Consider the following 72,089-nt stretch of genomic DNA (forward strand, 5'->3'; position numbering starts at 1 on the left):
AACCTGGGAAGGCATCAAAGTGCTACGCCTTCTCAGGTCCAGCGTAATGAGGAGGAATAGCTTTATTTATTCTTCTTGTTTTGTCTTTCTATGTGTGCTGCATTCTGTAGTAAACATAGAGAAAAATGCCTCAGGGGAGTGTTTTTGCAGGAAAGTCTTCCTGTCTGCACAAAAACAATCTTGCTTACAACGCAGGCAGCTTTACACATTGTGCACTAATGCAGGGAAAAGATAGAATGTGCTGCATACAGTTAAATATGGTGCACTCCTGCCCTTTCCCTATCACACAGTGCAGCAGAGTGGTTACTTGCACTGTGCGATTTGTTGATAAATATGCCCCTAATATCTATCCATCTATCCACACTTAACCAATCCACCAGTAATGTCAAGATATCATTCAATGAAGACGCATACCACTTGTAGACGTTTCATACATATATTCTCTGTTCAGTAAAAATTACTTTGTGCTCCAGTGATCATGCAGTGAGTGAACAACATAGTGCAATTTGGTGCAGCAGTGTGTAAAATACATGAAAACAATGGAACAGTAATGTTTATGTGTACGTTTTGGGTTCATGGATACCAGGTACCACCACAGATAAAAAAAAACAGCTACTACTGTTATAGTCATTAACAGAGTTTCGACCCATTGCAAATGATTGGCCATCATCAGGGCAAGAACACAGATTTAGAAGCAGAAAAAGACGAGTTCACCACTTCGAAAGAATAGAAAAAGGTAAGAAAAACCATGCTAGGCGAGACTAGCAAAATAATAGTCTAGAAAGGGAGACCCATTGTTACTTACAGGATCGCCTCTAAGGGCTGATGCAGGGTCAGTTTCATGAGGGAGTGACCGTGCTTTCGGCATACAGAACCAACTGAAAAAAATAGCCTGTAGCGCTCACACGGGGGATGTTACCCTGGGTTGGAGGTTTGTGAGCAATCCCATTATGCAGCATCAAATGCAGATGATATGCTATTGTTCCTCTGAGACGTCGGACTGGACTCACACAGAGCAACAGACTTATTGGAGTGCTTGGCTGCAGTTTGGGGCCTGCACATTAATTGGCAGGAATCCCATCCCCACCCCAGGACATGCATGGACTTGCCTGGAGCCCTGCCTGTCTGAAATACTTAGGACTTTAAATGTACCACAACCACCAAGATCTATTAGATGGTAATATTGGGACAGTCGTTGGAGCACTTTAAGCTAGTTTAAACTTTTGGACATCACTGCCATTATCTGAGGCTGGTAGGATAGCGGTGGCTAAGATGGTGACACTCACAAGACTGCCTTATTTGTTTTCCATGCTGCCACTTTTGGTCTTTCACCAGCTGTTCCAGGACTTGGATTCCCTATTATTGGAACTGATTTGGGAACAGGTAGACGTAGAGTGGCGCTATCTGAATTGCAGCATCCTGTAGCGGAGCATAGGCTGGCTTCATCAGACTTAGAGACTTACTACTTGGGGGCATAGCTGCAATGGTTTTTCAGCCAGTGGATTTACTGTAGGAGGAACCCTGAAGATGGGGCCAACAGTTCACCTCCTTACTTGCAGGACTTATCACTGACTGCTGCCACCCTGGGAGCTCCTGGTGATACAGCAGAGATGGTGACATTGCGTACGGCGAACCCACACTCCTGTGCCCTACTCGCCTGACCTGCGCTGAAGTGGTTGAAGATAGTGGCCCCTGAAGTAGCATTGATGGGGATACAAGGTGGACTGCCTACGGGATAAACTGTAGTGTAGTTCCTATATTCCCAATAGGCTCTGCGCATTGGAATAATATATCTTGCAGCTTAGACGTAGGACTTAAGTCGACTAGGTCTCTGCTGAATATATTAGACTTAATTGTGAGTGCCAGCTAGCTCAGAGGTCACTAGAAACTTTCTCGAAAGTACAAGAAGGTATTAGTCTCTGACAACCATATAACATGACAACTTTGTTTCACCAGAATGAAACGTATCTCTAGAGTTGCGGAAACAATAGACGGCTATTTCACTCAGTCAGATGTGCATGCTTCGTTTCACCAGAGTTGCGCAGAAATAGAGAGACAGGCATTTTCAATAAAAGTATTTATTGAACAGTCTTATTTCTTAAGCATAAGAAATTCAATGCTACAATTGAAATGCTGGTTAAGAAGTACAATGCATATAATACGAATAGTCTTATAAAATAGTACTGTAAAAGCATGATATGGTTTCTAAGCCATAAACATAGAATACATTAAATGCATAAAATACATACAGTGATAAAATAGTGGCTAAAAGTACTTAACTGGTGCTTCTAAAATACGCCTACCCCGGTGTACCTAACCTAAGTCTAGTACGTGGGAGGAGTAAGTGTGGTGTAGCTTAAGTCTAGTAATTTTCTGCCAAGAATCTGTTCCAAGAATTCTCTAAGGGTCTAATCAGCTCCGTACCTTGGTTTTAGAATGATAGAGGTCTTGTATCTCTCTCTCAGGACTCGATCTCCCAGCAACCCGCAAGGGCAGCCTGGAAACACCGGAGCTGGATTTCTCGGCAAGAGAAAAGACAGCGCCTTCTTAGTGCGTCAGTTGGAGGGTCGGCTTCCTTCGGCACTTGCAGCAGCAGGGCGTCGGGCAAGTAGTTAGTCAATCTGCTCCAAACCAACCTGTGTTTGACTGGGCAAATGTAGGCATATTTATACTTTGAATGTGCCGAGTTTGACGTAGGATTGGACATAATATTGTCACTAGTGCCTCAGTTCCTTGAAAACTCTAGGAGTTCTTGGATAAATTAATATTCAAGCAGGGGGTAGTCCCTGACTGCTGAAGGCGGGTTTTTCCAAGAAATCATCGTGAATTTTCGGAGTTTAGTGGAAGTAGCCATGCCGTATTTGGGCTGCATAGGTTAAGACTGAATTAGGTAATGATTCCTATGCCTATATAAGGATTGGGTGAATTATACCTATATATGGGCATGACTCGGAAAAATTACACTAGGGTCCTAGATTCCTACATAACACCCACTCCACGATTATTAAGTTCAATAATACCTAAGCACTGAACATATCTAAAGCAAAGTGTTCACAATCCCACCCCAAAATACAAAAATGCATTTGAATAGGATTGTTCAAATGAAATGAGTATATACTGTATGCAAAAGTTATAGGCGTCATCTGAAATCAAGCATAAATCATGAGTATATATTCTCTCATTAAATAAAACAAAAGTACATTCATTAATTGATACCTGAAATCTGTCCCATAGCATACCTTTTTAACTGTGTTTGTTTTCGAGGTTGAAGCCAAATATTGTCATTTAGGAAGTTCAAACACGAAATCTTGTTCTCTAAGAATACTTCTACCTTAAGCAGATTACTCTGTGCCAAAAGTTCTATTTTGGAAAAGTTCAAATTAGTAGATTGTTTCAAAAAATGAAGGCCGAATTCCAGAGTTCAGAGAACGCTGTGTGAAATAATCAAAAGTTATTCTCAGGAGTGTCAGGAGAAAACATCAGATCATCTAGGCTGGCAAAGAAACTATTCACCATTGTAGGTGAAAGTGGAACCACTTCATTTAGCAGGTCAAAATTGCAGAAGTGTGGATCATCGCTGTCAGAGTTTGATGCATTAGCAATGTCCATAGTAGATGGTACCTGTACGCCTGTAGTTTCTCGTATCTCACCCTCAGTTAGACTTGCCGGTGAGACCTCAATGAATGCCGTCATCAGAATAGGCAGCCGTTGGGGGCAACACGATGCATGAGCCGTTACTGGACCTAGCAAAGCGTCAACATCCGATGGCAGTACTGATGGAAGTGTAAGACAAATGTCCAACACGCATTCCTGTCCGCAAAACAGGCATCGAAGAACAGGTAAGATGCAATCTTGCCAGATTGGTCTGAACGATAGAAACCAGGTTGTGTTCAGATCTCTTAAATGAGCCAAGCCAAGAATCTGTGAAATCCTCTCACGATACCTTATGGCAAGGAGGCATTGTTCCATGGTAGTTTCGGTGTTGCTGGTGACCGGACTTGCCATATCGGAGCAGAAGGAATAAAAATAGAATTCCTGCTACTAGTCCCAAAATGAGAGGCAGGCCGCCGAACACAAAGTGCACGAAATTTGGAAAAATGCAGAGGACTGCTTCAAATGGTGTTAACAGTCCCAAAAAAATCATCTTAAATACATGTGCAATGCCGCCCGTATCAGATATGTTTAAGATTTGACTTAACATTTCTGCGAAATGTACAGGGCAATTTGTTGATAATAATGCATGTATCTCTGCAGAAGACCTTGCTACTTGCAGATCATACGTTTCTCTAGACGAGGTCAGTGGCACATTTTTTTGTAAAAGAATGGCTTTAATTCTGCTTAAAGTATCAATTCGTATAGAAGAGATATTCAGTGAAGGCCATAAAGCTGTCTCCCTTCCTGTCTCACTTTTTGGATACAATACTTGCATACAACAAGTGACCGTGGATGACACAGTTACGAGATAACTTTTTCCTGGCAACATGCCACAACAGCTGTGATCATTGAGCATAACGTAGCTGCCATTGGATAGCTGCCTGAAAATCGGTACTATCGCTGTGGAGGGGGAACCGTGCAGGAGGCACGAGAGGTTATTTGCAGAACCGTCGCAGGCTCCGTGCAAATTAATACCCTGGCACAAAAGTGTACCACTCAGTGAGTTTTTACAATTCTTACCACTAAGGAATACTTCATGTCCCCCATTCCAACATTTGTGTGTGTATGGTAAAACCCAGGTCGACTTAATGTATTCTTTACCCAACCTTTCATACAGGCCCGCTGGTATATGCTCCAGACAATACTGAAATAGGAAAGACGTCACTGGCATCGTAATGGTGCCATGAATTATCCATTCAATGACAGGTTTCTCAGAAACTGTTAATTGTAATCTTTCGAGTTTTTCAATGCTCAGCACCGTATAGTCTGCTCCTCTTTGTGCCAAAGAGATTTGTTTATCTGTAAGGTTAAATACAGCAAACAACGACGTGGTATTGATTAGATGCCATGGCACATAGCCTGAACGCAGACTTTGCAACGTCCAGCAGAGCAGCATGATAGAACGTAATTGAGACTGGCCATGTTGTAACATTAACAAGTCTTGTTCTATGATGTCAATGGCAGATGACACGATGCTGTCCAAAGAATAAATTCTGGAGGACAGAGTCGTTAACCCATTGTCCACTACAGAGAGGCTTTTTTCTAAATGAATACGATCAATTTCTCGTATTCTTTCTGCAGTTTCCATTTGCGTCACTTTCCATATTTCGTTGTATGCCGCGTATATTCCTGCGTATATGAAACATTTTTGCCGTGGTTTGCGAGGCCCCATTAAGAATTCTCACAAATCATTGCTTTCTTTAAGTAAAGATAAGTGTTGTTTAATTTCTGGAAGTGTAGATTTCTGAATCCATCCAAGGCACAGCTTCCCTACACTGTAAGTCAGTGGTTCCCAAACTTTATTGACCCATGGCTCCCATGACCTAATTGGCAGTTGACCGTGGCTCCTCACCATTTTTTTTACCAGCGCACCAGGTGCCGCGGCGCACCCTTTGGGAACCACTGGTCTACAAGAAGAATCAAGCCTAGACGTGAGGAAGGATTCAGAGAGTAGCCATCACTGTCATAAAACTTTATTTGCAATCACAAAGATCTTATAAAGTACATCTCAATGCATACAACACCATCATAGAGTAGTATAAAGCACTCCCACTAAAAGTAACCAGGCTAGAGAAAGGCTCAAGAGCGTTACAAGAAGTTTACGTGAGGTGGGCTCTGATCATGGGCATCCGCAGAAATGTTTTCGGGGGGGGGGGGGGATTTTTAACTTCATCACCAACCCCCTTGCACCCTTTCCCCCTCTGCCTTACACCCTTCTCCCCCTCCACCTTGCACCCTTCTCCCCCTTCCCATTGTACCCTACTTCACCTCAGCCTTGCACCCTTTTCTACCTTGTACCCTTCTCCCCTCTGCCTTGCACCCTTCTCCCCTCTGCCTTGCACCCTTCTCCCCTCTGCCTTGCACCCTTCTCCCCTCTGCCTTGCACCCTTCTCCCCTTTGCCTTGCACCCTTCTCCCCTCTGCCTTGCACCATTCTCCCCTCTGCCTTGCACCATTCTCCCCACTGCCTGTACCCTTCTCCTCTCTGCCTTGCACCCTTCTTTTCTCTGCCTTGCACCCTTCTCCTCTCTGGCTTGCACCCTTCTCCTCTCTGGCTTGCACCCTTCTCCCCTCTGCCTTGCGCCCTTCTCCCCTCTGCCTTGCACCCTTCTCCCCTCTGGCTTGCACCCTTCTCCTCTCTGCCTTGCACCCTTCTCCCCTCTGCCTTTCACCCTTCTGCCCTCTGCCTTACACCCTTCTGCCCTCTGCCTTGCACCCTTCTCCTCTCTGCCTTACACCCTTCTCTACCTTGCACCCTTCTCCCCTGTCTTGCACCCTTCTCCCCCTCCCCGTTGCATCCTTCTCCCCTCTGTCTTGCACCCTTCTCCCCTCTGCCTTGCACCCTTCTCCCCTCACCCTCTCCAACATGCAGCAGTCACGAGTGACGACCCCTCAACGAGAAGTGAGGCAAAGAAGGAAGCTGGCAGAGTGCGGCTGCATCAGGGCATAAGGCGCCCACCCAACGCTCTCCACCAGGCCTCTCACCCTGCACGCACCCAATGCTCTCCACCAGGCCCCCCACCCTGCACCCACCGACCCAATGCTCTCTACCAGGCCCCTGACCCTGCACCCACCCACCCAATGCTCTCCACAAGGACCTGACCCTGCACCCACCCAATGCTCTCCACCAGGCCTCTGACCCTGCACCCACCAACCCAATGTTCTCCACAAGGACACGACCCTTCACCCACCCAACGCTCTCCACCAGGACCCTGACCCTGCACCCACCCAACGCTCTCCACCAGGCCCCCCACCCACCCAACGTTCTCCACCAGGCCCCTGACCCCGCACCCACCCACCCAATGCTCTCCCACAGGCCCCTGACCCTGCACCCACCCTATGCTCTCCTCCAGGACACCCACCCTGCACCCAACCACCCAACGCTCTCCACCAGGTCCCTGACCCCGCACCCACCCACCCAACGCTTTCCACTAGGCCCCTGACCCTGCACGCACCCAACGCTCTCCACCAGACCCCTGACCCTGCACCCACCCTACGCTCTCCACCAGGCCCCTAACCCTGCACCCACCCACCCAACGCTCTCCACCAGGACCCTGACCCTGCACCCACCCACCCTACGCTCCCCACCAGACCTCTCACCCTGCACCCACCCACCCAACACTCTCCACCAGGCCCCTAACCCTGCACCCACCCACCCAATGCTCTCCACAAGGACCTGACCCTGCACCCACCCTACGCTCCCCACCAGGCCTCTCACCCTGCACCCACCCACCCACCCAACGCTCTCCACAAGGACCTGACCCTGCACCCACCCACCTAACGCTCTCCACCAGGCCCCTGACCCTGCACCCACCCACCCAGCCAATGCTCTCCACAAGGACCTGACCCTGCACCCACCCAACGCTCTCCACCAGGCCACTGACCCTGCACCCATCCACCCAATGCTCTCCACCAGGACCATGACCCTGCACCCACCCACCCAATGCTCTCAACAAGGACCTGACCCTGCACCCACCCTACGCTCTCCACCTGGCCCCCCACCCTGCACCCACCCACCCAAGGCTCTCCACCAGGCCTCTGACCCTGCACCCACCTACCCAATGCTCTCCACAAGGACCTGACCCTGCACCCACCCAATGCTCTTCACCAGGCCCCTGACCTTGCACCCACCCACCCAATGCTCTCCACAAGGACCTGACCCTGCACCCACCCAACGCTCTCCACCAGGCCCCTGACCCTGCACCCACCCACCCAATGGTCTCCACAAGGACCTGACCCTGCACCCACCCAACGCTCTCCACCAAGCCCCTGACCCCGCACACACCCACCCAATGCTCTCCACAAGACCCTGACCCTGCACCCACCCAACGCTCTCCACCAGGCCACTGACCCTGCACCCACCCACCCAATGCTCTCCACCAGGACCTTGACCCTGCACCCACCCATCCAACGCTCTCCACCAGACCCCTGACCCTGCACCCACCCTACGCCCTCCACCAGGCCCCCCACCCTGCACCCACCCACCCAACGCTCTCCACCAGGCCCCTGACCCTGCACCCACCCACCCAATACTCTCCACAAGGACCTGACCCTGCACCCACCCAACGCTCTCCACCAGGCCCCTGACCCTGCACCCACCCACCCAATGCTCTCCACAAAGACCTGACCCTGTACCCACCCAACGCTCTCCATCAAGCCCCTGACCCTGCACCCACCCACCCAATGCTCTCCACCAAGCCCCTGACCCTGCACCCACCCACCCAATGCTCTCCACCAACACCCTGACCCTGCACCCACCCACCCAATGGAGGTTAAAGACAGTCATTTTATGCGTATCTGTGCTCCCAGAGAGAACACTGGGATACCGCCACAGGTTTATTAAGCAGCGCAGGAACACCCTCTCTCTCTCACAATCATTAAATTATTCCACCATTTAAAGAATCCAAAATATATGTCATCAATAATGTGATTTTTCTGCCTGATAATGGACTTGGTACAACGTTGCACATGAATTTGAAAAAGCCGTCATAATAGGAATGTTTGTGAATGTCATTTTACAGTTGAAAAGTTTTACCCTTTTTCTGTGTTTTGGTCGGCTGGATTTTTTTAATTATTTTTTTGCTGCAGATTTGTATAGCGCAAACTCGACCCGAAGAGCACCAGTCACGTTACACAAGGATACATTCATGTATTCTGTTTTGGTAGGCGCTGGGAGTTTAAGTGATTTGCCCAGAATGACACCGGACTCTGAGCTGACGTCCAGGGTCAAACCCGGTTCCCCAGCTCCAAAATTGGCAGATCGCAGTTTCACTGCATTTTGAGGACAATTATATATTTTTTTCAGACCCACATCCTGCGCAGCGGTGCGGCGCCCCTGGCTTCCCTTCACGGCGCACCAGGGTGCCGCGGCGCACACTTTGGGAACCACAGCTGTATGTGGTTACTATCCCTGGATGTTGTCTCTGGGAATATCTTGGATCTGGCCTATTCACTGTGAACCCTTGTGTCTTTGTTCAGGAATCTATCTTGACAGTTATTAGTGTCTGTTTGCCAGATTAACCATTTTTTCAAATCAGGATCAGTTCTGTTCTGTTTAATGATATAGGGTACGTCTACCTCCTCTACTGAAGTGCTATTAATGTCACTTGTGGTTTAGGTATAGACGGTTAGTTAAAACCGAATGCTGACAATTGAGCATAAAAGTTTGCAGAATAAATTTGTTTAGTATTGGTCAACATTGTTTTATTCCTGTCTTATTTAGATTTTTAAAATAAAACGTTTCTGGATTGGTAACATTAAACCCTAAGAAGTACGAAAACTTTTCTTGAAATGTTTTATAGCTGCCTTTCGGCGGAGTAGGACAATGTTCCCATTGTCTGTAATGAAACACACTTCTAGGGTTTGCAGATTTATGCAAATAATGGTGACCATAATGATTAAAACAATACATTTGTTCATAATCTGATGACCCTTCTAAGTAGTCATGTTCTGTAAATTTAGCTGACATTACTAAATCTTTCATCATGTTGTGAACTTTTACTGGGTGCGACAAAGTCACTCAAAGAAACCTTAAACTGATGTGAAATCTTCAATAATTCTGCCGGACCATCGATGTCATAATCAGTTCTGTCCCATGCTATACCCCCAGGTATAGGAACGGCTGTGATGTTCACTGCTGGCATGCCTCTTCTTTCACGATGAAATGATTTGTAAGGTTTCAGGACCAAGTTGATTTTCTTACTTGCTGTGTCCATAGTACTATATTTTCCATCAATCATCCTTCCCAAGCTTAACACTAGTACGAGCCAGAGCAGGAGGAAAAATATACCTAATCCAATCCAAAATTCAACCCATGGTGAAACCAGATATGTTTTTTCCAGTAGATGAAGTAGTTCTGTTACTTTTTCCTTGAAGTTTTTCTTTTCTGGCTTATCCTCAGGTTCACTGGGATCCTCAGAAAAGTTATCGAAGTTGATGAAGTAGCCAGAAGCAGTTCTGTCAATTGGTGGGATTGCATCAGGATTACTTGAAATCACTGGAGCTGTTTCTTGTTTCGCCATGTTTGTATAGTCAGATGTCACATCATTGTAGACAGGCGTGTCTTGACGAACTGTTATTTGGGTTTCCAGAGGTACATGTTCCATGGCTTTGTTGCATAGTCCTTCTTTTCTTACTGCAAGTTTGTCAAAAGTGATAAGTCTTTCAGTTTGAACCTCTTGGATTGTAGCAAGATTTGGTCGTCCACTACTTCTCGGGAGTCCACTGGGCCTACTACTTATTATCGGCCACATGTTGTGGTTTGACCAGGTCGATGGATACAACTCTGTTCTCCCTTTTACCAGCAAGGGGCGGTAGTAAAACTGATCTTGTTCCGTGGATGGCCAAGACAGGTACTGCTTTTCTGTAAGAAGGCCCAAATTCCTTCTTTACCGCGATTTTTTCCCTGACCAGATCCCCAATCTTTGGAATCCAGACAGGCCTTGCTGGGACAGGTGGTTTTTCTTCAGTGGGCGTTTGCTTCTATATTGTATTACTCAGACTTCTTCTTGTTTCATTTAAGTCCTGTAAAACAGTCAAACGATCTTTGACATCAAAGGGTTTTTGTTCTGCCACTGAAGTCTGACAATCGAGGTCTTCGATTATCATTCTAGTACCAAACATTAGTTCAAACGGAGTGACTCCACCCAGAGAATTTCTTGGCAGATTGTTAAGACTATGTTGGACACTTATTAGATGTTTGACCCACCCATCGCCCGAACCTAATACCTTAGCTGTTATGGATTGCTTTATGTCACGGTTTTTTCTTTCCACTACCGCATTACCCTCAGGATGGAAGGGACTAGAATACAGCAATGCAACGCCCAAGCTAGCCATGGCCTCCTTGTAAGCTCGAGAGCTAAACATGGGACCCTGGTCAGAATGTAGCGTGCCAATTGCGTATGTGCTGATAAAGACTTACAAATCCTTTATAACAGTTCTGGCGTCAGCCGAGCGCTGGGGCCACATCCAAATAAATCTTGTGCAGGAATCCACTGCATGATATATTTATAGTTACCATCCCTTTGTAAGGGACCACAGTGGTCCAGGTAAACACACGCTAGCACTTTATCTGAAATCAGGAGGGGCGTCTGTGCAGGACGTTTCACTGTTGACACTTTTATTTTCTGGCAGATTTCACTTTCTAGAACATAGTTTCTAGTGTGTTTCCTCATGCGCGGCCACCAATATCTCTGTTTTAATAATGATACTGTGGTGGAAATGCCTGCATGTGCAGATGCCAGTCCTTCATGGGCTGCTAAGATCAGTCCTAACCTATGTTCCATGTTTGGAATTGCCCTATCCCCCACTCCAGGGATTCGAGCAAAAGGAACATTATTCGCATCAGTTAAATATGAGTACTTTATTGGAAAGCCTTTCGGGAGTATCTTACCACTGTTTTTAACTGAAGCAGTGACAGCTTGTATTATGTCACTGTCTATTTTCGTTTTGACCGAGTAATCGCAGCTACATAAGCCATTTGTACAGCTGCCTTCGCGGCTTCATCAGCCAATTAATTCCCTGCAACGTGAACGCCATCACGTTGATGACTCAGCGTATGTATCATGTGAGTTTTTTGTAGTTCTTTCTGTAATAGAACTATTTGTTCCCAAAGCATTTTATGCTTTATTGTACCACCTTTTGCGTCTTTGAAACCGTTTTGAACCCAGTTCTGCAGATATTCATTGTAAGACTGGACGCAGTAATACGAATCGCACACTATTAGTGTGGAGAATTCGCGATCGGTATTTTCAAGCGCCATCTTGAAAGCTTGTAGTTCAGCTCGCTGAGTTGTACAGTCTCCGAGTGATTGAGTTTTAGTGACCATAGGTCTGAATTTACCTTCGCGCCAACGACCTTTAACGATTGCGCACGTAGCACTATAGGCTTCTTTACCCCCAACTGCGGGCTGCGCTGATCCGTCTGTATAGATTATACATCGTAATGTTCTAGAGGCAGAATCTCAGTCGGCAGAGGACATTCGTATTCGTATTGTAGGAATTCTTGTGTCTTCAAGTAGGGGTCAAAAACGTATTCAACGTCTGTTGCAGCAAGAGAATTAACCCATTGTATCCATCTTGGATGTAAAGCTTTAGCATTTGGAATGCTCGCTTTCGTCACTGCCTCTAAGGCAGGTACAGGTGTAACGATCATTATGCGTTTACCCTGCGCAAGAGCTCTCTCTTTTGCTACTGCAGTTTGAACCGCTGTCAGAATTTTTTCTGTTGAAGTGAATTTCATTTCAGCTTGTGTGTACAAGTGTGATTTGTATGCAATTGGTACCTTTTCACCTTCATTAAAGGTCAGGTATGTGAATCCGCATTTCCCTGGAATGACACGGATCACGAGATTGAGCGCAGTGTCGTATGTATCTAATTGTGTTTTTGCTAACATGTCTGTTTGTATTGAACTCAAAATTTCTGTATGTTTCTGAGGTCCAATTTGTTGGTTTGAAATCAGGTTTGATTAGTTCGTAGAGAGGTTTAACCCTTTCTGCGTAATTTAGAACATAAGTTCTTCCAAAATTTAGGAAACCTAGAATTGACTAAGTTTTTCAGCGTCTTTGGAGGTTGGAGCAGCGCACATTTCTCAAGAAAGTTTGCTGCCAGGCTTTTGCCTTCACTTGACAACTCGTATCCTAAGAATAGGACTTTGAGGTGGGCAATTCGTGATTTCTTAAAATTTAATTTGTACCCTTCAGAAGCGAACCCAAACATTATGGTATTCACTCTTTTCAAGTGCACGTCCAAATCATCGTCTGTAAGATATATGTCATCAACATAAGATAATTCCTCACCATCGTACATTTGTAGTATTTCTGTTACTCTGGCTGAAAATAACTCTGGACTATTCTTGTATCCCTGGGGGAGACGACAAAATTGTCCCTGTGTCCCCAAGATTGAGAAAGCAGTCAAATGCCTACTTTCCGGTGCATTGTTTTGACAGAAAAACCCATTTGAAATGTCTAATGTGGTTTTATATTTTTTGCACACGATGTTATTCATCAGTGCTGCACTATGTGAATTTTGTACTGCAAAAGTTTTGCAACAAGAGTTTAGGTGTCTGTAATCCAAAACTAGACGATATGAATTGTCTGGCTTGGAGACAGGAAACAAAGGATTGTTCATAGATGAGGTGCATGTTTCAATCACCCCTTGATATTCAAGTTGATCTAATATCTCCCTGCCTTGTTTTTTAGCTTCTTTCTTGACTGCATACTGCCTCTGAGCAGTAGGTTGATTTTTTAACTAGATTTTGTGGTGAGGAGAATCCTCATCCCATCCTGCGTGATTTTTATATAATGCTGGAGCCTGAGCTACTGCCCATTTCCTGGCATATGTATATTTTTTATGAATTGGAATGTGATTTGAGAAGGCTGGCATAATTATCTCTTCGCCGTGTGGGCACTCCCTAACAACTGCAGCTGGCCAGTCTCTTTCAGCTAGAAGTATGTCATAACCCTTGGAAAGCTTGTCCCAAAAAAGAGCTTTTATTTTTCTAGTTATGTCCCCCTCCATCCGGAGTGTTACTTCATATAACTTGTGGGGTACACTAACCCTGGTGTCGTCAGTTTCAACTTGAATGCATTCATTCAAGTCCACTGTCTCCAGATGATCCTTCAGGATCTTGCGAACTATGGTTACTTCTGCTGCGCTGTCTAGCATTGTCTGAGCCCATTCCCCGTTCTTGAGTTGTGTCCTCAGAATCCTCGGCATGTCTGATCTTTACACTTGCTACCTTCTTCTTGGTGAATTGAGTTTTCTTATTTTTTGGAACGTGCTGTTCGTCTTTGGACTTCACGCGTTCTTCTTTCTGTTCTGACCGTCCTCTTCTTTCTGATTTCTGAAGTGAAGTCTGAAAGGTACGAGAGGAACGTGTATCATTATCTTGATATCTATCAGGTTTTCATAAAGTATCCCTATTTCTGAGGTTGTACCTCTTTGCAGAGGGCTCCCGTTGGGGAGATCTTCCTCTGGACTGGGAATGCTTCTCTCTAGGAAGCGTTTGTTTAGTGTTCTCCCACTTCTTTTTAGGAGTAGTGAGATCATTTTTTATAAAAGTTTTTTCAGATTTCTCTGTTAGTTGTGGTTTTAGTGGTTTCCCACCCTAACTATCTCTACCTAGTTCTTCATAGGATTTTTCTATAATTCTGGCAAGCTCATATGGTTGCTCAGTAGTATCTGTTTCTTTTAGTTTCTGGCGGATTGCCACTGATGCTGCTTCACCTTTAATGTTGGCTAATAGTATAGCCGAGACCTGTTTGAAATCTTTCAGTAATTTCATACCTAGATTTAAAGCCGGTTCTGGACCGTATTCGTTTTGAATCTGTCTTAGAACGTCTGGTATTACCGCCATGGACGGAACACCATGTGTTTTAGTGTAGATTGAAGCAAAGACTGTGCCCCAAGTGTCACAATCCTCTACGTGTGGTGGAATCCCCATAGGTAAACAGATTGTCAGAATCTTGTGTTTCTCATGAGGCATACTATCAGGAAATACTGCCTTATTTGAGTAATTTTTTGTGCTAACCAGAACGGAATTGGTTCTCGTTTTGCTGGTAGTTTACCAATGACTGACTGTATAGTCTGTGGTGTGATTTTGTTTGTGTTCCCCTGGTGGGGGATGTGCTGTGGAATTCTTACAGCTGGTTGGACTGTTAATGTCCGCATGACATATTGAACCAATTGTCTATGTATTTTACTTCACTGTTTTAGCTGAGCTAACAATTCTGCATCTGACATCCTTTCAATGTCTGGATGTGGTGTATAGCTGGCTAGTACCGGCCATGTTGCTCCTGGTCTACCTAGTGGACCGAGCCTGGTAATCTGATTTTCATGTTTTAGGGCGCCTTTGAACCAGAGCTGATGCTCTTGGTAAGTTAATGGAATTTCAACGTCCTCGTAAGGATCGTATTCCTCGGGAGGTTCCTCTACTTTGTAGTAGTGGAACTCGTATATTCCACCATCTGCTGGAGGAAAACGAATCCATGAATAGAATACCTCTGTCTGCCGATATTCATGAGCCTCTATAACAAAGATAATTTTACCACCTCTAGGTGATACTCCATTATTTATGAGTCTGTAAGTTATAGTTTTTCTTACGTTGACCGGGATGATTATAGCATCCGGGTCATTCTGTAGCCTATTGTTATGTTATGTTATGTTATGTTATAGACATTTATTACGCGCACAGCTGCTCCAGCAAAGGAGCGTCCTGGCGCCTGACAAGGTACCAACATAACACAGCTAAAAAGGGGAAAACCAAAGGAAAAACAGCTTAGGGAAATAAGAGAGTCTTAACGGCCCTGCGAAACGAGAGCAGATCACCGAGGGTACGTATCTCTACAGGAAGGGAATTCCACAGAGCCGCAGCACGTACTCGAAAAGAACGGCTGCCAGCACGGCTGCGCTTAAACCGGGGGACTACTGCCAATTCAAGGTCCGAGGAGCGTAGACATCGGATTGGGACATAAAGAGACAAAAGATTCAAAAGAATCTGAGCAGGAGAACCCTTGAGGATCTTATGAGACATGCAAAGCACTTTGAATTGGATCCTCTGCTTAATCGGCAGCCAGTGGAGAGAGCGCATGGTGTTAGCTGCGGAGCAAAGCCTGGGCAGCCCCACAACTGCTCTGGCGGCCGCATTTTGCACGCGTTGAAGACGAGTGATTTCGGCCTGATTTAACCCTACCAAAAGGGAGCTGGCTTAGTCAAGCCGAGAGACCACCGTCGCCTGCACAATAAGCTGCCTGGTTGAAGCATCAAAAAAAATTAGCACAGGTCTTAGGCTACGCAGGACGCCAAAGCAGCAAGCAGCAGTGCGCTTAGTGTGGCAGACAAAGCTGAGAGTCGGATCTAACCACACCCCGAGGTTTTTTATCTCCGAGACCGGAGTCGGGGTGGGACCAAGCTCTGAAGGCCACCACGTATCGCCCCAGAGTTCCGCTTGCTTACCGAAGATCATAATCTCTGTCTTTTTTGCGTTCAGCTGGAGGCAGTTGGACGTCATCCAGCTGGTGACCGCCCGTAGTCCATTCTGGAATCTTGGGGCATCCAACGCTGAATCCCCGCTGAGCGTAACCGCCAGCTGGGTGTCATCAGCGTATGACACCATGGTCATACCCCACCGCTTGACGACCTCAGCCAGCGGTCTCACGTAAAGGTTAAAAAGCGTGGGGCTCAGCGAGGATCCCTGAGGCACACCAAGGTCCAGCGGATAGAATTTATACTGATGGGGCGGGACAGCCACGCAAAAAGATCGGTCAGCAAGAAAAGAGCGGAACCACTGGAGAGCAGGGCCAACGATACCGGCATCCTCCAGGCGTTGCAGAAGAATCCGGTACGAGACGGTGTTAAAGGCGGCGCTAAGATCTAATAAAACAAGCGCCGCCGTTTGACCCGCATCAAGCACAGAGCGCAGATGTTCCACCATAAAAAGGAGGGCAGTCTCCGTGCTATGACATGCCCGGAATCCATTCTGCGTCACGTCCAAGATGTTAGCACGCGAGAGATGGTCAGAGAGGGCATTATTAACGTGCACCTCCGCTACTTTTGCTGGCCAAGGGAGGAGTGATATCGGGTGATAATTCTCAGGCTTGCTGGCGTCCAAGGACGGCTTCTTCAAGATGGGCATAACCACTGCCTGTTTCCACTTAACGGGAACCGACCCAGATGCGAGCGAGATGTTAATCAAGGAGCATATCGGCGAATGCTCAGGAGATGCCATGTCTCTAAACAAAGCTGGCCGTAACGGGTCAGCCGGAGACCCGGACTTAACTTGCTGGGCCAGATTTTTAAAACTTTCTGGCGTTAGGCTAGGAAAAGAATGTAACACATCCTGCACTGGGGGGCTAGAAAGCCCATCACCAGAGAGCATAACCGAGGGAAATGCTCGATATATGGCTTGGACTTTTTCCAAGAAAAAGGCCGCTAAGGTTTCACAAAGCGAACTGGAGCAAGATTCATTCGCAGAGGCCTTTTTTGCCACCAGATCCTTGAGAGCCTTGAAAATGGTTTTAGATTGATTAGTGCTGTTGCGGAATTCGAGAGCATAAAATGCCGCACGAGCTCTGCAAACAGCACGATGGTAGCATTTGACGGTGGCCAGATACACAGCTTTTTTACTGATGTCATACGTTTTCCGCCATTCTCTCTCAGTGCGCCTACACGTGCTTTTGAGCACACGCAGAGAGCCATCATACCAATGACTAGGGTCCCTTAGTCCACGTTTGCTCAAGGCCACCGGGATAAGGGAATCAAGGGCCCCGGTAACCCAATCACAGAAACGGTCATACCCTGTTTCCGCAGAGTCTAACGGGCCCAGCGGGTCCTCGGACAGCAGACGATGGAAGTCCTCAAGTTTGAGTTTGGTCCAATGACGTCTGGGGACAACTCGGATTGTAGGTTTAAGAGGGGGCTCATATAATGGACACTGGATCCTCACCAGAAAGTGCTCCGTCCAGGCCACGGGGGAAGGGATAGAAACCCTTACATCTGGGAGATTCGTGAAGAAGGGGTCCAGGGTATGTCCACCTACATGGGTGGGATACGTAATCCATTGAGACAGCTGCAAGGCCTCAAGGTCAGCCTGAAAACTACTCACAGCCGGCGCGGTCAGGTTGTCAAAATGGAGATTCAGATCCCAGAGCATAGAGAAGTTTGCGCACCAAACAGCTAGCGTACTAATAGTATCTGGGAGGGCCTCCCTAAATGCCACATCGCTACCTGGAGGGCGGTAAATCAATAAACCCGAGAAGGAAAAATGGGGGGTGATGGAGATCTTAAACGAGGCACTTTCACAGCCTACGATTTTTTGACCTTTCCACTCACAAGGGTAACAGGATTTGACAGCAAGTGCTATTCCCCCACCTCTAGAGGAGCGATTGAGTGTGTAGACCGAATACTCAGAGGGGAAAGCCATATTGACAATAGCCGAGTCAGCCTCCTGTAGCCAGGTCTCGGTCAAACAAAAAATATCAGGTGATTCCTTTTCAATCAGGTCATAAATGTCCTGATAATGTTTCACCATCGACCTAACATTCAAGTTCCAGACACTGAAATCATGCCGGGAGCGTTTCCTTCCAGTGACAGACTCCTTACCGATACAACAAGAAGGGGCGGGGGCCTCCAGCGACCACCTGCCACAGGCACACAAATGCGGGCCAGACATCGGGCTTACCCGAGACAACTCACAGCTCGGGAGTCTAATGGCAACAAGCGCGTCCCTGGAGTAACAGATCATCGTATCCACCATGTAACCGAGACAGGAGTCCTGCCCTGTCCCACTCGTCCGGCCGCGGACGGGCGCAGACGGGCAGGACTCTGGCACGACTCAGGCTAAGCGAGGGCGAACCCGCTGCGCGATCCCGCTGCGCAAGGCGAGGAGCATTAAATAGGTGTCCCTCACTGGCTCCTGCGCACTAAAGCGCACGCAGATGATGGCGCCTGAACACACAGCCACTCCACTCCAAGATGGCGGCTAAAAGTGATCCCACCCCGGGAACCGGACCCGCTCAAGCAGCGGTGCAAGACCGATAATAGTGCAAGTGAAGGGGCGATTTAAAAACAAGGAATAATAACCCAAAAATTAAATCAAATACTAAATAGGATTTTAAAAGCAGCAATTTCAGCAATAAAAGCGCGAAGCGCTTAAGCAGCAATGCGCTACCTTGTCAGGGCGAGCTAAGAGACGACTCGCCTTAAATAGGTGTCCCTCACTGGCTCCTGCGCACTAAAGCGCACGCAGATGATGGCGCCTGAACACACAGCCACTCCACTCCAAGATGGCGGCTAAAAGTGATCCCACCCCGGGAACCGGACCCGCTCAAGCAGCGGTGCAAGACCGATAATAGTGCAAGTGAAGGGGCGATTTAAAAACAAGGAATAATAACCCAAAATTTAAATCAAATACTAAATAGGATTTTAAAAGCAGCAATTTCAGCAATAAAAGCGCGAAGCGCTTAAGCAGCAATGCGCTACCTTGTCAGGGCGAGCTAAGAGACGACTCGCCTTAAATAGGTGTCCCTCACTGGCTCCTGCGCACTAAAGCGCACGCAGATGATGGCGCCTGAACACAAAGCCACTCCAAGATGGCGGCTAAAAGTGAACCCACTGTGGTTTTAGTGGTTTCCCACCCTAACTATCTCTACCTAGTTCTTCATAGGATTTTTCTATAATTCTGGCAAGCTCATATGGTTGCTCAGTAGTATCTGTTTCTTTTAGTTTCTGGCGGATTGCCACTGATGCTGCTTCACCTTTAATGTTGGCTAATAGTATAGCCGAGACCTGTTTGAAATCTTTCAGTAATTTCATACCTAAATTTAAAGCCGGTTCTGGACCGTATTCGTTTTGAATCTGTCTTAGAACGTCTGGTATTACCGCCATGGACGGAACACCATGTGTTTTAGTGTAGATTGAAGCAAAGACTGTGCCCCAAGTGTCACAATCCTCTACGTGTGGTGGAATCCCCATAGGTAAACAGATTGTCAGAATCTTGTGTTTCTCATGAGGCATACTATCAGGAAATACTGCCTTATTTGAGTAATTTTTTGTGCTAACCAGAACGGAATTGGTTCTCGTTTTGCTGGTAGTTTACCAATGACTGACTGTATAGTCTGTGGTGTGATTTTGTTTGTGTTCCCCTGGTGGGGGATGTGCTGTGGAATTCTTACAGCTGGTTGGACTGTTAATGTCCGCATGACATATTGAACCAATTGTCTATGTATTTTACTTCACTGTTTTAGCTGAGCTAACAATTCTGCATCTGACATCCTTTCAATGTCTGGATGTGGTGTATAGCTGGCTAGTACCGGCCATGTTGCTCCTGGTCTACCTAGTGGACCGAGCCTGGTAATGTGATTTTCATGTTTTAGGGCGCCTTTGAACCAGAGCTGATGCTCTTGGTAAGTTAATGGAATTTCAACGTCCTCGTAAGGATCGTATTCCTCGGGAGGTTCCTCTACTTTGTAGTAGTGGAACTCGTATATTCCACCATCTGCTGGAGGAAAATGAATCCATGAATAGAATACCTCTGTCTGCCGATATTCATGAGCCTCTATAACAAAGATAATTTTACCACCTCTAGGTGATACTCCATTATTTATGAGTCTGTAAGTTATAGTTTTTCTTACGTTGACCGGGATGATTATAGCATCCGGGTCATTCTGTAGCCTATTGTTATGTTATGTTATGTTATAGACATTTATTACGCGCACAGCTGCTCCAGCAAAGGAGCGTCCTGGCGCCTGACAAGGTACCAACATAACACAGCTAAAAAGGGGAAAACCAAAGGAAAAACAGCTTAGGGAAATAAGAGAGTCTTAACGGCCCTGCGAAACGAGAGCAGATCACCGAGGGTACGTATCTCTACAGGAAGGGAATTCCACAGAGCCGCAGCACGTACTCGAAAAGAACGGCCGCCAGCACGGCTGCGCTTAAACCGGGGGACTACTGCCAATTCAAGGTCCGAGGAGCGTAGACATCGGATTGGGACATAAAGAGACAAAAGATTCAAAAGAATCTGAGCAGGAGAACCCTTGAGGATCTTATGAGACATGCAAAGCACTTTGAATTGGATCCTCTGCTTAATCGGCAGCCAGTGGAGAGAGCGCATGGTGTTAGCGGCGGAGCAAAGCCTGGGCAGCCCCACAACTGCTCTGGCGGCCGCATTTTGCACGCGTTGAAGACGAGTGATTTCGGCCTGATTTAACCCTACCAAAAGGGAGCTGGCTTAGTCAAGCCGAGAGACCACCGTCGCCTGCACAATAAGCTGCCTGGTTGAAGCATCAAAAAAAATTAGCACAGGTCTTAGGCTACGCAGGACGCCAAAGCAGCAAGCAGCAGTGCGCTTAGTGTGGCAGACAAAGCTGAGAGTCGGATCTAACCACACCCCGAGGTTTTTTATCTCCGAGACCGGAGTCGGGGTGGGACCAAGCTCTGAAGGCCACCACGTATCGCCCCAGAGTTCCGCTTGCTTACCGAAGATCATAATCTCTGTCTTTTTTGCGTTCAGCTGGAGGCAGTTGGACGTCATCCAGCTGGTGACCGCCCGTAGTCCATTCTGGAATCTTGGGGCATCCAACGCTGAATCCCCGCTGAGCGTAACCGCCAGCTGGGTGTCATCAGCGTATGACACCATGGTCATACCCCACCGATTGACGACCTCAGCCAGCGGTCTCACGTAAAGGTTAAAAAGCGTGGGGCTCAGCGAGGATCCCTGAGGCACACCAAGGTCCAGCGGATAGAATTTATACTGATGGGGCGGGACAGCCACGCAAAAAGATCGGTCAGCAAGAAAAGAGCGGAACCACTGGAGAGCAGGGCCAACGATACCGGCATCCTCCAGGCGTTGCAGAAGAATCCGGTACGAGACGGTGTTAAAGGCGGCGCTAAGATCTAATAAAACAAGCACCGCCGTTTGACCCGCATCAAGCACAGAGCGCAGATGTTCCACCATAAAAAGGAGGGCAGTCTCCGTGCTATGACATGCCCGGAATCCATTCTGCGTCACGTCCAAGATGTTAGCACGTGAGAGATGGTCAGAGAGGGCATTATTAACGTGCACCTCCGCTACTTTTGCTGGCCAAGGGAGGAGTGATATCGGGTGATAATTCTCAGGCTTGCTGGCGTCCAAGGACGGCTTCTTCAAGATGGGCATAACCACTGCCTGTTTCCACTTAACGGGAACCGACCCAGATGCGAGCGAGATGTTAATCAAGGAGCATATCGGCGAATGCTCAGGAGATGCCATGTCTCTAAACAAAGCTGGCCGTAACGGGTCAGCCGGAGACCCGGACTTAACTTGCTGGGCCAGATTTTTAAAACTTTCTGGCGTTAGGCTAGGAAAAGAATGTAACACATCCTGCACTGGGGGGCTAGAAAGCCCATCACCAGAGAGCATAACCGAGGGAAATGCTCGATATATGGCTTGGACTTTTTCCAAGAAAAAGGCCGCTAAGGTTTCACAAAGCGAACTGGAGCAAGATTCATTCGCAGAGGCCTTTTTTGCCACCAGATCCTTGAGAGCCTTGAAAATGGTTTTAGATTGATTAGTGCTGTTGCGGAATTCGAGAGCATAAAATGCCGCACGAGCTCTGCAAACAGCACGATGGTAGCATTTGACGGTGGCCAGATACACAGCTTTTTTACTGATGTCATACGTTTTCCGCCATTCTCTCTCAGTGCGCCTACACGTGCTTTTGAGCACACGCAGAGAGCCATCATACCAATGACTAGGGTCCCTTAGTCCACGTTTGCTCAAGGCCACCGGGATAAGGGAATCAAGGGCCCCGGTAACCCAATCACAGAAACGGTCATACCCTGTTTCCGCAGAGTCTAACGGGCCCAGCGGGTCCTCGGACAGCAGACGATGGAAGTCCTCAAGTTTGAGTTTGGTCCAATGACGTCTGGGGACAACTCGGATTGTAGGTTTAAGAGGGGGCTCATATAATGGACACTGGATCCTCACCAGAAAGTGATCCGTCCAGGCCACGGGGGAAGGGATAGAAACCCTTACATCTGGGAGATTCGTGAAGAAGGGGTCCAGGGTATGTCCACCTACATGGGTGGGATACGTAATCCATTGAGACAGCTGCAAGGCCTCAAGGTCAGCCTGAAAACTACTCACAGCCGGCGCGGTCAGGTTGTCAAAATGGAGATTCAGATCCCAGAGCATAGAGAAGTTTGCGCACCAAACAGCTAGCGTACTAATAGTATCTGGGAGGGCCTCCCTAAATGCCACATCGCTACCTGGAGGGCGGTAAATCAATAAACCCGAGAAGGAAAAATGGGGGGTGATGGAGATCTTAAACGAGGCACTTTCACAGCCTACGATTTTTTGACCTTTCCACTCACAAGGGTAACAGGATTTGACAGCAAGTGCTATTCCCCCACCTCTAGAGGAGCGATTGAGTGTGTAGACCGAATACTCAGAGGGGAAAGCCATATTGACAATAGCCGAGTCAGCCTCCTGTAGCCAGGTCTCGGTCAAACAAAAAATATCAGGTGATTCCTTTTCAATCAGGTCATAAATGTCCTGATAATGTTTCACCATCGACCTAACATTCAAGTTCCAGACACTGAAATCATGCCGGGAGCGTTTCCTTCCAGTGACAGACTCCTTACCGATACAACAAGAAGGGGCGGGGGCCTCCAGCGACCACCTGCCACAGGCACACAAATGCGGGCCAGACATCGGGCTTACCCGAGACAACTCACAGCTCGGGAGTCTAATGGCAACAAGCGCGTCCCTGGAGTAACAGATCATCGTATCCACCATGTAACCGAGACAGGAGTCCTGCCCTGTCCCACTCGTCCGGCCGCGGACGGGCGCAGACGGGCAGGACTCTGGCACGACTCAGGCTAAGCGAGGGCGAACCCGCTGCGCGATCCCGCTGCGCAAGGCGAGGAGCATTAAATAGGTGTCCCTCACTGGCTCCTGCGCACTAAAGCGCACGCAGATGATGGCGCCTGAACACACAGCCACTCCACTCCAAGATGGCGGCTAAAAGTGATCCCACCCCGGGAACCGGACCCGCTCAAGCAGCGGTGCAAGACCGATAATAGTGCAAGTGAAGGGGCGATTTAAAAACAAGGAATAATAACCCAAAAATTAAATCAAATACTAAATAGGATTTTAAAAGCAGCAATTTCATCAATAAAAGCGCGAAGCGCTTAAGCAGCAATGCGCTACCTTGTCAGGGCGAGCTAAGAGACGACTCGCCTTAAATAGGTGTCCCTCACTGGCTCCTGCGCACTAAAGCGCACGCAGATGATGGCGCCTGAACACACAGCCACTCCACTCCAAGATGGCGGCTAAAAGTGATCCCACCCCGGGAACCGGACCCGCTCAAGCAGCGGTGCAAGACCGATAATAGTGCAAGTGAAGGGGCAATTTAAAAACAAGGAATAATAACCCAAAATTTAAATCAAATACTAAATAGGATTTTAAAAGCAGCAATTTCAGCAATAAAAGCGCGAAGCGCTTAAGCAGCAATGCGCTACCTTGTCAGGGCGAGCTAAGAGACGACTCGCCTTAAATAGGTGTCCCTCACTGGCTCCTGCGCACTAAAGCGCACGCAGATGATGGCGCCTGAACACAAAGCCACTCCAAGATGGCGGCTAAAAGTGAACCCACCCCGGGAACCGGACCCGCTCAAGCAGCGGTGCAAGACCGATAATAGTGCAAGTGAAGGGGCGATTTAAAAACAAGGAATAATAACCCAAAAATTAAATCAAATACTAAATAGGATTTTAAAAGCAGCAATTTCAGCAATAAAAGCGCGAAGCACTTAAGCAGCAATGCGCTACCTTGTCAGGGCGAGCTAAGAGACGACTCGCCTTAAATAGGTGTCCCTTACTGGCTCATGCGCACTAAAGCGCACGCAGATGATGGCGCCTGAACACACAGCCACTCCACTCCAAGATGGCGGCTAAAAGTGATCCCACCCCGGGAACCGGACCCGCTCAAGCAGCGGTGCAAGACCGATAATAGTGCAAGTGAAGGGGCGATTTAAAAACAAGGAATAATAACCCAAAAATTAAATCAAATACTAAATAGGATTTTAAAAGCAGCAATTTCAGCAATAAAAGCGCGAAGCGCTTAAGCAGCAATGCGCATCTAAATCTGCTTGTACTGCTGCTGCAGCTAATTCTTCATCAGTAACCATTATTTTTACTGTTTGAAGAGTTTGCAGAACAAGTTTCAAGGAAACAAAGATTAGGTGCACAATATTTTGGAACACTGTATCCTTCATTGTTGTACAAACCAAAAACTAATAAATAGGATTTTTCGTCCTACTCAGTTTTGGGGGATATTTAGCCTTTCACCCACTCCAGACGTCTATTGGAGTTTTTTACGGGAGAAAGGGGTCTGTGTGAAAAGCACAACTGAGTTACTCTAGTATCTAACGTTAAATTATCGCCTTACCAAACGATGGATTTAGGCCCAGATCCTTGCACTGGGGTGAATGTATGTCATTGTTCTACATTCTGTCCATCAACTGTGTTTTTTGCAATTTTCACCCCGAGTGGGCTGGGTATGCTCAGACGTGAGTCCCAGGCTCTCCACACCACTGGAGTCAAGCTATCCAGGCTGATGAAGGCTGATAGCCAGAAACCGGTCCATGGATGCTTGATTCCGGTCTGGGAAAGACATGGCTTGGTAGTTCGGACTGGACTGTTCCCATGAGGCACAGGGTCAGAGCTGATTTGCATATAGCCAGTGTCTAACCCAGGGTGATATGGAGTGCAAAAAAACGATGGATTTAGGCCCAGATCCTTGTACTGGGGTGAATGTATGACATTGTTCTACATTCTGTCCATCAACTGTGTTTTTTGCAATTTTCACCCCGAGTGGGCTGGGTATGCTCAGACGTGAGTCCCAGGTTCTCCATACCACTGGAGTCAAGCTATCCAGACTGATGAAGGCTGATAGCCAGAAACCGGTCCTTGGATGCTTGATTCCGGTCTGGGAAAGACATGGCTGGGTAGTTCGGACTGGACTGTTCCCATGAGGCACAGGGTCAGAGCTGATTTGCATATAGCCAGTGTCTAACTCAGGGTGGTATGGAGTGCAAAACAACGATGGATTTAGGCCCAGATCCTTGTACTGGGGTGAATGTATGACATTGTTCTACATTCTGTCCATCAACGGTGTTTTTTTGCAATTTTCACCCCGAGTGGGCTGGGTATGCTCAGACGTGAGTCCCAGGCTCTCCATACCACTGGAGTCAAGCTATCCAGGCTGATGAAGGCTGATAGCCAGAAACCGGTCCATGGATGCTTGATTCCGGTCTGGGAAAGACATGGCTTGGTAGTTCGGACTGGACTGTTCCCATGAGGCACAGGGTCAGAGCTGATTTGCATATCGCCAGTGTCTAACCCAGGGTGGTGTGGAGTGCAAACAAACTATGCATTTAGTCCCAGATCCTTGTACTGGGGTGAATGTATGACATTGTTCTACATTCTGTCTATCAACTGTGTTTTTTCCAATTACCAAACGTTGGGCGCCATGTAGTGTAGTTCCTATATTCCCAATAGGCTCTGTGCATTGGAATAATATATCCTGCAGCTTAGACGTAGGACTTAAGTCGACTAGGTCTCTGCCGAATATATTAGACTTAATTGTGAGTGCCAGCTAGCTCAGAGGTCACTAGAAACTTTCTCGAAAGTACAAGAAGGGATTAGTCTCTGACAACCCTATAACATGACAACTTTGGTTCCCCAGAATGAAACGTATCTCTAGAGTCACGGAAACAATAGACGGCTATTTCACTCAGTCTGATGTGCATGCTTTGTTTCACCAGAGTTGCTCAGAAATAGAGAGAGAGGCATTTTCAATAAGAGTATTTATTGAACAGTCTTATTTCTTAAACATAAGAAATGCACGGCTACAATTGAAATGCTGGTTACGAAGTACAATGCATATAATACGAATAGTATTATGAAATAGTACTGTAAAAGCATGATATGGTTTCTAAGCCATAAACATAGAATACATAAAATGCATAAAATACGTACAGGGATAAAATAGTGGCTAAAAGTACTCAACTGGTGCTTCTAAAATACGCCTACCCCGGTGTACCTAACCTAAGTCTAGTACGAGGGAGGAGTAAGTGTGGTATAGCTTAAGTCTAGTAATTTTCTGCCAAGAATCTGTTCCAAGAATTCTCTAAGGGTCTAATCAGCTCTGTACCTTGGTTTTAGAATGATGGACGTCTTGTATCTCTCTCTCAGGACTCTATCTCCCAGCAACCTGCAAGGGCAGCCTGGAAACACCGGAGCTGGATTTCTCGGCAAGAGAAAAGACAGCGTCTTCTCAGTGCGTCAGTTGGAGGGTCGGCTTCCTTCAGCACTTGCAGCAGCAGGGCGTCGGGCAAGTAGTTAGTCGTTCTGCTCCAAACCACCGTGTGTTTGACTGGGCAAATGTAGGCATATTTATACTTTGAAGGCGCCGAGTTTGACTTAAGATTGGACATAATATCGTCACTAGTGCCTCAGTTCCTTGAAATCTCCAGGAGTTCTTGGATAAATTAATATTCAAGCAGGGGGTAGTCCCTGACTGCTGAAGGCGGGTTTTTCCAAGAAATCGTTGTGGATTCTCGGAGTTTAGTGGAAGTTGCCATGCCGTATTTGGGCTGCATAGGCTAAGACTAAATAAGGTAATGATTCCTATGCCTATATAAGGATTGGGTGAATTATACCTATATATGGGCATGAATCGGGAAAATTACACTAGGGTCCTAGATTCCTACATAACAAAACCTTATAGGAGACCCTTACCGGGATGGAGAAAGCCTTCTATTTGAAGACCTGGTGGTAGAATTTGTCATTCCTGATAGCTAATTCTTATTGCACCGGGCAGTGGTCACCACAAATAGAAAGCAATAGGAAAATGTCCAAGATGTTAGGACCTTGGGGCAGAAATGTTCTATATGATATGGACCAGCCCTTCCTTAGAAGGGTTCTGGTAGGCGTTAATGGACTGTGTTAATTATATCACCCTATGTGCGATCCTTTGCACACCACTGACCTGCCTCCTTGGGGGTACCCACGCTCAAGTAAGCCCAAAACTACTACTAAATTTACTGACCTGGCATTGATACTAGCGAAATGAGAATTGACAATGCATTGGAAGGCGCTGGAGGACCATGACTGACTAAATGGAGAGGAGAAGTAGTTAAATGGGCAGGACTAGAGAGTGCTGAATTGTTCAGGTAAATGAAGAGAGGGTGGGGTACAATGGGTAGGCCTAGAGCATGGGAACATCTAGCAGATAGCATAATGGCACAGAATGCTGACACAGATACAAAAAACAGCTCCCTTTTTTCAGCTGAGGATACAGAAGGTGGTCGCAACTGAGCACCCCTGAATCTTGCACGGAGAGCACCGGGAGGGACTTGAAACTGCCAGGGGGGGAATCAAAATCTTACTGGCCATTATGGAACTCTACACATTACATCCTGGCAAGGGGTGACTGAAGATGGGGGAAGTTGGGTGATGGGGTTTCATAGCTGACAGCTGAAGAGGACAACGGCATGTTACAGTCTGTTATGCACTCGGGCTGTACATGTTAGAATGACACCATTAACCATTTTACTCTGTTCTGCCACAGTGCATGGACAGTTGTCTACTTCTGATGTACTATGTCATGTCAGCTATTGTTTTATGTTACATGAAAACAAAACTTTTTTGTTTAAAACAATCTGAACAAGATAGGATGATCCTTTTATTTTATTTTGGAAAACATTGTTTTCATGTATTATACATTGTATAATAATTGTATATAATTATTGAATAAATAGGAAAAATATATATTTTCTCTTATTTTGATTGAGCACGCAACAAAGAACAGTTTCTTCTTCTTATGATAGTCTACAGCTGCTATATCTCCATAACAGGGGAAGTAAGAGACACATAGGCCTTGATTACTAGCATGGCGGTCCACGGACCACCAGATTTGTGAAGGTGCGGAGGTGGCGGTCTACCGACCTCCCTATTACGACTAGGGCAGTCAGACCACCAAAGCCCCGCTTCAGCTGCCAGGGAGCCGATGTTCCCTGGCGATGTTGCAGCAGTCAGGAAGCCGCAATATTATGAGCTTCCTCTCCGGCAGCGGTGTCCTGGAGGTTCCTCCTCCATGAATTCTGTGGCGGAGAGGAAAGAAAGAGGGCCTGCAGGGGCCCCTGTGCCTCCTCCACATGGTGTGCACACAGGGGGTGTACACGCACCCTAGTTCCTGCACCGCATAGACTTTTCAGTCCATGTCATGTATTAACTCTTTTTGGCGTTCCCATTGCTGTGCCTATTTTCTGAGGCACCGCCGTGGGTAAGCCAAAAACCAACCAGCCAGACAGGAGGAAACTGTGTGCCGCAATGCCAAAACTGTGGTCCGACCACAGTTTTGGCATTGCGGCAGCGGCAGACCGTGGTCCACACCGCCAAAGTCATAATCGGGTCCATATGTGTGGAAGGCGAGAAGGTTTCTCAATTTCTACCTATGAAGGCAAGACTCGTGAGAGAAGGGACCGGCGTACATCTGCCTTTCCCCCTTCATTTAAAATGAAAAGAGCAAAGCAGTTTCGCAGAGCCAAAAAACAGATAGGGTCTGCTGGTGCTTCATCACCATCTTTTGATAGGTTGCGCTGTCAATGAATCTGTTGCTGACAGGACCTTGGCTTGCACACTTGGTATTTCTCTGCATGCTCCCATCAGCAACTGATGTTACATAGTAATGGGAACCAAGTTGAGAGAGAATGGTGAGCTGTCAAGAGCTGCTCGAGATTCAATGGAATGATGTAATAGTATTATGGTCTACCACTGCGCATTCTAAAACCATTAAAGTCCTATTACTAGTGTTTTTGCCCTAAGTAAATGATGGAGAAAGGCATTTATGATTGAAGTAGCCCAATAGAGTGGTCTAGGATGCTACTGAGTCTTACCCTGCAAACCTTCTTTCACAGTTTTTTTTTCATTAATGGTGTCAGGAGTTCCACCGTTCCCCTTGAGACGAGGCAACAATGATGGATAATTAATCTTTCCCATTATAAAGTAATGCACTATTCAGTCTTTTCACAATTTTGTAACCTTTTTCTAATGCATCCGTTATTTTTTTTAGGCACCATTTTATTCGGTAATGCTTTCTTTCCGGGGGTATTCCAAGTTTGTTTATAACCTGTTCACTTTTGCACAAATACTCTATTCGATTATATCCTTTTTTCATTTCTTCCATTTGAACAATTAAATTTGAGCCCAGTCGTAAACTGCTTTGGAATAGACTTGTACAACAAGGAAATCCTATCCTGCAGTGAGGTGCCTTTCATTACAGTCTCTGTCAATTAAAATCTTTGACAGTGACCAGTTACATTCGGGGTGCAATTAACCAGTAGAAAATACTGGTTGTCATTGGCTTATAATTAAGAAGCTAGTTTTTTTTTAAAGGCCTCTAGTAGCTCCCCTTAGAGTCATGCCCAATCGGCCATTTGTGCAAGAAGGGGGGTTGGACAGCCTGAATGAATGGAGGAAGCATGTTTACTGACTTCCGTGGGTCATTTAGTTGGAAAATGTCAGACAACAAACTCGAGAAGCAATCTTGAAGTGGTCAATTCTTTTTTGATGAACGATCTTCTTCACCAGCCCGAGGTAAGATGCGAATGGGTGCCGCCGTAGTGATCACTTGAAATGAGGAAGTAGCGAAGACGTCCGTGTCCGTCTACACGCAGCTCTGAATGGCTTCCTCCATTCATTCAGGCTGTCCAACTCCCCTTCTTAAGTCCTGATGAAGACCCGACATAGATGCCTATGAGTCTGCACTAATATATAGGGTGAAACGTCGACGTTCTTTATGTCTATGAGTCCAAACAAAGTCTCACCAAAAAATAAGGAATTACTTCATGCTAATGTGACCATTGTATTCAAAAGTGGACATCTATGACCTAATGTTTCGTCTATATGTATGAATATATGTCAATTGTTTTATTTTTGTACAGCACCATGGCACCAGTCACAACCAATCACTAAGTGTCTAATTTAGTCTATGTGTTCCTTTGTTATGGGCAGCTACATATAAACTGCTTGATTGTTTCAGAAAAAGGTGTATACTAAAGATTTACCTTTAGAACTTAATTCAGTGTTATTTGTCTCCTTATATCCTTCACTGGATATGTTTCATGATATGTATTAATTACACTTCTCCAAAATATTTGTGATTCCCGACAGAACCACTGTTTTTGTTTAAACTTCCATACTCAGGTTCTGAGGGTTACTGGGTTACCCCATTATAAGTAATGGCCACAACACAGGACCGGCATACCTCAACAGATGACTCACCTTCTACACCCCGAACCGACAACTCTGCTCCGCCAACCTACCCTTGCCACCGTCTCCTGCATCCGAAGAGCAACCACCAGCAGCAGATCGTTCTCCCACCCCGCCGCCAAGACCTGGAACACTCTCCCCATCCTCCTAAGGCAGACCCAGGACCTACTAACCTGCAGGAGGCTTCTCAAGACCTGGCTATTTCAGCAGTAGCAGCACCCCTTCCCCCCCAGTGCCTTGAGACCCCAACGGGTGAGTAGTGCGCTTTACAAATGTATTGATTGATCACTCAACTGTCTCGTCACCCCATAGGTGGTTCTCATGCACACCACTGCAAGGACACCTTAATGGCCTCCCATTCCGTGGATCAACAAGCCGTTGACCCCCAGTTACCTGTAAAGTAGCGCCTCAGCACATCTTTAACAGTGTGCCCAAAGGGGGGGGCAGTGAGTGCCTCCGCCCTGAGTCGCCAGAGAGGAATAGGTGGATGACTAGGCCCACTGTTTAAAATGAGCAGCAATGGCGAGTGATCTGAAAGGTAACGGGCAGGTACGATATTCCTTCCGTGTTGGCAGAAAAAACAGCTGTTAGACAGCAATGATCTATATAGGAATACGTGTGGGCCGCTGGAGTATAACAGGAGAAGCCTCTCTACGTAGGGTGACAGGCCCTCCATCCATCCCTGAGCTGCATACCCTGCATTGTTGTAACTAGTGATCTGAGCATGCAAGGCTTGGTGTTATCTCTGGGGGGCTCCCTATCCAACGTAGCATCAAAGATACAGTTAAAGTCCCCAAAAAGGATAACTTTGGCCCCTATGTATGGAGTTGACGCCTGCAGAAGGGTTGGAAAAAAATCTGGGCAATCCGAGTTAGGGGCATATACATTAATTATGCAGATTTCCCTGCCCTCCCATCTCCCGTGGAGAATGACAAACCTCCTGCCCTTGTCCAGAACATGATGCAAATGTTGACAGGGGACCCTGGGTGCCACCCAAACCAGAGCCGCCCATGCGAAGCCAGAGTATGAGGTGGCATATAGCTGACCCCTCCACCGCCGCCATATACTCGAGATAGTGTTTCCCCAGATATGCGTCTCCCGCAGCCCCACTATATATCGCTATCTTATATCTCTTCAGAAATGCATGTACTCTGCGGCGCTTCTCTAGGCCCGCCATCCCCCTCACGTTCCAATTAAGTATCTTCCGTGTTTGTATTGACATGTTTGTGTTGAGGCGTATGAATCATTACATCCCTTTACCCCCACAGATGAACAATTTCCCTTTTCCGGAGTCTCATGTGACTTGTATGCAATTGCCCATGACCCTAAAAACCCTGTAATAACTAGAAAAACATTTAGAGTGAAACAGTCCCTGGGTGTTGTCAGGAGTGGTCATGCAAGGCAGGATGGGGGGTGGAGCTGTGCACAGATCTACTTTAACTTCAAAGGCACTGTCTCAGCTTACACACAAAGTGCTTCAAACTGGTCTAGTTGAGAGAAACCAATAAGCTAGACATTATTTTGTTTTGGAATCCTACCATACTATGTAACCCGAAAGTTACTGGCGCTTCTCTGCTTTCCCATTCAGCCAAGTATTGTGCATTTGTCCCAAAATGTCCCAGTGGCGGCGGAAGGAAGCCAGGGTCCCTAATTCAAGTGAGGGAAAAGGGACCCCCCTCACCTGGCTAGACAGTGAAATACAGCTCTAATTAGGTTGCAGAGTGCCCCTCAGACCCACTGCATCTGGTTGATAGCTGCATCCCTGGATGCTCCACGTAGGCCTTTCGACCACTGCTGAGCAGAGTGTTGTCTCTGAGAGAAAGCATGTTCGTTGGCGCCCTTGAATGTGCGTCAGATCCCCTGAAAAAACGCAGGCACATTTCTACAACTAAAATCCACCTACATGACATTAATAGGACTTCGAAATGCTTTTCCACATCGAACCCTGCTCTTTTGGTATGGTAACGATTAATTTTAATAGCGCATGTCAAATCGAAATGTCTAGTGCATTCTGTGAATATATACTGGTTACAGCCGAGTGCCACTCTTAAGCGCTTTCTCAAAAACCAAAGTAAACCGGCTTGATGTCACTGTGCGCGGGATAATAAAATGAAGTTATTTTGAATATTTCCAGAATGAAGTGTGACCGGCTTAACTGCGTTTAAAAATTCTGGAAAGACATGACTTCACTTACAATTAACGTGAAACAAGACAATTGTGCGTGTTACTTTTTAAATGGCGCAGCTCAAATAAGAGGCAAGCATTCGAAACGCAAAATATAACGCTTACCATATGTTCAAGGATTTGTGTTTTTCTGCTCCGGCAATCATCAGCTTGAAATGGGAAGATTGGTGGATTTTAATATGTAGTTTTCGAACAGAGCCAATACCAAACTATGGAAAATGACTAAAATCAGTTTTCATTATTGGATCTCCCAGCTGAGTGTTCTTTTAACTATTATTAAAGTGTAAGTTAATTTGCTCATATATCCTGAAACACCTGAACATGGGGTAATAACTTAAAGGCAGTGGCAATTTCTATAGATTACATTGTTTAAAGTACACATGGTTCTTTTTTTATGGTCCACAAAAATACATTAACTATACAGGTTATTTTCTTTGCATTTGTACGCAGTTCTACCGGTTTTTGAGAGTCCTGGCTTTCTCCTTGGTTAAATATGAAAGAAAGAAAACGTTAAACCTGTGTGTACCTTCCCCACCTTACCCACGGCCAGTCTGGCCATTATGCCACTCTGGAATTTGCCCATTAGGCTGCGGCTTAGGGGGCTGCTTTCAGGATGCGAATGACTGCTATGATAACCTAACCTTGCCGCCACGCTCCCCTTCTAGCAACAAGACCCTACTATATTTGCTGGTTTGGACATTTTTGCAGGGGTGTAAAGCAAGACCCTAAAGCTTCTGCAGTGCAGGGGGAGGGGTGCTGGCAACCCCACACGGGGCCCAACATTGTAAAGGGGCCCCAAATCAACCGAGGTTCAATGAATATCTCCAAGTTATTTGATATTCAAGGGGCCTCTCTGCATATTTTACGGAGGGGGGTGGGGGGCATCATTGTGTGTTACACCACTACATTTTTTATTTTTTTTATTTAAAAAGGCTTTTATTGGCATCAGCGCGAATAAACAGGAACATACAAAAAATATATACATAGGTGGAGTGTACATTTGCGGCTTTTTATATCTACAGTCCATTTGTGGATGCGCGCTCTTTTTCCTTTGTTTTCCCTCAATTACGAGGAGGGAGAAAAAAAAGGAAGAGAAAGAGGGGAGAGAGAGAGAGGGGGGGGGGGCGCGGGTGGGCCCTTTATTGGGGTTTCCTCAGGTGGTCGTCGAGTGGGTCCCACATGTGTAGTTTGGCGTTGTGTTCTTTCGAGAAGTTGCCTGTGATGTTGTCTGCCCCTCTCAGGAAAGTGACCCAATTAATCCATGTTTTAAAGTTTGCTTTGGCTGTGTTCTTCCAGTTGGTTAGGATTATTTTGAGGGCTGCTGTGAGGAGTAGGTCTAGTAGTTCTCTCTCTTCTCTGCTTTTTAGGTTCGCGGTCAGGTGTTCTGTCGCCAGGCTTACGAAGCTGATTGTTAGGTCGGCTTTGAGCATATCGTTTATGAAGTTGTTGATCTGTGTCCAGAACCTCTTGACTTTCACACAGGTGAAGATGAGGTGTTCAAGGGTGCCTTCTTCTTTCTGGCAGTTCCAGCAGTTGCCTGATTCTGCGATGCCGACCTTGTGGAGCTTGGATGGTGTCCAGTAGGCCCTGTGGAGTAGCCAATACTTTGTTTGCGCTAGTTGTGGGGTGACTATGTTTGTTGACGCTGAGCTCCACATTTTTGCCCGTTCTATTTCATTCAATTGCCTGCCCAGGAGCGTCTCCCATGCGTTGGTGGCTTTCTTGTTCTGCGCTAGCGTGGAGGGGCTTAGGAGAGGGAGTCGCTCGAAGCCGACATAACGGAAAAAGAGATTGAAACAGCCATAAGCCAGCTAAAACAGAACAAAGCGCCGGGACCAGATGGATACTCCACATCGTTCTACAAAACCTTCGGCAAACACATTAAAACGCTAATGGCACAAACGTACTCGACATGCATCCAGAACGGGAGGATGACGGAGTCCATGAGCGAGGCCAATATCACCATAATCCCCAAGGAGGGGAAAGACCCACAATACCCCCAGAACTACAGACCAATCTCGCTAATAAACGTTGACTGCAAAGTCTACGCAAAGGTTCTGGCCAATAGACTGAACAGAGTGCTGCCAGACATCATCCACACCTCACAAGTGGGATACATCAAAAACAGGCTATCGCAGGACAACACAAGGCTACTATGCCATCTGATCAACCACACAGCGAGGAGCAATGAACAAGCAGTCATGATAGCGCTGGACGCGGAAAAAGCCTTTGACAGAGTCTCGTGGCCCTTCCTGAGGAACTGCATGGGGAGATTCGGACTGGGGGAAAAATACACGGCAATGGTTATGGCCCTCTACAACAAACCAAAAGCAAAAATAGTGGTAAACGGGAGCGCATCCGAAACGCCCACGCTGGGAAGAGGCACCAGACAAGGATGCCCCCTCTCCCCCGGCCTCTTCTTGCACACCACTACATTTTTTAAAGGGTAATTTTGGTTTCCAGTCGTCCAGACCTTCCCTATTCTGTAAAGATGTCAGTTGTTGTGGACTGATTATCAAAATGCCTCTAGCGTCTAGAGATGAGATAGCTGTAAGTTATGCTCTAACAATTACTTCATATAACGAATCCATCAATGAATCCCAATTAATCCTAAAAAAGATCAAGAGAAAAGGGTTGATAATTCAAACGTTTTCCCCAATTATTAAATCATTTTACAACAATGGTCCCGATTCACGAAGATTTTTTTGTTACTAAGACTTACTCCTGTTTACTCCTGACTTCCCAGAGTAAGTTGTTATGCCTTTAAGGGAGACTTGAAAATCTATGATAACCCGTGTTCTATTGTTTGTGCCTGAAGCGATGTTCTTTGATTTCCAGTTGAAATAAAGCTTCAACAATCGCCACGTCGTTGTATTGACTTCGCCACATTTTTGGCAACTACATAAAAGCCGATCAGTGTGGTGAAGTATGGAGCCGCAATAATGAAGACTAGATAATGGCTGTAGTTTTATAAGTATGTAAGCCGTGTGTACACTTGTGCAGCTTTTCTGTCTCACTACTGCTTTCAAGGCTTTTTGGGGGTGAGCAGGAAAAATTGAAATGTGAGTTGCTACCTGCAGCGCATGCACTCTGGATAGAATGCACATGGACTCACCTGCTGCTTGGCAACACGCGGTCTTGGCGAGCGGCGCACACATGCTGAGCAGCATGAGATGGCTGCCTCTCATCTTTGGGCTGTGGTGAGCAACGTGTGCCTGTTGCCTCTGTGCCCTACCACAGAGCAGTTTCTACAAACAATGTAGAATCAGTGACTGGAATCAGATCTTGGTTGTTTCTCTTCACACACAGCTACCAGCATGAAACCGCTTGCCTTCAGTGTCTCTCACAACAAGTGATATCTGTGGAAAGTACCTTCTTGCACTCAGTATATAATCAAAATATTAGGACTAGTTTTGTTGTGTTTCGTAATGGAGTCAGCATCTATTGCGATTCCTCCACTTTTTTTTAATCTTATCAGTTTTCTCCACCCATACAATGGGAAGAGTGGACTGTGATTTTGACAATTATATCCTAGCATTGGATGCTCAAGATTTCAGACCAGAAAGGAAGAAAGCTTCTTTATTGAGTACTTTTGGAAGAGAAGGTCATCATATTTTTAAGTCTCTCCCTGAAGCTTGTGATCTAATGGTCAACCCATACCTGATGAGTACAAAGAAGCCAAGTTGTATGAAATTAAGGTTTGCTAAAGAAGTAAACATTGTCATGGCAAGATCTAAATTCTGTACTCATCCCCAAAAAGTGGGGGAATTTGAAGCCAGAAAACGTGTGCTTTCTGTTAAGTGCCAGTTATGATGGAGGAACCAGTTCATTGTTGTTAGAAATGGGGGTCTTACTGCCACAGGGGAGGTGAGGCTTTGAGTCCTTACAAGGGAGGCAAGATGTTGAGTCCTGGCTGTGCAGGGGAAGTGAGCAAACACAAGGAGATAATGGATGGAGCGCTTACATTTTTCAGACACTCACCCCCGTTACAGATCTGGGTTGAATCCATCATCGTTCTTTAGCTCACTTCGCCAGCTCAGTTCAGACCCAGCCATATGCAAATCAGCCTTGACCCTGTGCCTCATGGGAACAGTCCAGCCTGAACTGCCAAGCCAAGTCTTCCCTGAAACGGAAACAAGCTTCCTGGGACCAATTTCAGGGTAACATCCCTTGTCAGCCAGGCTAGCTTGAATCCAGTGGCAAAGTGAGCAAGGGACCCACGTCTGGGCATACCTTGCCAACTTTGGGCGTACAAAGCAAACACAAAGAGATACTAAAACTTTACAGACACTCATCCCCAGTCACAGATCTGGGTTGAATCCCTCATTGTTCTTTAGCTCACTTCGCCACCTCAGTTCAGACCCAGTCATAGGAAAATCAACCTTGACCCTGTGCCTTCACTGGGGTTGCATGGTGAGCAAAAGAACAATGGATTTAACCCACATCTTTTGAGTGGGGGTGAATGTTTGATTTGCTCTGCCCTCTGTCCATCATCTGTGTGTCTTTTGCTTTCTCGCCCTAAGTGCCCCAGGTATGCCCAGACGTGAGTCCCTGGCTCACTGTGCCACTGGACTCAAGCTAGGCTGGCTGATGAGGGGTGAAACCCGAAACCGGTCTCAGGATACTTGTTTCCAGTCCAGGGAGGACCTGGCTTGGCATTTCGGGCATAGGGTCAAGACTGATAAGCATCTGCCTGGGTCTAAATGGGGTGGCATAGTGAGCAAAAGAACAATGGATTTAACCCAGATCTTTCAACTGGGGTGAATGTTTGATTGGCTCTACATTCGCTCCATCATCTGTGTGTCTTGTGCAGGGGAAATGAGGTAATGGTTCAGTGCGACGGTAAGATGTCGATGAGTTTGGGAAATCACCCATATTGGTGATAGACTCAGCTATGGTGTGAGAGAGGCGTTGGCATCAACAGGCGTTAGGGCGGTGCTTCGTGCGCTACATGAGTGGTGCCCTAGGTCCCGGTGTCGGCAGCTGCCTTGGTGATGAAGTCAGAGTTGATATGGGGTCGGTGTCGAGGCTGTGTTGTCAGCGTGGTCGGTGCTGCGCTCACCCAGTGAGCGGTGACAATGGCGTTGGTGCAGGCTGCGAAATGTTTCGACCCCCTTGATGTTAACAAGTCTTTTTGCTGATTCACTCAGAGACGGACGTACAGGTTGCATTGATTACCCTACCATTTGACTTTACATTTACAATATCACCGATGTTGAACACAGATTGCCATAAGGACACAGGCCACAGTTTATCTGCATTATATCAAAGCACCCCACCCAGAGGGGCCTCTAATTATTAACTCTGATGCCACACCAACTCACAACGAATATGTTGTGAGTCCTCTCTACTCGCTTTCGCGACGTTGGAGCCTACGGGCCTTTATTCCCAACTTTACCGCCAGATTAGTCTAGGTGGTTGTTTTAATGGTCTCTCCAGATATCTTGATGAAGACCCCAGGCTAAGGATTAAATTACCCATTAACACCAAGGAGGTCGAAACGTCAACGGTCCTTTTTGTATTTCAAGTACTGACAACAGAAATTGATTTCCTGTGTCACTAGGATACTATGTTTCTTATATAATTTTGCCTTTAAGTGGCTGGATAGGTCACTATCAATCTGGGATGTATATTTTGCACTTTGCCTTTCCTTCTCTTTAATCCTCACAATATCACACCCTTTTTGAGCACCTTTTTTCCTTCCCTTTCTTGGAGCACCTTGTTTTAAAATATGTACAGATATTTGTATTGTCATTTAATACAAATATAAGTCCATCATGGATATGAATACATTGTAATATTTGATGTATCAAGGAGATGATTTGATACTATATCAATGCAAAATTCCACTGTGACCATTATTCATTGTACTGTCCATTACCCGGGTTCGGTGGATGTTTGAGTTCCCCCACTGTTTTGTAACCCAGTAAAGCTACACACAGCAAAGGGGCAGTACTCCTCCTGGCAGCTCTTCTTTGTGGCAGGGTCCTCTTAGTCGAGAAGTAACATAAACGTATGTGGTTTTAGGTCCAATACTTATATCCTTTATCACATTGAAGTCTTTGTAAGAAAATCTCTCTAGCTCAGTGAAAACTGGTTCTGTCATCCTCCTGACCCAGCCACACTACAGGGGGTGGAGAGAGCATTGTGCAGAGCAGCCACAGCCCCACTTAGGTGTCAGTGACAACTCCCTTCACCACTTTATCTCAGGAAGGCCCATCAGACTGGTGATGGGCCACCAGTATATGCAGGGCACACCTCAACTTCCCTTGTGTAAGTGACATGGGCTTGTTGGTGCATTAGTTCCAGACAGTCTTAACCAGACATTGAATCCAGAGGCAGGCAGAGGCACAGGTAGGTTAAACAAGAAAATGACCACTTTTTAAAGACGGCATTTTCAAACACACAATTTTAAAAACAACTTTACTAAACTATGGGTTATTAAATTCTGAGTTCAGAGAGTCCAAACTCCAAATCGTTTGCTGTTCCCAATTGAAAGTTACACTTGTAAATTGTTACATGACAGCTCCAATGATAGCCTATGGAGAGCTAGTCTTTGCACTAGTGAAAATGAAATTGGAAATATTTCACTCTCAGGACATGTAAAACACACCAGTACATGTCCTCCCTTTCACATACACTGCACTCATCCCATGAGGATACATTGGGCCTACTTTAGAGGTGGCTTACATGTAGTAAAAGGTAAGGTTAGGGCCTGGCAAGTGGGTGCACTTGCCAGGCTGACATGGTAGTTTAAAACTGCACTCACAGACACTGCAATGGCAAGCCTGAGATAAGTTTACAGGGCTACTCATGTGGGTGGCACAACCAGTACTGCAGGCCCACTTGTAGCATTTGATTTGCAGGCCCTAGGCACACAGTGCACTTTACTAAGGACTTACCAGCAAACCAAATATGTCAATCACGGAGAACAAATCAGAATTACAATTTACACTGAGAGCACATGGACTTTAGCACTGTAAGCAGTGGTAAAATTGCCCAGAGCCATTAAGGCAAAATAAACAGGGACAGAAAAATAGGAGGCAAAAGGCAAAAGTTTAGGGATAAGCCTACAAAAAGGGCCAGGTCCAACAATTGTTAATTGTAGGAGCACGAAAATTCAAGAATAGTTATGGGTAGCAAAACAAACATCTTTGAAAGATGCCATTGACTTTGTAATGGTGGTTGAGGAATCAGAGTTTTGCATGAAGAAAAAGAACAAGAAAGACAACAACTGGGTGCGAGGATGTGTCTTCCATTGTTATGGTGGGAGCACTACTACTGTCAATTTAGTTAGCAAATCCACTAACAAGCTTCAGAAAGGGGAACACACACTAAGGTGTATTCAAAAGATTGTTTTCAGTGTGGAAGGAGAGTACTAATTCTATGGTAGTAGTCACTGAAGGGGTGCCAGAGGTGTATTCAAAAGATTGTTTTCAGTGTGGAAGGAGAGTACTAATTCTATGGTAGTAGTCACTGAAGGGGTGCCAGAGGGAAACTCCTAAGACCGCATTTTAATTGAGGAATAGAAAGGACATGAGGGGGACCAGAAAGAGAGAAATTGACCTAAATCAATTTTTCAGGCAAAAGGCAGCGAAGTTGAAATTATGTTGGATTTGGGATCCATGTATATGACCATGACTGAAAACATGGTTGTGGAGGAGTCTTCCAAAGATATATGTCCGAGTGGGGTACCAGGGAGGTAAAAATAGACATTTTAGGGTATTTTGCTACTTCTTTTAATTGTTTGTCAAGAGAGATTGATAGTAAGATGTATGTTGTGGAAGATGCACCACCAATATTAGCGTGAATGCATCAGTATTATTTGCACATTATCATTATTCCTAGTGCCCCACTTAAGTTATGGTGGTAGACAAGATCAATATTGATAACATGATTGGTGATGCCAATGAAGTGTTCAGGGCAGAATTAGGTCAGCTTACAGGATATGTGCATAAAATAATGGTTAAGTCAGGAGCTGGTCCAGTCAAACACAAGTTGAAAAGGGTTCCTATAGTACTTAGAGGGGAGGTAAAAAACAAATGTTGGAGGAAGTGGAAACAGAGGGTATCATTGAGGCTGTATAAGCCTTCAGTTGGGTATCACCCACAATTATCACTAAGAAATCGAATGGCCAATTAAGATTTTGTGTGTACTTGAGGAGTGTAAACCAGAACATAGTAACTGACAATTTTCCATTGCCGATCATTGAATCTCATTCTGTTACTGAATGGGGGAAAATGTTTTTCAAAAAAACATTCCTAGAGTGCCTTTCGTCAAATCTGACTACATGAAGACTCTAAACCCCTTATTGCTCTTATTACTAGAGAAAGGACATTTCAGATTACGAGAATGCATTTTGGATTGTCACTTGCTGCTTGGGGGTCCAATTCACAAAAGTAAAGTTAGACCAAAAGTCTAACGTAGAACAAAAGTCTAACTTTGCTCATAGTAACTTACCTTTGTGAATACCTGAAAAGCAGTAAAGTTAGACTATTGGTCTAAATTAGACTTTTGATCTACCTTTACATTTGTGGATTGGCCCAGGATTCTTTTTTTCAGAGGATGTTGTCTGAGGTATTCAAAGGATAGGAAAATGCCATTAACCTCCTGAATGATATATTGGTGTTTGGGGGGACAGAACAAGAACACTATAAGGGTTTTAAACAAGCTTTGAAAAGACGATCTGAAGCAGGTCTTACTTTGTAAAAAGTAAATTGTACATTTTGATTTGAGGAAATTGATTACCAAGGCCACACAATATTTCGGAGTAGTGTGAGGCCTAAAGATAATCTTCTCAAAGCAATTAGACTGTCTCCTATGTCACACGATGAAAAACAATTAAGGTCATTTATGGGTCTGGTTGAGTACTTTTCAAACTTGTTGATCTGTTTGATGCAAAGACAAGGTTTGGGAGTCATGTTGATGAAATGGTTCTGCATTCAATTGGGGAAAAGAATAAGACAGTTTTGAATTGATTAAAAGATACATTTTCAGCACATGAATCCTTGTGCCATTCAAAATGTGCTTGAAAACTGTTTTGACATTAGATGCCAGTGCTCCTGGGTTGTGTGCCATTCTCTCTCAGTTCCATTGTAATGTGGAAAAGTATGTGGCATTTGCATCTAGGTATTTGACCGACTCTGAATGGAATTATTCCATCATGGAATATGAGGCATTGACTGCAGCCTGGAGTGTTGAGTATTTTGACACCTGGGGGTGTGGGTAAAGGATCTGAGAGACTGGCTAGACTCTTGTTTGCAAGAATATTGGTATTATGTTGAATATATTCCTGGTCGAAGGATTGATGTGAAGTTGATAAAGAAGCTGCTTTGGCTAAGGAACAAGTGGGGGCTGTGGAGTGAATGTATGATATTGAGGAGTGTGGCAGTGGATCTTTTTCCTCAAAGGATTGGACTAACGGTATGGAGGAAGATTTGGTGTTTCATATGATAGTCAAAGGAGGTTGGAGGGAGAGTGTTGTTTCTCCCGCTGTGAGGCCTTAAAGCTTTGAAGGAACTCATTTTTCCTGGGCAGGAATTGGTGTTAAGAAATGACAAATGTGTTCCTCCTGAAGGGGTGAGATGTAAAATTTTCCTTTTAGCTTATGAAGGTCATCTGGGTTAGACTTTGACCGAGCTGGGGATAAAAAAAAACTTCTGGTAGTCTGGTTTTTGGTGTGGATGACCAGGAGGTAGTTTAAGAATTACTGTGTGTTCAAAGAAAGTGAAAAGAGACTCAAAACCGGTTCACAGGGGGGCGTGACTACGCGGCGTAGTGTAATGGCCGCTGCTTAGTGGAGCTCCGGTGAACCCAGCCCAAACCCGCATATCCGTCTGCATGATCCTTCCCATCGGTGGAGGAAACCAATGATTGGAAGGCACCCGGTCCTCTTTGCCGAAAAAACGTAGTCTGCCACTGCTCTCTGGACCGAGAAATCGCTGCCTCCGTGGTGGGGCCTGCTGGAGGGTGAGAACCGGGGCCTCGAGTGACAACGTGCGTCGCGTACATACTGACACAGGCAGCTGGTCCTGGCCTCACCGTCTCGGGTTGATTGCCCACTGTCGTGTCCCCGCTGCGGAGCGTGGCCGGACTGACTGCTCAAGGGGTTTCAGAGAGCATGTACAGCCCTGGGGCTGCCGTGCAGTGGGGACTGGCCATGAGCGTCTAAACTGAAGGAGTGTGCGCACCAGCCCTACACTCGGGCGGGGACGTGGTTGGAGGATGGGACTCGTTTATGTTGTGGCAGGGCCTTTCCCCGCCGCTGCCATCCTACAGACGGAGCAGTCCTCTGCTCCCAGACATTTCTTAGTTGATCCCCCTGTTGCGATGGGGGCTCAGGAGAGCGGCTGCATCACCTAATTGACACCCCATCATGTGTGAGGATGAGGAATGGGAGGGAGGCAGAGCTACTGTGGACCTGAGTGGGGCGCCCCAGAGGACAGGTGGTAGATAGCTCCGCATCGGACAAGCCAATTAGCCTAACCGACCGAGATCCCGGAGCGACGCCGCTCAGACAGCGGGGTCTGGTGTGTGGGGCGCGCGCTAACCGCTCTTGGTCTCCCTCCTCACAGTTGGTGTGTGACATATCTGGGCTCAGCCCCAGTCACCTGGGAACCCCTGTTGGCAACTGGCAACATCATAGTGCCTTTCCTTTCTAGCCTCACAGGGAACCTTTTCGAGAAGTGCTGTTGACCATGGCAGGAATACAAAATGGTGTCCAGAAGAGGCCTCAAGTCAACTCAAGAGAATAAGCTGGATAAATATGCCTTCTCCAGAGAGAGTGCGCAGGACCATTCACCCAAGCATAGGGCAGCCGGGGACCAGGGGAACCCAGACAAAGACCCCACCCTTAAGGATGTCATGGCGGCAATCACGGATATTAAATCCTCCCTTGAACATAAAATGGACACCACATCTCTCAAAGTCAATCTCATTCGAGCAGATCTTAACAAGAATAATGAAAAGCTTAAGCAGGTGGAACTCAAGACCAATAGCCTGGTGGAAGACACTTCCCACATACAATCCAAGATTGGTGAGTTGCAAGCCTTCAGGAAATTCGCAGAAACAAAAATGGACGATTATGAAGGACGTCTTAGACGGGACAACGTCCTCATATTAGGGGTTCTCGAAAAGGCAGAAGGGGAGGTCGTGGACCTGTTTGTGGAGGACCTCATCCTTCAACACCTCAAACCCAAAGGACTTGGAAACTTCTTCATTGTAGAGCTAGCTCACACACTGAGTCCCGGGGGTTCGTCCGAAGCTGGGAGCCCCCCACGTCCGATCCTGGCCAGGATTCTCAATTATCGGGACCGTGACGCCACACTACAGCGCGCCAGAATGGGGGCCCGCTTCGGTTTGAAAATGCTGACATCTCCTTCTTCTTCTCAGACTTCATGCAGATGGTTCAGAAACAGCGGCTGTCTTTTCTGGGTGTCAAAAAACAGCTCAGAGATAAAGGCCTCAAATATGCAATGCTTTTCCGGGCTAAACTTCGAGTAGAAGCAGATGGAAGGGCCTGGTTCTTCGATCTCCCGGAGGTGGCAGTGCACTGGTTGGAGTCCCGCAAGCCGTGAGTTCGGCGGCGAGGGAGCCGGGAGGTCTGACTCAGGAGCGCTGAAAGCAGAATGGGCATCATGGAACACTTGTGTACCCCACCAGAGAAGTGAAGGTCCGGGGTGCAACCGTGGAAGACTGATGTGGTAACTCCTGAGAATGGTAAAGGGGGTGAAGCTGGTCAGACTTTCGGAACACTCTATGAAAGACTGTTTCCTCTCAGAGTTCAGTGAAGTGCACACAGGAGAGGGGTTGGAGGAACCGGAGACATTGCACTCCCCAATTTTCTTCCTTTAGTAATAGACGTTGGGCGACAGGCACTCTGCCAGTTTGATACGGGCAGTTACAAGTCCAGAGGGCAGGGAAACAGGGAGGGGGGTTGTTAGCGGGGGGGATTGATGTGGTTTGTTGTTATATTTTTCATCGACAAACAATGTTACAGGCGTGGCGAACGATCTAAAGTCTTCCTACACTATCAATGCATGCACAGTGGGATAAAAGTGCCAAAATTTTAAGCTGGAAAGTTAATGGGCTTGGAGACAAAATTAAGCGAGGTATCGTACGTCAATATATCAGGAAACAGGCCCCTGATGTCGGGCTTCTTCAGGAGACACACTTGATAGGCCACTCCTGTAGGGCGATGAGCATGGGGGAATATAAACTAGTAGCGCATTCAGGATTTACGACTGGTTCCAGAGGGGTGGGCATTACGGTAAAGAACACATTCCCCCTTAGCGTGGACTCCATTTGGACCAACGATAGGGGTCGAAACGTAGGCATCACTGGGTCCTGGGAGGAGCCTGTCATTACATTGATGTTTGTTTACATCCCACCTGGGACTATTGGTATTGGGAGGTGACTTTAATTCAGTAGGCTCGGTGGGTTGGATCGTCACCCCCCGGCGTGAATTGTGGCCTGCCTCTCACTGGCTACCTGACTTCCTCGAGGCCATGGGGCTGGTAGATAGTTGGCGTACATATAATACAGAGAAAAAACAATACACTTTCCACTCCGGTGCCCACCACAGCATTTCTGGACTTGACTATATTTTGGTTCCTAACTCCCAAATCTCACATATTCACGAAGTCCGACACTTAGCCGGAGGCATATCAGATCACTCACTCTTATGAGTACATGTACTCCTGGATCACTTATGGGAGGGCAGGGTTATCCCGATCAACCCTTGGTTCCTTCGCAATCCCAAAATCCGTAAGGGTCTTCTAACCGATATGGACAATTATTTTAGTGAGAATGAGGGTACTGTGGACTTTCTTCCAGACGCTCTGGGAGGCATTCCAAATGGTGATTAGGGGGGAAGCCTTGTCCCTAATATCTGGTCACAAGAATGAACAACAAAGGGATGCGTCTGACATAGAGGATGACATTTACTGACTTGACTCCATTTGTTACGACTTAAACAGGACAAATTTCAGGCGTTGGTTACAGACGAAGCCTGAACATTGGGGAGAGAGAAACTTGGGAGACTTTACGATCTGGGTGATAAAGCTGTGAAACTAATAGCCTGGCTTGATAAACGGGAATGGGCAAGTAGACTGGTCCCGGTTCTCCACAACACTACCAATGCCAGCATAACGAATACTCAAGACATTGCACATCAATTCGCCAGTCATTTCGAAGCTGTGTATACATCGGTGGTACCCTGTACCGAAGACAATTGCACCGACTTGTTGAGAGCCATAACACTGCCCACCCTCTACTTGACTTAGAGACAACAAATGGACAGTCCTCTGACTACAGACGAAGTAGCACAGGCAATCAGATTGCTTCACTCAGGCAAGGTCTCTGGTCCCAATGGGATCCCCATAGAATTATATACACGTAACCCTGATAAATTGGCAGCCCACCTTAAAGTTATGTTTGACGAGAGCAGGGAGAAAGGGGAATTACCACTGGATCAACGAATAGCTAATATTGTAACTATTTATAAAGAAGGAAAACCCAAAACAGACTGTACCTCGTATCGCCTATCTCCCTTCTTAATACCGAACCTAAAATTCTTGCAAAGGTCCTAGCCAATCGTCTAGTTAAAATCATACCAAATCTCATACACTCTGGTTTTATCCCACGTCGGAATACTGCATTGAACCTACGACGCGTTCATGGAGTCCTTGGCAGGGCGGACACTATACGGGAACCTGTTATTTTGGTCTCCTTAGATGCCACCATGGCGTTCGATATGATCGAATGAACTTACCTCCTTGCAGTGCTTCAGAAGCTGGGGTTTGGTCCTGAGTTCATTCGGTGGGAGTGGCTCTTATATGTGGCACCATTGGAACGGGTCGTGGTTAAAAACAAACAGTCGGACACATTCGCCTTGAGCTGGGGCACCCGTCAGGAATGCCCGCTTTCCCCTCTCCTGTTTGCATTATCACTGGAACTAGTGGCGGCCTGGATCCGGCGGGACCCAGTAATGCGCGGATTTCGATGGTCACTGGATTGGGAGGACCGCATTTCACTTTATGCCGATGACGTACTGCTCTATTTAACCGACTCCAAAAAATCTCTGATTGCTTTATTGGACATATTGGCGGTGTTTGGGAGATATTCAGGGTTCACGATTAATTGGACAAAGTCCCATCTGTATCCCCTCTATGAGGGAATACCTGCCCTACCCCATAACTGTCAAATTCAAGTCAGTACCACAGGGTTTAAATATTTAGGGATATTCATCTCCTTAGACCTCACACTCTGTTACAACAACAACCCCCCCCTTCTACGACTAAAACGTGATATAGCTAGTTGGAGAACTCTCCCTGTATCCCTTCTGGGTAAAGCCGCCCTTTTTAAAATGATGTCCCTCCCCCACTTCCTCTACGCCCTACAAATCTCGCTTGACGCTGTCCCTCTTGCCTATTTTAGAGAAATTGAGCACCTCCAGAGAGAGAGTTATTATGGAATGGAAAACCACGTATAGCCCTCAGGAAACTCACCTTGAAATGGTACGATGGAGGCATCGCTCTCCCCAACTTTAAGAAATGTCATTGGGCGGCTCATATGGCAGTTATTAATTACGGTACCTAAGGGGCCCCTGAAGATCCAGGCTACCGATTGGGCAGGTGGCTTCTTCCGGGAGGGATTTAGAATAGGTCGCTGTATTCGGAACCTGCCCGGCCCCCACTGACAGGCTCTACTGGGCACTCGATAACTGTCTGGCATGCTGCTATCAGGTCCCTAGGATGGGAGGGTAAACTGACGTTGGCCACCCCTCTATGGGATTCTGTGCAACTGGGAAACTTGTGGATGACAAAGGGATTTGATAAGTGGACATGATTGGCATCTCACGAATTCAAGATCTGTGGGAGAAGGGTGACATAAAAACATTCGCTGCCCCCCAGGGTCAACATGAACTGGCTGACTTAGAGCATTTTCATTATGCGAAGGTGCAACATGCCCTACTCTCAGTCTTTGCAAGGGGCTCCTCCCATCTGAGTCCTCCCCATTGGAAAGTAGGCTGTTAGACAGCCACCTCCCAGAAAAGACCATCTCGCTGATCTATAACAAATTAATTTACAACATGGAGGACCCTCTCACCATACTACGACAAAAATGGATGGCGGATGGCATTGAGATGGATGACGAAGACTGGCAGGAGGCTGTGTCATCTGCCAGAGTGGTAACGATTCCAGCTAGACTGCGACTAGTACAACTTAAAATCCTACACAGGATATATATGGCAAGGCCTAGACTGGTGCAAATGGGAAGAGCAGTCATGGGGGACTGTTGTAGACATTGTGGACATGCAGGCACTTTTATGCACATCATCTGCTAATGCGCACACATTCAGTCCTACTGGAGGGTGGTGCTTGGAGTGGTGGGGGCGGTACTGACGATGCCTCTTCACCCTGAAGCGCGTAGATGTTTATTGGACATTTGGGAACCAACTGATCTGAACACACACCAAACACAGTGGGCCACGCTGGGATTCATGGTGGCAAAAAGGAACATTGCCCAGGCCTTGGGAGCTGCAGCACAGCCCACGCTGGGAGCATGGAAGTCAAGTATGGACTGGTGCATGTTCCGTGAAAAGACAGTGTATGTTGCTCGGGCTGCCCAAAAAGTGGTCCCAAATGGGGGCCCTGGAACTTGTACAGTGGGAACATTTGTATTCCACCTCAGCAACTTGCCCTAGACGACTTGCTATCTCCTTGAGTTGTCCTATCTGTGTAAAATGTGCATAATTGTTGTCAGATTCTGCCAAGCCTTAACAGAGTTTGCATTGTTGCTATGATCGTTTGTATGTCGATGATTGTCAATAAAAAGAGTTACAAAAAAAACGGTTCACAGGCGGAGTACAGTCACTTTGTGGATCTTGGAAAAACATGCAATAGGATAGGTATGGACTTTATTGGACCTTTGGCTGTGTCAGTGGTTTGAGGTCCGCTTTGATTTTAGTAGGATATACATTCTCGATGGTTAGTAGTGGAATTTATGAGCGAAGATTACAAGGGCCACCCTTTTGTTTCTGTTGGATGTGTTAAAAAAAGAGGGTCTTTCCGATTTTCTAATTATGGAAAATGGCACTCAGCTTACGTCTTAGACATGAAGTCTTTTCTTGATTGTTGTGTGATTAAGCATCATCGCACTGCTTCGTATAACCCACAATCTAATGGCCTTGTTAAGAGGGCCAATCGTCTTGTCAAGGGACTATGCAGATGGTTTTGCAGGTAGGCAAATGGTGTAGGCATATCATACGACAGAAAATGGAGTTACCACAGCTTCCCCATTTGAGTGCATGAGGGGGAGAAGCCTGGGGCTAAGTTAGTTCCAGCATGGTGTGAAACAGTGCGAGTATGTAAGGGAACCAATACTGCAAGAGACTCTAATAAAGAAAATGTAGCTCATAAGAGAGCTACCCTGAGGGAGATTGAGGTAGGGTGAAGATAAAACAAGGACGAATGGAAGTTGGTTTGGTTTAGGTTTGGGACCCCTTCAAGGTCAAAGAACAGCAAGATTGGTATGTTGTAATTTAAAGGAATAAATGGCGGATTGCTTTTATAAGAAGAGAGGGTTGTGTGAAAGTAAGATGAGTGATGAGGAGAACAGTGGTTTTATATTGATGGGAGTTGGTGGAAGAGGAGATGTACATGTGGATTTGAGGTTATGTGAAGAATTGGAAAATCTATCTGGGAAGTTAATTGTCTACAGAGACAGCATAGACCACCAGTGTACTTGCAAGATTATGTACAAGTTTGAATTTGTACTCCTTCCAGAGTATCATTAGTAATGTTTTTTTAACTTTGTGTTTGGGTACTTTAAGTTTTCATTCTGAATTCTGTTCTTTTATTTGTTTGCTATACAAAGGATGTTTGGGTCTTTTAATTTTGTATTCTGTATTCTAAACTTTTATTTATTTGCTATAGAAAAGAGGGGGTGTTCTGCCTTGAAGGCAAGGCTTGGAATTCTATGATAACCTGTATTCTATTGTTTATGCCTGAAGCTGAGGTACTATGCTTGTCAGTTGGCCTCCTTGATGGCAAGAGGGAAGCCAGTTCGAACAGGTTGTTTACGTGAAGCTTCTTCAACAATCGCCACATCGTTCTATTGACTCCTTCACCACGTAAATGATTAGTAAACTGAGAACTCCTGTCTTACTTCTGCAAATCAGGAGTAAGCCAGGAGTACAAGAGGTTTGTCACACCTATTAATAGCAAAGCGTTTGGGAATCTTGCCTAAGATTTCAAATATAATGCACAGTCTCTATTCGAAATGTTTACATTTTTAACATTGTTTCAGAATCTCGGCACTTTGTTCCTGTGTAAGGGTGCATAGGCATTTACCCACAGATGTAACCTGGTTGTAAAGATAAAGCAAAAATAGGAGTTACTGCAATTTGGTTTCATCTATTAATTGGAGATAGGTTTAACATTTTCACACAGACGTAGGTCTAAATTGCCGCATATGTGTATTGAATGATATGAGGCCGAATCTGTCAGGATCAGTGGAGAATTATGTGCCTCTACATGTTTAAGTTCTCAAAAACAGTGCCCCTGCTTTTTGTTTGAAAACAACAGTTCCGTAACCGGTAATTCCTACTGTCGCGATATCCGGCTGAAATGGAAGCGAAGTGCTTTGAAGCCCAGGGAAGGACAGATAGCTAATCACGAGACATGTCTTCTTACCAGGGTCCCCGTTGCCAGAAAGAAATGTAAATGTGTGTAATTAGTCCATCAGCGAACCTCAAGGTTTTAATTGATGGAGTAATTTGAATCTTAATGGTGGGAAAGATTTATTCTTTTTGAGATGTAATTCAAGAATGCTCCCTGTTGAGTTTTAGCATCCTTATAATGGTCAATTAAAAATGTAGATACAGTTTGATTGCTTATTATTAAAATAAACATTTAGAAAGCATTTGTTTTTTCCTTAAATCCTATTCTTTGTGAGCATTTTACGGCAGCTTATCTTGTACTTTGTGAAATGCAATTTTGCAATAATGACTTCGATATTCACAGTGCTCTCTGGCACAGGCTGGGACCTCGTGGCACTATAAATACACATGCCACTACTCCCTACTGTGTCAACCACGATTTAATTCTGACTCACTGGCTACATACACTCGCATCTGCAGTGATCCCATTAACCAACAGACTTCTCGAAACTAAAAACAGTGCATTTTCCAATTATTAGATTAACCTGAATTTATTTTTCATTTAACTTGTATGCATTTTTAGGTCGAAGCACGACCTGCTTCAATGCGTAAGCATTGATTGCAGTCGGCTTCGACAACTATTGCTACCCGTTTTTAGGAATGTGGACAGGAGAGGGTGCACGAGCGCAGATCTGCTCAGTTTTGACCTCGTGAGCGCGCACGGCGCCGTGCCCCTCTCCTGCCTCATTCCCTTGCGCAAACACTCTACACTCACGCATGCGCACATACACAGGCATACACAGGCACACACTCACACTGCATACACACACGCAAGCCCACGCGCACACACACAGACACACGCACACACACAGACACACGCACAGACACATTCGAACACACACAGACACACGCGCGACCCCCACCCCCACCCCCACCACTTACCGGGCTCTTTCGGCATGTTCAGTGTCTAATCTACGGCAGCGCTGGTACCAGGGGGCAGGACTTCACTTCCGGGGCTCCCTCCAGCACCTGGGAGCCCCGGGCTGCGGAGAGGCCATCAGTCGGCCGGCTCCACTTCTTCCTCGGCGGCGGCGGTGGCGGCGGCGGCGGCGGCGGCGGGCGGGACTTCCTGCCGGATTGCAGGCCCCGCCCCCGTCTCAGGCAAAAGTGCCTGACTTCCGTTTTTTTTATTGGCTATGAGCCCATCGAGAGGCTTCGTTGTTCCTTTATGTCACTGCTAAAAAGCAGTGGGGCGAGGCTCCTCCGGAGGAGCCGCCAGACTCACTCTGAAGAAACAGACATGGTTATCTTTTTAGTTGTGATGTAACTTTTAACGTTTATTGTGTAACGTGCACTCTTTTATATTGTTTTATCTTCCTCGCCTTTTTAAATCAAGGTATTACGCTCTATTTTCAAATTCGCACTCCTGTTTGAGAAGCCTACGCTTTATTATTTAAAACAAAAGTGCCAGGAACGCAATATGCGCTTTTGAAAACACCAAGGGCGCCGGTGATCAAGCGCTATGTTAAATACATAGCAACAATCAAAGTACTAAAGCGAATGAGTTCATAGTAAAAATCCGATTATTGGTAATCGACTGTAGCCGAGTACTCACGGCAGCGATTTTTGGCCTGCGAGGTCCACTGGATGCGAGAATCTTAGGCCGCTGTTCTCCGCGGGGGCGGGGCTGGAGGGGCTTCCACTCGCGGGGAGAAGCTATGACACAGCTGCGGGGTCTTCAAGGCCGGCGGCTCTGGCACCAGAGTGTTGGACAGGTTCAGGGGCCGCCTCCAGTGTTGAGGGGGTGCAGAGGGCACGGAGCGCGTCTCGCCTCCCGCTCTCCGCCCGCAGAGTAGGAAGTGGGAACCACGGCTGTGTCTGGAGTAGATCGGGTTCCCCTTGTCACCATGGACATTGCTTTGAGCCATCCTATTGGCTGACCAGGCATTCTAAGCTTTAAAGGAGCATTGTACAAGCATATTCTCGGACACAGGATAACTATTTGATGACATATGGATAGCGCGCGCCTTGAAATGCATTTTCAAGTTTCTCCCCGCGTTGCTGTTATTCAAATAAAAGATAATCATTTCAGAAGGGTGAAAGCTGTGTCACCTTTGGAAGACTTGACTATGTAGCCTTCAGTGTACCGAACTTAAAAAGAACACTTTGGCAACCGCAGGGAATAAACACAGTAACTATTTACTTACTCTATTGTCCAGAAAGTATTCCGGGCTGAGTAAGGTGTATGGAAGTTTTGTACCTGTTACTGTAAACCTGGCGCTCTGATGCCGCACAGCAAGGATCAGAGGAGAGCTCCGGTTTGAATTGTAATTATAATTTTAATAGCGCTTTGTACCTCTGTGTGGGGCGCTCAAGCGCTTTTAATACGGATAGCAAGAACACCAGGTGTCATGATGTAAACATAACATCCCTCTCCAACTGGAGGGACACGAGGTGGGGTGGAGAAGCCGCTCGTGGGTAAGCTACGGAAACACGGAGGCAGGAATTGAGAATAGCAGATGTGACATCACAGAGTTGAACCCTGGCCCCAGTCTCACCCCCTCAGCAGCCTCCACATTGCTGTGGAGGTGCTTCAGGCAGAGCTAACTAAGCATAGCTGCCAAGTTTTGAGTTTTAATATGCGTGACATTCCTATGTTTTCGGAGTGCTAAATGTGGCATTCCAATGCCACGTGTGACACTTTGACTCGCACTTAATTCTGAGTAGAACGACGCAGTTATGTCGATGTGATGAAAGGAATATTAGAAAGAGTCCCTTTTGTGCAACACAACGGTTTATTAACCGTCACAAAACTATCCAGAATATAAAGTAACGTTGGTCAGCAAGGAGGGACTTGAAGGCATTTGTCACCCAAGTCATGGGGCCATTTGGCATCTCTGAAATGGACTTTTCGCCTCCCTTTCAAATATCCCCCCCAGATTTCTCTCGTTTATTTACGCAAACACTAATTTATCAGTAGCAGAACTTGCAATCTGTTACTTTAGTCCAAACGAAGTGACCGAAGACTGCATTCAACGAGCACATTTTACTGTTATCTGAGTGCTCAGGAGTGGACTGGGCGAACCATTTGTCAGTGACTTCACCTGCCAGTACATAATCAAATAATATCACTTTATTGAAGTCAAATAGGTGGAAGACATGGAAGGGCCCAGTAGGATTGCAACTTGTGACCTAGATTGACAGTTCTTCCCAGCAAGGGATCCATCTACCTTTTCATAAATGGATATTATGGCAGCAAATCTCTCAAACAGAATATCTTCGCCACCAAATGTGACTCAATCAGCCTGCCTTACAATACATCTCCTTGAAACAGACACCAATACATTGAGAACAAGCATTGGCATAGCCAATAGGTCTCGCCTTTGGGACCTTATAAGTGTTTAGCCATGCAACAGTTGATGTTGTTGCAGTAACGATATTGTGCTGCATAACTAAATACTTATAAGGTCCCAAAGGCGAGACCTATTGGCTATGCCAATATTAGTTTATTCTTCTTTCTTTCTCTACCCCCTCTGCCCCCACCCCGCCCCTGCTTGCACCACTGCCCCGCCACTCTACTCAAAGCCGGCCACTACTGTGTGCTTTGTCTCTAATTTGCTCGAGTGAAGGTCAGACTGCTGTTTATGAACGAAAACTTTGCACTGGCCTCCCGCACTTTGTAATGTATGTATGTGAAGCTTGCACTGCTACTCTCCCTGCTGCCCAGGTCTATCGGGCACAGCTGCTGCCTGCACTGTATCGTCTCTTGGTATGTATGCCCATGTACTCACGTGCAGTGGTTGTTCTAGGGAGTGAGAAATATTTCCCTCACTTTGCCTGGCCTGTGTATGATGGAGGTGTGCACTGCTGGCGACCACTGCCAAGTCTTTGATTTCAGTAGCGGACTGCTGCAGGGGGCTGTGGGGGGCTGAGTTGTGCTTTTGCTCGCAGGCCCTGCCTTTCAGCATCAGTGACGGAGTTTTCAGGCACTAGGGATGGCGAGATGGGGCATTTCTCTCTGGGTGAAATATCCCCATTTGGAATTGTAACTAGGTACGCAACAGCAAAAACAGCTAGAGAAAAAGAGTTCCAGGATGTAGGTGGGACACCAGGGTGGTCACAGAAGAAGAGGCACTGTTAAGGGGAACTGAGGAAGGAGTTAGAAGGAGAAGGGCCATGGCATTCAACAACAACGGGTTCAAATATGTTCTCTCAATGTTTCAAGCTTTATTACAAATGTCACAAAAAGATGTTAATATTTCACTTCTGTTCTTGGATTTTCATCACAATAAAATACACTGAACATAATCTTCACAAAAGTCATTTACAAAAGTTTAAGCTATTGCCATTATAAATTAAAATCACTTTTATTTGAGTATTAATTATTTTAAAAAATTAAAAGCCATTGTAATTTGTAATATCAATACATCTAAGTCACGTAAATACAAAACGTGTTGCATTACAAATGCTATAGGTGTCACATTTGCGAAAGTTATAACTATTGGCATTGTAAATGACAAAGCTATTAATTTAGCTATTTTCAAAACCAACACATAAATAAAAAAATTGTCATTTACAAGACCAATAGCTCAAACTTTCCTAATGCGAGACCTATTGCATTGCAAATGCTTGTTTTGTATGCAGATGTCTGAAAGCGAAGCGCCAACAACATAATGACAGAATATTTTCTTAGTATGACAGGACCAGATCAAAAGGGTTTAGCTGAGAGATGACTAATAGACTAGTTATGGTATATGCACAAGATATCTTAGACATGGATAAAGTTAGAGACTAATGGACAAGTTTTAAAATAGAACGGGGAGAGAGATTTAAGGTTGCCAGAGCAGGTCTTTGATGGGCACATACCTGTGTGCTACGGTCTCAAATGGTTTGGGACTAGGATAGAACATAATGAAAGATGAAACTATGCATGCATAAAGCAAGGCAACATAGAAGGAAGCATAAATAAGCACAAAGAAGCACAGAGCATAGCGCCCCAAGTGCATAACCAAGTAGGAATTAAGAACCTCATCTACAGGATCACCAAAAACATTAGAAAAGGTGTAACAACATGTTAGGGGATGTCCTCTAGGGAAAGAACTCGGACGCGTGTCAGCTGACATTTTTAATGCTCCGTTTTGCTCAATGCCAGCTCCGTCTCCAGGCCTGGTGGTTGAAAAAAGGGCCTCCGTATTATTTTAATGTACCCAATGCATTTTGTTTGGAACAAGCTACAATGCAACATCGTCTAGAGTAGGGAACGTCATCATGTGTCTCAAGAGCTGCCTGGAGCTTGCAAGGTGCTGTCAAGCAGCTCTTTGACAGAGAGTCTAGCCTAATAAATAATTCAGTTAGAAGTTTAGTGGCTCTACTTACTGAAGCGGAGGAACCACCACTTAGTTGCAGACCCTTGAAGTGGCAGACACTCAAACCATGGCAAAGCCCAGTGATCAAGCACAAACACACACCATTGTTTATATATCACTATGAAGACTGGCCATTGACCGTAATGAAGTGTGTAATTACTATTCTAACTCAACGCAAGCCTTGCTAGTAGGGTAGGTTATAAAGCACACCGAAGCAAGTCAAACAGCACTTTTAGTTTTTTTTATGCACTCTCTCGAAAGTACCTAAAAACACTATGGGGACCAGTCCTCATAATGCAACGGTCCTCACAAAGATAGTGTTTGTCTGGTTCTGTCAAGGTTATCCCATGCTTAGAGGACCGAACCGGTTCTCACTGGGTGGATTTTATACACACACAAAATGTGGCTATTAGCACAGTGTCAGCAACATGAATAAACACAATGCAACAAACTGATTGTTCATAAAGGTGACCCTGTATTATTAGTAAGACTGTGTAGGGCAGAAGAGCATACTAACCCAAAGCAGAGTGGATTTCTCAGAATTTACTGAAAATGACAAACTGGTGACCTTTCTGTTGTGGTAGCCATTGTAAAAGGTATTTGTTAGTAGTGCAGGGTGTTTTTATGGCTCACAAGTAGCTCTCATTATACTAGAGGTTGGAGACTTCTGGTCTAGAGCACTTAAATCCTCATTTACAGGGACTTGGTGTAGGGCAGCGCAGAAAGTCAGCTTGCTGCGCTGCTCTGCGCCAAAGAGAAAGGGCAGGAATGCACAGTATTTATGCAATACAGTGCCTTCCTGTGCTTACCCCCTGCGCTGGTGCCATTTTGGCAGACTAGCGCCAATACAGGCACCCTTGCACCATGGTGTAAGGGTGCCTATGTTGTTGGCAGGATTGTTTTTGTGCCGGAAGGGGCTCCTTCCGGCACAGAAACAATCCTAATAGACGTTTTGACTTTCTGTGTGTACTTCAGAAAGAGGAAAGAAATGAGAAGAACTAAAGTCATTTCATCCTTGTTACGCCTCACCTCGGGAGGCAAAAGGTTCTGGCACTTCCGCAGGCTTACATGCCCTAGTAAATCTGTGGATGTGTTCAAATCCATGTTGCATAGGAAAAGCCATTGCAACATGCATGGAATGCCTCCTGAGCACAGAGTAAGGCAACACAGCTATTTGCACTGCCTTCCCGTACTCCATGTCTATGGGCCCATTCAAAGCCATGCAAAGTGACTTTAGTTGGCCTCATAGATATTGTGATTTGCGCCGCCGAAGGGTCACAAAATGTGACGCTTCGGTCGCACAAGAGGCTTGTAAATATGCTCCTTTGTGTTCTGGCACACTGGGACAGGACAATAATCAAGAAAGTCCCAATTACAAGATCTGAAATATCTCTAGTATGGTATTACCGTCTGCTATAGTAGACATATAGGAGGCAGTAAAGAACCATTACCTAAAAATAGGTAATCAGATAATTTAAGAACACACATAAAAATACCTTATGATCCAAGATATACAAGAAAAAACGAAAAACGTCAGGGGAGCACCAGTAAATTGTAATACACTAAAAAAGCAATTATTAGTTAAAAACATCCAGTATTTATTATTAAAAAACACAAGGCATAGCCCAGTCGGCAAAACAATGACAACACAATATACAATTCATTTATAAAAAAAACAAAAAGTCGACGCAGCGTTTCGGTGCTTGTGTGGATATGACACCTTCTTCAGGTCGGTTTTTCTATACAGGAAAAATACATAAAATTAAAAACTACATATTATACAGGCTCTCCGCTGCTACTGACGTTAACAGTTTGCATTTATCCATTAAAAAAAGGCATTCTATAATATTTATCACAGCACAATGAAAATAGACGTGGGTTCATATTTCACAACCTTAAGACCAACTTTGTGTGCACTAATTCCATTTAAAACATTTATGTGTGATATTAAACTCCTATCACATCACGATGGGCTGACTCTCCTCTCAATAAATAATATTTCTATATCTTGAAGTATGTAGATAGTAAGAGATCGAAAACACATACCTCTAATCTCTAAGGACTAATCTTAGTCTTGATTAAAAACAGGAAAGACAAAGCTGCTTAATTATTTGCCCTGTAGTCTGATGTCGATTATAACTCTTTTAGACATCCACCTGTATCACAAAACACATTCAGTTTTTTTTCCTTAAAATAATCGTGTTCTCCGGTCTACCAATTAAACTATAAACCCTATTAACAACCATACCTGTAGTTAGGTTTTCAACAATACAAAGGAAGCTGTGCCAAAGGTGACCACCGTATCTGTGGGTGTTTAACAATTCAAAGGGACAGAGCTAGATAGACAGAAATACAAGGTTTTTGTTTAAAATAAAGAGTCTACTCGTTATCACCCAATCGTCTTTGTATAAAGTCAAAAATAGAATGAATTTGTCAATCTCTACCTTATTGTGAGGTCAAGGATACAGTCCAATCGTGGGGTCTGGCAGTCTTATAGAATCATACTGCAACTCGCTTCTTTTTGTTTAAAGACCGTAGTGTTCTTTGATTAACACTAGTCCAAGGATCTATGAATATAAATTATCATATTTAAGCTAAGTTTCTGTATTGTGCTTTATGGTCTTGTATATAGCTGTATAGAGCAATCTTTTCGAATTCTAACTAGTACCACGTCATAAATATTGTCTAACTTACGACAAAGGAATTCTCCCCCGGGTTTTCAAATTTAAATAAGTGACACCCAGTAAAGATTCTGTGCTTATACTAAAGCATCTGTCTGCCTAGGCGCTAAGCGTTTATATTGTGCATCGATACCATGAGATTTAAAAAAGGCAATGTAAGCGGCATAGTTAATGCCACACACCAAGACACATTTCTACTTGCAGAAATGTACTCTCTACCCGTTTAGGGCTAAGCTAGTACTGGAACGTCTGTGAGCGCTGAACTAGGCGTTTCCATTCTATGGCAGGACGGAGGCTCCGATTATGCTTACTCAATTTCTTTACTGACAAACAGCAGCCAATCAGAATGCAGTAAAGAAAACAACTACAATACCCAGAAACACAGGGTAACCATAGAGTATGATAAGGTATAAATAGGGTCATAGAGGTGAACACTTCCTCTTTCTTTGCTGCTTCGCAGCCAGTTAAGTGCTTTTACATTACTCGCTTTCAATTGTTACTGCGTTTACTTACCGCTTCATTGCTTTCATTATTGCCTTATTATTGATAATTGTTGTTGTGCTCTGTGCTTATTTCAGCGCTTGCCTTGCCGCTTTGTTGCGCTCGCTTTGTGCGTTGTGTCAAGGCGTCTTCAACCTTGACTCGGCTTCTGTGCCGATGCTTTGGGAGCGTGGGCGGCACCTCCCGACAGGGTTATATTCCTAACCCGGTCTTCTTGTGGAGCGGGAGCGGGGCTGAAGGGACGCGCGTCTCTCGCGCAACCCTTCTAGGCGGCAGCGACTGTTCGCGCATGCGCGCGGGTTTGTTTACACGTCTCTTCGAGCGTGTATTCTTTCAGACGCTGCCTGCGCCTCAGCCTCACAGAACTGGTGACTGGATTTCACTGCGCCCTTATTGCTGCCGCTTGAGCTCCTTGACGCCCACAAACATATTAAAGTTTGGGGGTTGCAAAATTTTTGACTAGGCTTTGCCTAGAGTGGAAAAAATTATTCTTTTTATTCTTTTGTTCGTGCAGGTCTGCTCCCTCCACATTCAATTCATTGTTTCTTCACAGAGTTCCTGTGTTTATCAGACTTGCGCTAGGGGTACCACTCCCCCAATTTAATTGGCTTTGCCTCTAAAGTCTTAACCTTCACTGGGCATTTTTTGGTTGACATTGTCGCCATGGCAGATTACTGCGACGAAGAAGGTTAGGGATATTATGAGGAGGAGGAATCCTCTACTTCATTTCATAATTTCATGGGTCAAGCGCTTTCTCAAGCAATTGCGCCTCTGAAAAAACATCTGGCAGATTATGCTGCGCAGCATGGCTGGGTGCCCCCTGCCTCTGGGCGTTCCAAAAAATCGCCAAAAAATCCACATTCCAGCCATTTTCAGAAACTTGCAAAAACCCTTTCTGCTCCTTCTGCAAAGAAGCGCAAGGTGTCCTCTCGTTCTGACCCTCCGTCTGACACGGATGACGATACGTCCTCTTCTTCTTCCTCCGAGCCTTCAAAGCCTCCTCCTTCCAAAAAATCACGGAAGGAGCATTTTGTTGACGCGCCTTCTTCCCCGCAATTGTTAACCTTCAATCCCTCTGACATTATCCACCCACATTCTTCTTCTTGGTTGCCTGCCCCTGAGGAGGCTCAATACATTCAGTCCCACATCCGTCACTCCTACGACAAGGATGTGAGAGCGCGTTTGCGCTCTGAGTGCCCACGTCCTGATTTACCAAGCAAGTTGGCCGCTACTCCTGATGTGGATCCTACAATGATCACTTACATGAGAAAATATTCAAAGGACCCTACCAAAGGCCTAGATAGATCGTGGCGTTTGTGCCAGGACAAACTTTTGGATCTCTTGGGCCCACTTACAAAAATTCTGAACTTGGCCTACCAAGCCAAAGAATCTGGTTCCATAATTGACCCCGATGATCTGGTCGGTTGGTCTCAGCGGGCTATCTGTATGCTTGGCAACGCTAACTGTGCCTTGTCCACTGAGCGCCGGCGCTCCATCCTAATGAAACTAGATCCAAGACTTACGGATTTGGCCTCTTCGGAGTCGGGCCCTATGGCCCAAGGTTTACTTTTTGGTACCCCCTTCCTGAAGGAATTGTCAAACTTTGTTTCCACCTTTAGTGGCCTTGACAAAGCCCAGTCTAATTTGATACGGGCTTTCCGGCCGGTTTTTGGCAGGGCCAGACGAAGGGGGCGTTCGTCCGGCCGTGGTTCCGACAATGCTCCCCAGCGAGGGAACAAGTCCCAACGTGGTGGTCAACAGCAATATTCCGCAAACAAGTCTTCCTTCTACCCCTCTAAGAGGAATAGAGGTCAACCTGGCAAAGGTGGATACTCCGGAGGTCATGGAGGACGACAAGACTCTTCCCCATCAGGTGAGCTTGATTTCAGCTTCAAATGTAATTTTGGGGGGCAGAATTCAATTTTTTCACGACAATTGGCGTTTGATCTCAAACGATGCCTGGATTCTGGAGACGGTGAAAGGGTACAAAATAGAATTTTACTCTCGCCCTCACCAAGATCTTCGGCCTCGCCCCCTTGTTTTTTCCCAACAAGATCAGGACTTCATCTCCGCGGAAGTCTCCTCTCTTTTGACAAAGGGAGCCATCACTCTTACTTCTCCTCATCCCCAAGGTTTCGTCAGCACTGTTTTTCTCGTGGAGAAAAAAGGGGGAGGATCTCGTTTAGTCCTCAATTTAAAGGACTTCAACGGCAATGTGGTTTATCGCCATTTCAAGATGGAGGGCATCCATCTTCTGCGAGACCTTCTTCAAGAAGGGGATTGGATGGTTCGTCTCGACCTAAAGGATGCTTATCTGTCAATACCGATTTATGCTCCTCATCGCAGATTCCTTCAGTTCCAACGGTTGGGCAGGTGGTACGAGTACAAGGTTCTTCCTTTCGGCCTGTCCTCCGCTCCGTGGTGCTTCACAAAGCTCCTTCGTCCAGTGATGGAGTCTTTGCGATCACGCGGAGTGCGTCTTATTGTCTATCTAGACGACATTCTCCTTTTGGCTCAATGTCCTGTTCTTCTGCAGTCTCACTTGCACTGGTCCATAGACCTTCTGCAATCCTTGGGTTTTCTTATCAATCCCCTGAAGTCCGACTTTTCTCCATCCCAATCGATGTCTTTCCTGGGTTTTCAGATAGACTCGGTCTCTTGTCAGCTTCTTCTTCCAGGTCAGAAGATAAGATCCATCAAGAGGGACTTGAGATCGTTTCTTTCTCAACAGACTGTCTCGCTCAGGTCAGTAGCCAGGATTGTAGGTCTCTTATCGTCTTCCATCCAAGCGATCTTTCCAGGACCTCTGCACTATCGGGCTCTTCAGCGCCTCAAAATCAGTCATTTGCAGAAGGGTCTTCGTTATTCAGATCACATCCTCCTCTCGGAGGATGCCAAGACAGAAATGAGGTGATTGTTGGACCACATGGATTCCTGGAACGGCCGGGCTCTGTTTGGGAGGACTCCTGATGTTGTGATAGAGTCCGATGCCAGCCTTTGGGGCTGGGGAGCCCGTTGCGGATCAGTGTCAACCGGGGGTCGTTGGTCACCGGAGGAATTGACCCTACACATTAATTGCCTGGAGCTACTGGTGGGCTCCTTTGCGATTCGGTGTCTCACCCCTCAGAAAACGAATTGTTGCATTCTTCTCCGAATGGACAATGTTTCGGCGGTTCGTTATGTGTACAAACTGGGGGGTACCAGATCCAAGCTTCTCTCGAAGATTGCGAAGGATTTTTGGCACCTTTGTCTGGAGCGCAAGATCACGATTATTGCAGAATACCTGCCGGGTTCTCGCAATCTGATCGCGGACTGGAACTCTCGTCACCTGAGAGATTTCAGCGATTGGAGACTCCATCCTCGTGTGTTCCGCAAGCTGTCCTGCTTTTGGGGGACTTGTCATCTGGATCTCTTTGCCTCCCGGCTCAACACCCAGCTTCCCCGATTCTACAGCTGGCGTCCGGATCCGGAGGCGCTAGCCACGGACGCATTTCTCCAGACGTGGCCTCGCCATCTGTGTTATGCATTCCCGCCGTTCCTCATGATTCCCCGGGTGCTGGCCCGAGCACGTCTATTCTTGTCGGAATTGATTCTAATCTCCCCTCTTTGGAGGGCTCAAGCGTGGTTTCCAGTTCTTCTGGAGATGAGCTGCTCGACGCCGCTTCTACTTCCTCACATGTGGAACCTCCTGTTGGATCCGCTTTGCGAGCCTCACCCACTGGTGCTGTCCGGTCAGCTCCTTCTGGTAGCATGGAGAATTTCGGGGGACGCTGGCAAATCCAGGGCTTATCGGGCGACGCTACCAGATTTATCAATGAGGCTTGGGCACCCAACACACACAAGCGTTATGCATCAAGTTGGAAGCGCTGGTGTGATTGGTGCTCACAGCGGTCGGTGGATCCTGTTTCAGCGGATCTTTCTTTAATTCTTAATTTTCTGGCGTCCCTAGCATCCTCTGGGCTAGCCTACAGAACAGTTAATAACTTCCGTTCTGCAATTTCTGCAGGCCATGTGCCTCTTGATGGTAAACCAGCGGGAGAACATCCCCTGATCTCTAAATTGTTACGGGGCATCCGGATGGTAAAACCTCCTTGTCCCAAGTATGTAGCCCTTTGGGATGTCTCAGTTGTTTTGCGTTTCCTGTCAGCCTGGCCTTCTAATTCTCTTTTGACACGCAAACAACTGTCAGCCAAGCTCACTATGCTTTTGTGCTTGGTCTCTTGCAAACGAGTTTCTGATGTGCGGGCCTTAGATTTCGCTGGTCGGTCTTTCTCTCCTGAAGGTGTTACCTTTATTATTTCAAGGAGGACTCAGTGTAATACGCCCTCAGTCTCTTACCCCTCTTTTCCCCACAATCCTCAGTTGTGTGTGGTTCAGTGTATTAAAGATTATGAGGTAAGTACGGCGCCTTTTCGACATGATTTACAAGGCCAATTGCTTATTGCATTGCAGAAACCTTACAAACCGGTAACTCCGGCTACTTTGGCACGTTGGTTACGTTGGCTCATGCATGAAGCGGGCATTGACATTTCTCTGTTTGGTGCTCATTCTGCTAGAGGAGCCATGGCTTCTAAAGCTTTCTCCATGGGTGCCAGCCTTCAAGACATCATGAAGGCTGCGGATTGGTCATCTGAAACTGTGTTTAAGACTTATTACTTTAAGCCTATTCTTGATGTTGCATCTGTTGTGGTGGCGAAGCTTTAAACAAGCATAATCGGAGCCTCCGTCCTGCCATAGAATGGAAAATTTGCTAACATTCGTGCCAAGAATTTTCAATTCTATTAAGGACAGGAGGCGAGGATTATCCCACCCTTATTTCATGATTGTCTTTATATAATGCATATTGCTTTTATACTGTATAACTCTGGTTCTTATTTATGAAATGTTTCCCTCCCTGTAATGATTACTATGTTCAACTTTTGGGGAACAGTTTTTACGGCCTCTGTCTCTTTCCCTCAGGCTCCGACCTTAAATGAGGTGTGCCGGGATTTTCTTCTCCTGATTGGTCTCTGCTGTTCCTCTGCTTCTTTGAAGTTCCTTCTCCACGTCAGCCGGACGATGACGATGACCTCTCCGGGGGACTCCTTTGATGGATTGTTTACCTTTTTGTTGATTTATTGACTATGGACAAAGAAAGAGGAAGTGTTCACCTCTATGACCCTATTTATACCTTATCATACTCTATGGTTACCCTGTGTTTCTGGGTATTGTAGTTGTTTTCTTTACTGCATTTTGATTGGCTGCTGTTTGTCAGTAAAGAAATTGAGTAAGCATAATCCTCGCCTCCTGTCCTTAATAGAATTGAAAATTCTTGGCACGAATGTTAGCAAATTTTCCATTGTGACACACCCTGCCAAAGGGGATATAGTTAACCCCTTCGGCGCTGATGACGAGCTCAGCTCGTCATCAGTTGCGCCGCTCGCACGCTGATGACGAGCTCAGCTCGTCATCTAACGCGGCCTTTGGGAAAAATCCACGTAGCGCAAAAATCGCCGCAGCGCGCATGCGGTTAAAATGGACCAAGAGTGATGACAGCGACGTGATCAATCCCACATTATGAGTGCATTACTAAGTGCAATTGGCACTGTCTCACCGATATTACCTAATAACTCCTCCCGGGTCTTTTAAACTCCTTTGGGAATTTTATGCGAAACTTGGACCTTGTAATTAATGTAGAGAAATCGCATGTGATGTTCGTGGGGAAAGGCAGGAACAACAACAAGACCCTCTCTTGTAATGGCTCAGTAATATCAAAAGTAAAAATCTTCACATATCTTGGGGTAGTGTTTGATGATCTGGGTAGCTGGGCCCCTCAAGTTACCAATAAAAGAGTGGCAGTGAAAAGGTCATCGGCTGCAATACTAGGCTTTGCGAAAAGATTGGGTGGGAAACCTCCTGAGGCAATTTTGGCGATATATAGAGCCAAAACAATAGCCATAGCCAGGTATGGGGCAGCAATCTGGGGCCATAAAGATTTATTTTTGATACAGAGACAGGAAAATAAATTTTTGCGATCTCTCCTGGGCCTCCCCCAATCCACATCATCTTTTGCGGTCCACTCAGAGTTGGGAATGGGATATATTGCGGACATGTTAAACATGGCGCCGCTTTTATTATGGATAAGAACTTGGCTTAACCCCAAACTTACATTGAATCATAAGATTATTATTGATTGTTTGGGGCGGGACAGAGTGGCTGATATTAAATGGTTGGCTTATATCAAAACAACCACAGCACTTCTGGGTCGACCAGAACTATATTTAAACCCGGAAAACTTAAATAAAGAAGATATCAACTGGGTAAAACTTAATTTTACTAAGATCCGAGAAATGGAAAGAGAGTCGATTGAAATCTCTAAACCCACAGTAAGGTCACATTTTATGCTGATTAATTCAATGTCAGTACAACCATATCTGTCTATTGTTACACGCCCTTATCACCGCTGGTTGCTAACCAAATTCAGATTTAATCAGGCACATTTTCTGCTGGGTATTTATGAGAAATGGTGTACCCCAATAGATAATGTACCATGTGAATGTGACAATTACTCCGATCAGGATTTGATACATTTTGTATTCTTTTGTCCCTTCTTCTCGGAAGGTAGGACAAAATATATTAGGCCCCTCCTGAGGGAAATGGGTTTTGTACAGTTGAAACCTGCATTGTTGTTTCTTCAATTAATGGAAACTCATCGGGTGATGTTCTGTGTAGCCAATTTTTTGATTGCATCAATCCGTGCTAGACGGAAGAGACTCCAGACGAGTATAGCTGGGGTAAATGTTTGCCCTATACCTGATAGTACGATCTAATTTCCAGGTCCTGTTTCATTTTATATATATTTTATAATGAAATATGAAATATTACTGATAATTGTGTAAATTCTGCGTGTTAGCACAATCCCTATGTATTGCTAATGAATTTTAAATGTACAGTTATTAACAGCTCTGTATGAAGTTTTTATGTATTTGGATAGTATACTTTTATGATTTTTATTTAATCGAATAAAGTGCTTTTTGACTTGACTTGACTCCTCCCGGGTTAATGTCTTTCCACCTAATAGGAGAAACAAACAGAACGCCCCACGGTCATAATCTACCTGGCAATAAGAAAACGGCCTCCCTGTCCTCCTTCTTCGGCACAGCTTCCGGAAATCGGATGTTGATTGCCGAAATCGGGTTTTTTAAAGGGCTCGTCCTGGGGGTCAATTCTCCACGGATGTTTTTGACAATAATTGTAATCTTCGCTGTACTATTTAGAAGGGCGGTGAGGTTTGTTTGTGCCCACTGTGTTGTGGCTAGTACTATCCTTGATAAGCAGGCATTTTGACATTTAGATTTTATGCTGATCGCGTAATAGAAACATGTCGGCCATCTTGGAATGGGGTACAGATCACTCTTCATAGTTAATACGGTGTATATACTATCATTACTCTGGCTGTATGTTCCAATATTAAGTGGTAAAAGGACAAGACGATAAAACCCTTAACGTTACAAAACTTTTATTATGGGTCTTTAATGGCATATTTTTAAATTATATTATGTCCCACCTCACCTCGTCCTAATTTGTCAAACCTTTAAAGTCCGGGGAAGCTGATGGCCCTCGGTAAGGAACAAATCCTTAATATAATGCCGCACTAGATTAAAATCAAAAATGGAATATGGAAAAGTAAATACCCCATGCATTCAAACAAATACACACATAGGTCATAGGCTTAAACCTTAGTATGTTACATATTGATTAAATCATAAGAGAACCTTAGAACACGTTACATTAAAGGTATGCCTCATAAAATATTGCCTCAATGTGGTGAGTAAGGTGTCAGTCCTCCTGTTGGAGTGCGTTTATTATAAGTCTGATACATGGGGGAGATTTAACCGATCTGCCTGCTGTAGTTACAGCCATTCAGCAGAACAGGTCCCGATCGGAGCATCCAGAGTGGCGCAGCTTCCTTTGTATGGTTGAAAACCTAACTACAGGTATGGTTGTTAATAGGGTTTATAGTTTAATTGGTAGACCGGAGAACACAATTATTTTAAGCAAAAAAACCCTGATTGTGTTTTTTGTGATACAGGTGGATGTCTAAAAGAGTTATAATCGACATCAGACTACAGCGCAAATAATTAAGCAGCTTTGTCTTTCCTGTTTTTAATCAAGACTAAGATTAGTCCTTAGAGATTAGAGGTATGTGTTTTCGATCTCTTACTATCTACATACTTCAAGATATAGAAATATTATTTATTGAGAGGAGAGTCAGCCCATTGTGATGTGATAGGAGTTTAATATCACACATAAATGTTTTAAATGGACGTAGTGCACACAAAGTTAATCTTAAGGTTGTGAAATATGAACCCACGTCTATTTTCATTGTGCTGTGATACATGTTATAGAATGCCTTTTTTAATGGATAAATGCAAACAGTTAACGTCAGTAGCAGCGGAGAGCCTTTATAATATGTAATTTTGAATTTTATGTATTTTTCCTGTATAGAAAAACCGTCCTGAAGAAGGTGTCATATCCACACAAGCACTGAAACGCCGCGTCGACTTTTTGTTTTTTTTATGAATGAATTGTATATTGTGTTGTCATTGTATTGCCCACAGGGCTATGCCTTGTGTTTTTTAATAATAAATACTGGATGTTTTTAACTAATAATTGTTTTTTAGTGTATTACAATTTTCTGGTGCTCCCCTGATGTTTTTCGTGTTTCCTTGTATATCTTGGATCATAAGGTATTTTTATGTGTGTTCTCAAATTATCTGATTACCTTTTTTTAGGTAATGGTTCTTTACTGCCTCCTATATGTCTACTATTGCAGACGGTAATACCATACTAGAGATATTTCAGAAATTGTAATTGGGACTTTCTTGATTATTGTCTTTCACCCTGTCCTGTATTGGTTTATAGGGTACCTCCCTTTTGGTTTTTAGACACTGGGACAGGAGACATTGTTCATGTGCACATTTTTGTACCGTCATGTCAATATGATGCAACTATTAATGAGATCATGGTACATGAACATGTGCTGGCTGCAGAGAAGCACCATCTGGGACCCGAGTTTATAGACCATCCTCTCAATGAAACCCTCTGACACTCTACCAAATGCTGGTCCAACATGAATGTTCCAAATATGCAAAGCTGTAATTAATGACAACTGGGAACAAATAATTACCCAGCTACACACAGTTAAAAACCCTCTGTAACTGCATATCAAAAGTGCATATCACAACGAGCAACAGGACATAAGTTCCAAATTACACCATTTATATCAACCAAAGGAGAGCCTAAGTCCCATGAAGATAAGCAAGTATTACTGACAAGAGCCATCAAGGAAAATTAAGACTGCAACATGGCAACTAAACAAATATAGAAAAATATTCTTCCATAACCACTCTTGATTCTCACACAAAAAATACCAATATTGCAGAAACATATTTTGTCCATCAACCCCTCAGACTAAAATAAACAGCCACTACCTGACCCACAGTGAAAAAGAAGACAGTTTCAAAACCATGTTCGGAACAGCTGTGTTTATTATAAGCATAGGGCATGTGAATGAATAGAGACAGGCGACAGAGCTCACCAATCAAGAGGGCGTGTCACACATTTAAATGGATATACGTGTAACACAGCCAACTAAACCGCTTGTTCATTGACAGCTGCATACATGGACAGGTAATACATATATAAATGCTTATATGGGAATCACAGCAATTGAAAATGTCTGTGCTGAAAACCTGAAAGTGTTATGTTTATTGACTATAACATATAGCCATCTGAGAGATTAAGAGAAGGTGGAGAGCACAAAGGTAAATAACGTTCATAAAAATTGCATCACAACATCACTATGCTAACTGGGAATTTCTACAGATATAGCCTCCTCAAGAACAATATATTCATCCAGCTATGTCTTTGTGCTCCTCACATCAACCATGAAAAACATGCCGGGTGGTACATTGGGGTGGAAAAATCTCTTTTGTGTAATACTGCACAATTGTTTCCCACCAGGTAGTCACCAGAGCCACCATAAGCATAGCAGAAGCACCCAAATACAAGGCATTATGGCAAGTCAAAGATGCACTCAATCACCTATGGAATGCCATGTCAACATCCTGTTAAAAGAGCATATAGAAGAAGCACAGATGGTCTTTTATAACATTTTGAATTGCCATGTCCTGTAACAGTATATTCGGACTATCAATTGCACACACCTCACCACCAAAAAGCCACTCAAACAACCATTTGTCTGGTATAGCAGTGAAGTTGCATAATTTCAAACACACAGCATGTATAGGAGTGTCCACTTTACTGCACTGCATATTATTTCCCGGTTCCTGGTACAACAGTTATGGATGCCAATAAAGTCTGCACAAATGCACACACAAAGGGCCACCATTGACATAGTACAGCCATAAAAAATACAGGACCGTTCTTCTATTAAATAAGTTGTGCATATGGTCATTCACATCACAGCGGCTACAGCTACTATTCAATCATTCATGCATGTTCCCCACAGCAGAAAAAGAGCTTCCCATTGGGAATGATTCGTGACACCCTCCCAAAACATCATGGCAGGCAAGAAGATATACAACTGCCCGCACAATGCACCACTGTGAAAAACATTGGAGAGCAAAATCTACCCACAGAAGGAAGTTCACATGTTGAGAGTATACTCTATGGTCCAAATTATGGCCATCAAAAGACACATCCCAATCCTAAATTGCCACTGACAGCTTCTGTAAATTTTAGTATGGCAAAAGTCACAATAGCTGTGTTTTTGTACAACCTCTGAGCATATGAGGTCGGCAATACACTAGAGACCTCATCTCTAATACAGACACGTGAGCACTGCTTATTACGCTAAAATATCAGAACAGAATATAGGTTTGCTGAAAAAACTTCTGGAAAAACAAGGCTACTGACCCCAGAACCATAACCATATTTGTATGTTGTCCCTATGACTCTCCACAGCCATCTCGAAAAGGCCCTTTCGCATACCTCTAGACCACTGACCTGGTCAGTGGGACTGCTCTCCCCTGCGCACCTCCACCACTAAGTGCTGCCCCCTGAGCTCGGTTATAGGGTGTTCAAGGCCTTACTCCACCCACAGGCTCCTACTGGCACCTCATCCCTGGTGGTTTAGTAGGAGAGCACTCTGCTCTTCTGCCTCTCTTGGCTTTTTTCTCGGTGCCCTCTTTTCTCTTTGTTTCTTTTTTCTCTCTGTTCTCTTTCGTTTTTCTCTCTTTGCTCTCTCTGATCTTTTCTCTATTTGTTCTCTGTTCTCTCTTTTCCCTCATGCTCCTTGAGTTTGTATGGGTGAGTGAGTGTGCGTATGGCTGTGTTCGCGAGTGAATGATGTTTCAGTGGCATATGTGTGAGTAAGTACATATGTGAAAGGTAGTATATGTGAGTGTTGGAGTATGTAAGTGACTGTACGTGAGAGTGAGGGATTGTGAGAGTGGCTGTATGGATGAGTGTGTGCTTGTGTCAGGGATTGTATAAGAGAGTAAGTGTGTGTTAGTATCTGTATGAATAAGTGAGTTGGTGTGTATATAACTGTGTAGACGCATCGTTTGTGTGGAGTGAGAAGCAGCGGTGGTGGCAGGCAACTTGTCAAGACTCATAGCCCCAGGAAACAGCGGGGCTGCGAGCGCACCAGCAGCCCCTCCCCCTAAGCACAGGGGGCTTAATTACTTCTCGCGCCTCCCGCTTCGCGGGAGACGCATCGTTTGTGTGGAGTGAGAAGCAGCGGTGGTGGCAGGCAACTTCTCAGGACTCATAGCCCCAGGAAACAGCGGGGCTGCGAGCACACCAGCAGCCCCTCCCCCTAAGCACATGGGGCTTAATTACTTCTCGTGCCTCCCACTTCGCGGGAGACGCATCGATTGTGTGGAGTGAGAAGCAGCGGTGGGGGCAGGCAACTTGTCAGGACTCATAGCCCCAGGAACCAGCGGCCGCGAGCGCACCAGTAGCCCCTCCCCCTAAGCACCGGGGGCTTAATTACTTCTCGCGCCTCCCGCTTTGTGGGAGATGCATCGTTTGTGTGGAGTGAGAAGCAGCGGTGGGGACAATCAACTTGTCAGGACTCATAGCCCCAGGAATCAGCGGGGCCGCGAGCGCACCAGCAGCCCCTCCCCCTTATTATCTAGATTTCACCGCCTGCAGATTCCCGCATCACAGGACACGCGCGGGCGGCGCCAGGCTAAGCCCGGGCAAAGGGCGGGCCGTCTGGCCATCAGGGGCCGAAAGAAGCCGGGCTGGGCCCCCCCATTTGGTTCTTTGAACAGGGACTAACGACTCACGGAAGAAGAAGGTAATGTGTGACCTGTGCAAAATGTAATTTATAAACGCATTTCTCCCAGAACAATAACGTACTGAGCGTCCAATAAGAAATCAACTGACCCCACTGCAAAAATGAGTAAACGGAGGGGGGTAGTTGGAACCCTAGACGATTTTATCATAATTGCCGAATCGGTGCTTATACATGAGATACAGGCAACCGAGAGAAGGCTGTCCTTAGATCTTGTCCCGTTTTAACCATGTCCGTTACCTGGGGGTACTATGGACTTAATTTCTTCTGACATTTTAAGATCGTCCCCTGTGCCTTTAAGTCCTGGCATAGTAGTTACACATACATCATGTTTATCCCCTCCTGCCATCCAGGATCTATACGCTCCTGCTAGTAATACACGAGGGACCTTGAGCAAGACAGTACGAGGGCGGACACTGGCCAC

This window comes from Lissotriton helveticus, chromosome 11 (assembly GCF_964261635.1).
Source record: "Lissotriton helveticus chromosome 11, aLisHel1.1, whole genome shotgun sequence".
NCBI lineage: Eukaryota > Metazoa > Chordata > Amphibia > Caudata > Salamandridae > Lissotriton > Lissotriton helveticus.